Source organism: Abrus precatorius, unplaced genomic scaffold, assembly GCF_003935025.1.
Source record: "Abrus precatorius isolate BTA unplaced genomic scaffold, Abrus_2018 Scaffold10, whole genome shotgun sequence".
In the NCBI taxonomy this organism is placed as follows: domain Eukaryota; kingdom Viridiplantae; phylum Streptophyta; class Magnoliopsida; order Fabales; family Fabaceae; genus Abrus; species Abrus precatorius.
In genome coordinates, this window is record NW_020874292.1 from 26,025,716 (window position 1) to 26,086,289 (window position 60,574).

Genomic DNA, 60,574 nt, shown 5'->3' on the forward strand with positions numbered 1-60,574 from the left:
TTTTGGAAAATCGTGCACTTTGTATTTGCAGTTCCTGTGTCATTCTAGACTTCCATTGATCAAACTTTTGCTCCATTCCAGACCAGTTCAAAATTGTGTGAAACTCCACTTCGTTCTGATTTCATAGGTATAGATAGAGACAACATAATGGATTATTAAGTACAAATAGGACGTAAGAGCAACATTATCGTCACATCAGAAAAGTTAGATACTAAAAATGAGATTACCTTGGCGTTGGCGTGCCTTAGAAACACTTGCAATGGAGTCGAATTCTTTTATTAAATAAACTTCTTTATTTTAATCGGATTTAATTATATTTTTATTTTGTATATACTAATTTATGTACACAGTGTTTTCTAATTTTAAATGTATATATTTAATTTTATCTTATTAAACATGTTTTTTTAATTTTATTTAATAATTGATAAAAATACAATAGATGTATAAAATTATTTTTTTATTTTTATCCATTTTTTTATATACGTTTTCCCAATATACATATATAAAGATGATAAATCATAATTGTGTTACATATATTTTTTATATATTTAAATTTTTATATTATATCTTTTTTGATAAACAAATACAAATTAATTTATTTTTATTTTTTCTTTTTACAGGGTCTTTCGTCGTTTTCTAATGTGATGAGTTAGAAGAAAATCAGCAAAAGAGTCTCATCTCATATATCACTCTACTTACCAATTCCTCAGCTGTTTTTTTTTATTGCTCTCTAGTGTAAATTAAGACCAAATATTGTTTTCTTAACAAGTTCTGTGTAAACAAAAAAGTTTTACATGACACGTGTTATGAACTCTTAGTTCGACTCTGCGATGGAACTCTTAAAAACTTCCATTAATCTCATTAATATATGAAACTTAAACAAAAAAAATGTTTGAAAATAATATTATTTTAATATTTTAAAATATAAAGTATATATATATATACTCAAAATTCGTCGTCATTGAATGTTAAATTTAAACCCTTTTTACTATCTAATAATATTTCATAAAATATTAAATTATTCAATCCAGTCCTTAATTAAATTTTTTTACCAATTATATCAACTTTGTAAAATTTAATAAAAAATAAATAAATTAGTACTTCATAATATTATTTTATTTAATATATAATACATTTTTAAAATATAATATATGTATAAATATTTAAAGTATATGAAAATAGTATAAGAAGATACCACAATTAAATTAATCAATTTTATAGTTTATAAAAAAAAGTATTAAATAGTGTACAATTCCAAATTTGAAGATGATGTAAATTAATCTCATTTAATACACTTTATGCACATCATAGATGCTAGTGCTCTACGCGAAATGCTAGCAATCTTTCTATTGCTTTTATAAATTACTCTCTCAAGGAGTCGCATATTCAATTGGATATGGTAATTGATTTGTTTTCTTTGTCATTCTACTGTGACAACATCGCGTAAAGACAAGTGGATTGTTGTTGAAGGGTATCATTAAATAGATAAGAGAATAACTTTCCACAGAACTCAAAAAGATATCATAGCTAAGATACATTGATAATATCTTGTGTGTCATTTTTGGTTCTCTTTTTAATGAGATGCGGAATTTACATATGGGAAGCACAATATGCCCTGGTCGAAACTAGGATGTAAAAAATACTTGTAGCATGATGGGTACTCCCATATATTATTCATTATGTAAAATATATCTAAATTATTATATTTGTTTATGTGACAAGATAACTTTTTATCTTGTATTATTTTATAATTACATTTAAAATATATTAACCTGTAATGGTTTATATTATATAATATTAATGTAATAAGATATCATAACCTGCACAGGTATTTGTTAATCCTAGTGGGCACGGGTATAGGTAGTATACTACTTGCCCCAAACTCCCTCTAAGAACCTTTATTCCTCACCTACATTTTAATTAAACATTTAAATCTTAATAAATCCAAATGTTAGGAACACATGTTTTTATTCTCACTTTCAAAAAGTTATTTTTTTACGTAATATATTAACTAATTAATTCTATGTGCACACGCACACATGTCAAATGAGACGAATTTTAACGTGAAAATAAAAAAGATAAATTTTAATCATTAAATCTAACAATAAATTGTTAATATTAAAATTTCAAGAGAGAGTATATAGGGAGAGAAACTGATATTTAATTATCATAACAACAATTATTAGTTATGAGCTATACTTAATAACTTTTATAGATGTTAGATTTTATTAATTTTAATATTAGATCATGTAATATTATCTTTATAATTATGTTTATGTCAAATTTTAAATAACTTAAGTATTTGCAAACATAATTTTATATTCAATATTTTTTTATATTTTAAAAATATATTACATGTTAAAATAAAGTTATCTAATATAGACATAATTAATTATCGAAAACTCGATTGATGATTGAATAATAAAAAAAAATATTTTTATAACTAGTATTTTTAAATAAGAGACTAGTTAGCATTTATCTTTATAATATTTTATTTTTATTTGTTTGTTCAATGAAAAATATATTTATACTTATCTATTGATATAAAAAATATATAATTCAACAAAATTATTAAATTTATTCAATTTGTGTAAAATATTTTCTTCTAAATAAATAAATAAAATTTAAAATAATATTTTTTAACATATTTTTAATGTGACTCAAAATTAAGATAACATAAATTCAATCTAATAACGAAGACAAGTTTTAAAAAATTTATTAATATTCTTAATTTTTTTAATATTTTTTTTATGAAATTTTATAATTAGAGTATCTTATTTGTTGTTATTTTTTAGACCTTTTAGAAGGATAAAAATGAATTTATTTTTTAGAACTCTTTTGTCACTTCTAATAATTTAGCGCAACAAATTTTTTATAATAACTGATTTTTTTTTTAATAGTGACAAAATCAATGTTATATTTAAATTAGTTTCTAATAAGATTAGATGAGTTATTTTTCTTTTAGACCAGTTGAAATAAAATATTGATAGCATTGTCTCCAAAGCCAATATATCTGCTGCTTGTGAAGGCTTGATTCATGATAGTTGTGATATATTTATTTCAGAATTTTGCAGTGCTTTGTTATCCTATTGCAGCTAAGCTATGAAGTATTTTCTAAGGAATTCAATTGGTAATTAAACTTAAACTAAAGACTATTTAAATAGAAAATAATTTTAAAGAGGTTATTAACCTTATTTTGAATGTTGAGCAGCTCTCACCTTTTATTTTATTTAATTTGTATCATTAGAGAGACTTTAAAATCTATTAGTTTTTTTATATTTATAAAGAAGTTAATCACTATGCTGTGCTCATTGTTTAGTTAAGATAGGATTTGTTCTCTTATCTCCTGTATCTCAGTTTAATATTCTTTCCTCCCCTTATCCCCTTCTTAGGTATAGATACTAACAAGTTGTGATTTTCTAAAATTACATTACTAGCATTCTCTTCAATAATTTTAAAATATTTAAAAGTGCTTAAAGAATATTTTAAAATTAAACAAGATAATAAAATGCAAATTTCTAAATAAGTTAAAAATTATATTTACTGACCATTCTATCTGTCTATTAAAAAGTTGACAATATCTATAATACTAACATTTATTAACAAAAAATGAAACTTTTAAAAAAAATATTATCTCATAAGCATTGAAAACATTTTATTTGCGAGATCTTTGCAAAATTTATATATCTTTAACCCATTTTGTTTTTAAAGAGATAATATGGCACAAGCCTCTTCAAATAAGGTAATTTAATTGCCTTTATTAATATAATCGGTCACCATAAAAAATCAATAGCAACTTGGACGTATGTTTTAAAAGAAACAAAATAACGTGAAGGAAAAGCAAGAAGTTCAAGTTAGATGAAGAAACTAATTTCACGGTGGTGTTTGTAAATTGCATAGAATAAGGTATATTTATCTTTAACTTTAACTAACACGGTACACAATTAGATTTATAAGTTAGTTGTGATAAGGTAATTTTGTTATTTCTTAGATTATATGATAAGTAAGTTTTGTTAGCCTATAATTTCTATTACAACCAAAATACAAAGATAAACTTTTTGGTACTTTTCTATATGTATGAATAGCAGCTCTTGTATTTGCCTCATGTTTTATGATTAGTGAATTCTCTGAGCTCGGATGAAAAATCAGTTTTTCTTTTGGGAAGTCTGTATATGATATATAAAAAATGCAAGCAACACTAGAAGTGTATTAAAAATGTATATTTTTAACTTTTTTTCATTAAATACACACAGAGTGTGCATGAGTAAGAGCTTATGTATCCCGTAGAATTCTTGAATACTTTAATTTTCAATGGATTTCCTCCCATTGCTTGCAACTCAAAGAAGGAATGTCAATTATGCTACTTAAGAATATCAATCCCACATTAGGATTGTGCAATGGAACAAGACTCCTTATCATACGTTTAGGAAAGTGGATAATTGAAACAAAAATAATTACAGAAAATAACATTGGTGCTAAAATACTTATTCCGCGAATAGTTTTAACAGCAAGTGACTCCAAGTGACATTTCCTTTTAAGAAGAAAACAATTTCCAATAAAAGTATGTTAAGCAATGATAATAAACAAAAGTCAAGGACAATTATTAAATTATGTTGGATTATATTTGTCAAAACCTGTATTTAGTCATGGTCAATTATATGTTACATTATCTAGAATAACGTCAGCAAAAAGAATAAAAATCTTTATTATTGAAGAGAGTAACAAATATATAGAATATACAAAAAATGTTGTATATAAAAAAGTATTTCATAATCTTCCTCAATGTAATTATATTTAATATAATAAACTTTTTATTATATTTATATATTTTTAATATTTAAATTATATATTTTATATTTTAAAATAAATTAATTTAATAAAAATAAAATAAACTCGTGTAACGTACGGATATATTTACTAGTTAAAAATGTATATTTTGAACTTTTTTTCATTAAATACAGAGAGGGTGCATGAAATTTATATTATACCATTTTTAAAATAAATTTTTTGGAGAATATTTTGTTTTATTAATTTTCTTACTGTCTAGAATGAAAAGTAAACACCTTGCTTTCTTTTTTTGTTGAGATGCCAAAAATACTGAACAACCTTGGCCTGCTCGGCTGCTCGACCGTCTCGTAACTTTGACAAAGCAGTTTTCTTTCTGGAAGCCCATGTAAATGTCATACACATGTACATTGGGTTAGGTTACATATAATTATAGCTTTTAATTTTTTTATTATATTATTTTTAATATCATCGTTGATATATAAAAAGAAAGAAAGAAGTGTACTGTTCACATAATTTAAAGTTTAATAAAATTAAGGTGTTAAATTTTTTTTAGATATGTAAATAAATTAATCTAAATCACGTATTTTTATTGAAATGTGTATTTTATATCAGGAAGTGCATGGATTGATTCTCAAACTACTAATTGTTATAATCATGGTGTGCAGTAGGATTTCATTACCACTTGGTAGAAATATTAAACAGTGTCATTACTCTAGAATCATGGAAGAAATGAAAAGGCAAGATATGTTATCATAATCATGAACTGTACGAAGTCCTTATAGATCTGTTTCAAAAATATCACATGGGAAATTGTAACATATGAGTTAAGACGAGTTGTAAAAGCTCATACTTAGCATGTTAATTACAAAAAAATTTCTCAGAAAATTAACATTAAAAACTAAAAAGCTGAGATAGAAGTTGAATCTATTCTACGGTATGATCATTGTCATTTGTTATCCTAACGCAAGAAAATTATGGTTTATAAACTTTTAGATAAGTCATATAAGAGAAAATTTTAATATAAAAAATAAATAACAATTATTTCATAAAGTAAAACAACTTAGAAACAAATTAAATCATTTTATTATTTTATTTTTACACCTATAAATATTTATTGATAAATTTATAAAAACTGTGAATATTTTCTGATATTTAACGTATTTTTAAGAAAAATCCAATTCTTTGAAAATATAATATGACTGAGTAGTAATTTTAGAGAAGAGAAAACCAAGATATTTTTTTTATAATATCATTATTGTAATAAATAATCACGTTCCAGTGTCAAAAAAATTATATTACACAGTTAAATATTTTTAATTCGTGATTTTTATTTAAAGACCTAAATAATATTCTTGGTGCGCATTATTATAAATTGTCAACCACAAACGCTTTCTCCAACTAGCTAGGATGGATGGACGGTAGGGATTGATGAGGACGAGCTTAGAGCGCAAAGTGAGTTGTGGTACAAATGAACAAAATTTTCATGCCACGCGAGAAGAACCAGTTGCAGGAGTGGACAATTACTCACTTTTGTATCTTAGTGGATGAACCTGTGCTTCCTAGTTCGTGCTTTTCCCCATATATAATAATCAACGTGACCATATTCCAAATTGCGTGCTGTTTGACTTAGACCCTCGCCCAAGATTCAACTGACCAGTCTTCTTGGACTGCATGCATCTATTACTTCTCTCATAAATGTCAATTTAATATACACTTTTCACACTATATATGAAAGCCCCACATGCTGTCCAGCCTAGATTTATCACATCCTATAAATATAACACCCACAACCACACCCACATGCATTATTGCATTCATTTCTCAACACTCCAATACCGTAGCATTGTAATAAAGCAATTAAATTAAATCGCTCAAGGAAATGGCTCGTGGGGGTGAGCCTCTGAAGATAGTGCAAATAGAAACCCGCTACGTGCAAACCGATGCGGTGAACTTCAGAGATGTTGTTCAGAGACTAACGGGGAAGAACTCATCCACGGCTTGGATAGGACGTCGAAATGCAGCTTCTGCTTTATCTTCTTCAGAGATCATAGAAGGAGTTAATCATGCCATTGCCAAGCCACATGATTGGAACAAAGGTGCTGCCTCCAATGGAACATTAACAAATGATCTTTTACCTTCTTCCATGCTAATGAACAATTACGTGTCCTCCAAAGACTTTGATGCCTTGTTGTTAGAGTTGCCTCGCTTCGATGTCATGCCCTCCTCTTACTCATAGGATTAGATCGTGATTTTGCGCATTGTCACTGTTCTTTTGCTCCTTTTTCTTTTTAGTTTAACGTGGGAAACATTTATAAGAGAAAAAGAAATTAATGATAGGTTTTTCACACTTTATAATTTGCTTTTAGATACGATTTTATGTAGGCTTTATTCGTGCCATTTTGATTCAAATTATTTAGTAAGACACACAATTATTTAGATACAGTAAGAAATATTTTAAAAAAGTTTGGGTAGTCTTTTTCTACCAGTTGTTATTAGCAGTCTAGAGTCTCTCTCTTTCCTTCATGGTCGACGCAACAAAGAAAAAGGATTTGTAAAGTTTGTATAACAATGTCTTGCAATTATATTTTGGCTTAAAAATTTCACTAATTTGTGCTGTAATCTTGACAATTGGGTATGGTAGAATATTAGTGTTTGTGAACCTTGTAGACAGCATAAGCAAGTCTTATAAATCTAATTAGAAGACTAACTTAGAGCTACTCATTCAAATTTTTGTTAGCAATAAGCACATAATCTTTTAAAACACAGGGAATAGATTATCTTACTGTTTCAACGTCCGTAAAATTCATGTAAACATGTTATAAGTGTACACAATTCGATTTATTCTTTTAAGCCGTTTCAGTTTGATATTAATTTTGATGAAATATTAAAAATTAGACTCGATGTATTTTAACAATGAATTTGAGTTATATTTTGAGTTATTCCAGTCTGTTTTTTTTAACTTATATATTTAAAATAATTATGTATTAATAATAAAAATTTAAAATTAAATAATATTTTATGTATTATGATATTATAATTATATTAATAATATTTATTTTAAAATATATCACAAAATATATTTTAATTTTTAATTTTTCTTTATTAATTTCATAATTTAGTTATACACACTATTAATATTAATATATTTTGTCTATAGATTGAGTGAACCTAATTCTGTCCAAATATTATTAAATCTTGCTCGAGTCAAATTTAAGTTTAAAAATTTGACCTGTGACAAAAAATAGAGATAAATCTATCTATACACTTCTAAAACACACATAAATCAAGATGTAATTCGAAACTGAAAATATCCAAAGCATTTAGTCATTTTTAACATGGAAAAAAATATAAAAAATATATTTTTTTTATAAAAAAAATTGTTACTTTAGTGAAGCATAAAAGCATTTCTAATACATTTTAATAATTTATAAAAGTTCTAATTTTGAAAATTATTGAGCCATATTTTTTTATGTAACTAGTATAATTTCATTTTAAAATTACATATTTAGTATACTTATGTTATTTTAATAAATTAGTAAGTGGTACATGTAACACTTTACATATTTTAAAAATCTTTTAAAAATAAAAATTGTATTGTTATATATCACTTTTTTTATTTTTTAAAATATAAATTTTATATAACATATATGATTTATATATTTTATTTAAAATAAATATATACACAATGTCATGATTATTGCAATCATAAATTTGTTGACAGTTGAAGTTAGAAAATTGTACACGTTCAAATTATTTGTGTACTTATTGTTACCGTATTAAAAGAAAGGAAAATTTTCAAAAATAAGACAGGTAATTTGATTATTTATTGTAATTATAATAATGATGTTATTTTAATTTATAGATAGATTCACAAAATTTTTTCTGACAGATTATTATATCTTAATATTACTTCTATTATTAAAGAATAAATATTTACCAAACCCAAATAAAGTTGAAAATGTAAATAAAAATTACAGTTTTTTATTTGGTAAAATTAGTCTTTTAGTCCTGTAACTCTAAGGTAAAATTTACTTTCGTTCTGTATCTTTTTTTTTGTTCAATTTAGTCCTCTAAGTTTTATTTTTTTTCCACGTTAGTCATTTCCGTCACAATTGTTAAAGAACATAACAGAAGCATCTTATGTGGCACTAATGGTGTTTATTCAATCCTACCTGAAAATTTTTATTTGAAAATTGATTATAAAAATGTTAGGGCATATGAATTAGGTGTCTTCTTCTTCCAATCGAGGTAGGGCAGTACGAATTAGGGTTCTACGTCTCTTGGAAACAGCAAAACACAGGCTGAGGCTTTGATGGACTCAATCATCGACGACGACGTCTGCTCGCAGAGGGGTTGGCCAACCATTTTGTTATTGTGATGTGAATAGTGTTTATTGCATAGCAACTACAACAACAAATATGGGAAGGGGTTTTTGGGGATGTAGAAACTATGAGGTAAATTTGTAAGATTAAATGACTGAGTTTTATATTGTGTATAAATAAGTTTAACTAATCTATGTTCCTAATCTATTGTATCATTTTTCAATTTAGTGAGAGTTGTGGGTTTTTCATGTGGAGGGGAGACAATGAAGTTGAAGATAATGAAATTGTTGTACTGAGACAAAGGAGAAGAATTGTGCATCTTTAGAACTTACTCAAAATTAGTAAGAAAAATAATAAGATTTTAAGTTGTATTTTAAGTATTAGTGTGTTTATTAATGTATTAGTAGTAATGTTATTGTTTTCACGTTGTTTAGCAGAAAACCAACATTGTTTAGGGATGTAATTTCTGTAAATGCAATATGAAAGAGTGCTTTGATTAAGTCATGGTCCTACTGTTGTGATATTATTTTTTATGGATTCTTCTATCTTTAATGGAATAATATTCTCAACATATATATTATCTTCAAATATGAATGTGAGAATAGGAAATCTTCGCTGCGACTAAGAATAAAAATTCATCAACATGTACTGTTATAACATTAAGAAAAGAACAGGGACAAAATACAAGCCCCACATAATATGTTTTCCAACCAAACTGCACAAAATGTAAAGCAAAAATTAGAAAAACACATTATCCTTACATAATACATTTAACTATGTTGACGTCTTCAAGTACACATCTTCCTTCTTGTTTGACCATCAATTGGAACTTGAGAAGTAGCTAAACTTCGAGTATGACTTGCTGATGCCTCAGTTCCAGCAGGTTGTATTGCTTTGCAAATAGCTTTGTTATGTCCACTTACTCCACATATGCTGCATTTAATAGTCATTCATTTCTTATTTAATTTGTTTCCCTCAACAACTTTCTCAAATGCATCTTTCTTTCTTGACTTTTTTGGCCTCCCAGGTTGTTTCTTGATTGGTGGGGGTAAAATATCGGGGTAATCAGTAGATTCTCACAAATTAAGTCTATTTGCTGGATATATAATAGACTTGTAAACTGCTGCATAATGTTGTTTCCTATAATAAATAGGAATATAGTCTTCAGGATTAATATTAACATGGTTCAAGGAAGCAATTGAATGATAGCAAGGTGATAAGTTCATATTTTGATATATTTTATGGCTTATATTTATACACTTAAACTCAATTTTATATATATTTACACTAATTATGTTATTAATTGTTGCAATTTAGCTTAAAGTTGTTATTAGTGCATTATGGAGATATTCTAGATAAAAATTAGATATTTTTAGTCTTTAGCTGTGCTATGTGAAGCTGAATTTGAATTTTGAATTTAAAATTTAAACTTAGATATGAAGATTTGGAGCATTTCTAATTGTGGATAAAATCGATTTGAAAAGATAGAGCTCAACCGACTAGAAACTCAGGACATAACTTATATAAAGAGGCCTTATGCTCCACACTTGAGACACTTTTCACTTCTCTACACACCTTCTTCCTTTTCTTATACACTTCTCATCTCATTTCTCTTGTATGGGATCTTTGGTATTTTCTTGGCAGGACTTAAAATTTCAAGCAATCGTACTTGAAGATCGGGAAACTCACCTTACACTCTAGTTTGCTATTTCTTTTGATTATGGATTTATTTATGATTGTTTTAATTCTTTTCTTTAGCATGAGTTACTAAGTTCATATCTAGGACCATGAGAACTATTGTTCATAAATTTATGAAATTTTAAAGTTTGAATATATATTTGATTTTCGTTCGTGATTAGCTTTTATCCTATTAAATATTATTATAATCTTAATTAATTATATCGTTAGATGATCATACCTCGATTAGTTAATAAATCTATAAGGTAAAACGAGACAAAGGATTAGGTAGACCAAACCAATCTTTCTCTTTCAATCGTTATTAAATTAACAAGTTCATAGGTACTTTATGCTTTCTTTAATTGATGTCTTGCATAATTATTGGGGATATTAATTTAGAGAAAAGAATATTAGTATTGCATGATCATTGGGTATTAATAGTATTTGTATGAATGATTGGTAATCACAAGAAAATTAAATTTAGAGTTAAAACGGAAAAATAACATAAATGATTAAATGAGAAAAGACATACACCCTAGTTTCTTCCCCTATAAGTTCAACTAAGACGTATGTTGTGTTATTTACTTTTATAATTAATTTTATAATTAAATTCTGGTTCTTATTAAATTTTACATATTTTATGCTCAAACAATTGAATTAAGAAATTTTTTGTAATTGAAAATCAATCCTTGTGGGACGATATTTCAGAAACTTATTTTAAAACCTTTTATTACTTCACAACGGGTACACTTGCTTAACGAACACAAGGTATTCAGTAAGCATCCATATTCTGCAAGAACATTCTTTTAGTTCAAGGTTCACCACAAACTTATCTCCCTTCATATTAATATGTTGGACCTTAAACATACGTTGTCCACACCACCTTGCAAAAATGAAATTAAGTGTAAGTTGTAATATGAGACTAAAATGAATCAATTTGAAATAGTTAAAGGACTAAAATAATTCATTTTAAATAATTCGAGGACTAAAATAAGCATAATTTAAATCTTAGAGGATTGAAATGAACTTAATTTTTTTTAGAGGACTGAAATGAACCTTATTAAAAAGTTAATGTATCATGAAAGTTATACTTTGGCAACCACCATTGTGATTCAGCTTGATGTTTTTGTAGCTTTTTTAAGTATATTTGACAGTATATCTCCTATAAACAACGTTGCCTTTTTTCTATTGGCAGCCTACTTTTTCATTAAATAAATCCTTATGTCTTCCATCATAGTAACTACAAGCTTTGTTCTAGATTCCAAAGTAACATTATTAAAGGTTTCAGACATGTTATTTACCACCACATCAATCTTAGGTTGGAAAGAAAACCTTGACTTGCTCCAATATCTTGGAGGAATTTTGAGAAGATGCATGAATGCTTCTTCATTGATGTTTCTCATTTCTTTCATATGTCTTTCCCATTCTTGTGGATAAGTTGCTTTTGCTGCCTTCCATATAAGCTCTTTTAATTGTTCCTCAATGGTTGATAATAATCCCTGAAATATAAATCATTCAGTGTCATATCAATAAGTTAACTAGCATATAATGGATTAAGTAAAAAGAACCATGACATGTAATGGTAATACCTTCTTTTGGTTATAAAGGTCATGCTCTTGCATACTCCCACACCTCCTAAACTAGAAATAAGTAAATGTAAAAATCATTGCCACGAGTCCTTATTTTTACCTTCGACAACAACTGCTGCTAATGGCAACATTTGCTCATTAGGATCCCTACCTATAGCAGTCAAAATTTGTCCATCATAATATCCTTTCAGAAAACATCCATCTAATCCTATAATTAGTTTACACATTAAAAAACTCTCCTTGCAAGCCTGAAAACAAACATATAGTCTCTGAAAAGTGGAGAAAAGTTGTCTAGGGACATTTTCACCTTCCTCAATTGCATGACTATATTGTTTAATTGACAACTTTACAGTTGAACTAGGGTTTAACCTTAACATCTCATGACAATAATCATACAATCTTTTATATTGCTCTTTAAAACTCTCATCAACAAGGTCAATTACTTTCCTCCTTGTTCTTTGTGCTATAAACTTACTTACTCTAATATTCTACTTACTCTGCACTTTTTCTTTAATGTCATTAACCTTTATGTTGTGATTTTCTCTTACACCATCTTGTAATTTTTTACTCAACCAAGCTGAATCTAACATTTTCACCTTATACTCTCTGTTGTATATGTGTTCATCAATAATTTTTCTCAATTGTCAAGTATTTTCTCTTGGTAACTTGGCAGACTGCTATCCATTTGTATTCACCCTTGCACATCACTCTCACTCTTTCATTATCATTCTTTTCAATCTTTAAGTTTCTACCAGAGTGAATAGCATATGTCTTTACAGTCTCTTTAAAATCTTCTCTAGATGCAAAAAATGTACCTAATTTCCATTTGTAATTCGTCATTTTTTATGGCAACTTAAACAATTTAAAGTTATTTCTATGCTTCTCATCAAAATCCACATCAATCTCCAATACCTCAGTTCTATAATCCTCATCAATATCAAAATCTTCATTGCTAGCAGCAAATGGCATTGAATTAGCAGAAGTAGAACCAACCTCAAATTGAGATTCAACTTCAAAGTCTTCATTAAAACTTGAATCAATATGAAACTCAACATATGAAGTTGCTGCCTTCCTTTTTTTCTCACTTGCTCTTGTTGTTTTGGTTGCTTTTTCTTGACTTTTTGTTGTTATTTTACTTGTTTTCTTCTCATATGATCTTATTGTTTTGTTCTTTGTATTTTCATTTATTCTTGATGTTTTGGCAGACATTTCCTTTACTGTTTTCTTTTTCTTTTTCCTGACTCAATTTTTTTCTTTTTGTAGAGGATTTTTTCTCTATTTCACAACCATCAACTTTCTTTGATTGTTCTTGATCTCCATGTTCCATATGAACCTCTTCCTCTTCCACTTGATGTTCTTCCTCTTCCACTTGATACTCTTCCTCTTCCACATGTCTCTTTTCTTTTTCCACTTGAACCTTTTCTTGTTCCACTTCAACCATGTTATTCACTTCAAAATTTTCTTCTGCTACTCATTCTCCACCGATCATCTCCCCAACTTGAACCCCATTAACATTCACGGGATATTCAAGTAATGGAACATCTATACATATCTCAGCTTGTGAAACTGCATGTACTACATACAACTCCACTTTTCCATGACATTTTGACATTGTGGCCATCTCCATAGTTCATTTATCATCTTTTAGTTCCTTTAATCCAACATCAAGACCTTTTCCACCAATCTTGTACCACATACTATCAACTACATCATATCCCAATTCACGTAACTCATCCAAACACTCAAAATAACTCCAGAAATCTTCTTCACAATCCCAAATACTTGTCTGACCTCCAACATACTTAGTCTTTCGTGACTTTTCAAACTTCTTACTATGGTGAACTTCTACGCAGAATTTATCCATCTCTTATGACCTAAAAAAGGTAATAACAACAAAACCTAAAATTCAAAAAGATGAAATCTTTCAAATATTTAACAATGTCATAACTCTTACAACCTCACAAAAACAAACAAAATAATATACCCAATACATGCAAAGAAGAAATTTCAAAAATAAAAACATACTTGATAACCTTGATGTTTGATTTCTCTTTAAAATTTTAACCTTTTTCTAATAAGAAAGCACCAGAAACCCTTGATAGATTTTCAATATTTTGCTTTGCGAACTGATTTTTTTATTTTAATATCTCAAATTCCTTTTATAACACAGTGACTGTTTCCTTCTTCCCTGAAGTGTATTTTACTTAACGACAATCTCTACGTGGAATGACTTCTAACTCAGACTTTCTTTATAGGTCCAGGTAGATTAACATAAATGTCGTTAGTATCACATATGATACTTCTGTTATGTTCTCTAACGGTTGTCACAAAAAGGATTAACGTGGGGGAAAAACGGAACTTAGAGGGATTAAATTGAACCAAAAAAAAATTAAAGGACTAAAGTAAATTTTACCTTAATTTAGGGACGAAAAGTATAATTTTACCTTTTTATTTTTATTAATATCTTTAATCTATAAATATTTTTATTTTAAATAAAATATATAAGTAATATGTTAGGTATAGTATATATACTATTTCTAATATTTTATTTAAAAATGTATAAATCATACATAAATAATTGAAAATTTACACTGAATACATAATTTGGGAATGAAATTAGACTAGTCATATAAAATAGCGTGTAAAGAGTCGTATTCCGCTGACCAAAGGTCAAGGTACATGTCATGGGCCGAACAATCCTCCAGCCTAATCAATAAGCTCAGAGCCCAAAGTACAATAACCCCATTAATTTGTGAAAGAACCCAAAACCATGGGTCCAAATAACCCAATTTAATTTTGGATCATTGGATCTCAGATTGAACAAACAAAGAAGATTGACAGAAAAAAAAAAAAAAGGATCGCAGGACGTAAGAAAAAGATGCGGAGGAAAGAAGTAAAAGTTAAATATATTTTAAAGTTGTTTAAATTAAGAAAAGTTAGAAAGAAAAAATAAAGTTTTTTTTTATCAGTTTCGTCAGAAAATAAAATTATAATAAAAGATGTTTATATATATATATATATATTATTTATTTTACATAAAGAAAAATATAAAAAAAATTGGTTATTATTTAGATAAAATTTGGTTGTTCTAGTAATCGAACTTTTGCTCCATCTAATCACAGTTCGAAGTCACACAAAGCTTAAACAATTGTCACCATGTGGCTTCACAAAGATGGTCGATAGTGTTGCTCTTGCTGTGGTTCTGTTCACACTTGATAATTCACTGCATTGTATCTTTGCCATGAAAGCGGAACCAAGAGTGTGAATCTCAGATTCATCTATTGAAAGAGGAGCAAAATTGCTTCCCATTTCCTCATGTGTCATGATGATTTCTAAATTTCGCCTCTCAAGTCTATGAAACTCATTTAAATTTTTTTACACTTACATATACGAAATTAATGGTGACAGAGAAAAAGCACTCTAAAAAAGAAATTTGTTTTAAAATAATATTATTTTAATAATTAGTTTTTTAAATATATTAAGAGTATAAAAAGCCTATATATATATATTTACATTTTTTTTGTTTAACTATGGAATTTAAGAATCTCTAGCACATTTCTTGTTATCTCATTCATCTTTCTTCTAAATCATACCAAACAACTAGTCTAGACCTTTAGAATAATTTACGTTCTCGATTTTAGTGTCTGAGGCAAAAAATCCTTGATCCTTAATTTCTTAGCTACTAATTAAAGTTTTGTTTACAAGTCTTAAAGGAAGCTTTAGGTTAAAGAGAGAATAAAATGAAATGAATGTCTCTTTCAACCTATCTATCGGTCCAAATATTTTAACAAATTAGGTGAGAAAACGTACAAATGAAAGCGTAAACATGTGATATGCACTAAACATAGGTCGTGCCTTAATATGTCTTTGGGCAAACATAAACATGTGATGTGCCTTAAAATTCTCTTTAGTATGCATATAACACATCTCCCACATAACCTCCACCAATGCTTCCTTTTGCAACAAATGGTCTTTTCAACAAAAGAAAAAATGCATATTCATATTCCATTAGATGCATGAAAGGGGGGGGGGGGGGGGGGGGGGTGGTGGGGAGGAAGGGTAGCACACTAGCACCCATGAGGCCATGACCAGCAAACAACGTATTTATACACGTCTCCCTTGGATATTCATGGAAATGAGCTTGAAGATATATCTTTTGATCTACATATATATAATCTATATGCAGATTCTTTTATCTTTTTCCTTGGGGAAGGACAATGAAGGAGAGATGGGGTAATTATTATTGGTAATTTATTTTTTTAACAATAGAAATTTATATGAAAATTATAACTGTTTTATATATAGATAGATGGATTAATTAAGTAGTAAAGAATAATTCAAGTAGTATGTATTTGAGTTTAGTGATTATTACAAAAAAAATTATTTATTTACGATTTAATATTTGATTAGTATATTGATATTATAAGTTTACATTAATAATACGATATATTATATTAATATAGTTGTCATATTGTCGAATACTAATATATGCTATAAATATAGTAAATATGAATGTCATATTTTATTTATTATTATATATTTTTATTTTTTATTAAACAGAAACTATATTTGAAAAAGTATCCTAACACTTAATAAGTTTTATTGATAAATAATAATATTTCTATAATAGATTAAATAAAGGTCTATATATCATATCAGGAGTTCGAATCCAGAGTGACAACATCAATATTCTAAACAAGGACTAATTTCAAACTTAAAGAGTATGAGTAATTTTATATATTTTAAAAAAGATTAACCTCATTTTTAGTGTTGATTTTAAATAACTAATTTGACGAATTTTATAAAGAAAAAGAAGATATTTATTATATAAAAATACAAAAATAAAATAAATATATATTTTAATAAGAAAAACTAATTATTGCTTTTAAAAACTTAAAATCAACCTTAAAAATTAAAATTCACAAAATCGTTTTGAAAATACCATGAACATCAAGTATCCATTAAAACGAATAATATTTCTTCAAAATATAATTAATTTGCCTACGGATAATGACAAATTAGGCGCTTTGATGAAAGGAACTTTAGTAACGTAAGCTTTTCATTTTATCTCTTTTAGCAGTGAGATCACATGCAAGGGCTGGGGTGATGCCATTCGTAAAGTAAACTTATGAAAATTTTCATATGCAACTTTTCAACTCTTGCGGATCAAAAGTGAACTCCAAATTAAAGTGTGGTGAAAGATACTATTAGCACACCATCTCTATCGATTCACACACAGCACTTGGTAAGTGATAACTAATGCTTATCTACATATAAGTCTAGATGGCATTCAATTAACAAGACAAAAATAGCTTTCGAGGCATACTTAACTTTGGATTAGTCAACACTCAAAATGATTTTCGATGTTGAAATCTCAAACAAAACTAAAAGCTATGTTATTTACAATAAAAATAATAAATGTAAAAAAAATTATTAATGAGAGATATAGGCTAAAACATATTACAATGGATTCGTATGGTATGATACTAATTTATTAATCGCACGATGCAAGTTCATAAAAAGACAATTTCTCTTGATCGCTTGACTTAAATATGTATATGGACAATAGTTATAAATAAAAACGCTGCAAATCAGTTATGATTAAGGATCCATTTTAGTTTGTAATTACCAAGGTAGTAAAAAGAGGAGATTAGACATAACATTGAAATTGAAGACATTTTAATTAAAGATACTACTTCTCTAACATTATTATAAGCTCAGTTTAAATTATTTTTATTAAATGTTTATAGGCATAAATAATTAAATGTATTGAACTCTTTTAATAAATTAAAATCAACATGTATATTTTTTATTAGTTTTTTTATTTAACTTCTCTACATATTTTAAAAATAAATTATTTTTAGCTTATAAAAAATTGTTTATTTTTTATATTTTTCTTCTTTTTTTACAAAAATTTATTCACAAAGCGTAGAAACTTATCTGCACTGAGCCATAATCTTAAAATCAATTACATGTTTCGCTGAATTAATTATAAGTTTTTAATTCATGGCATGATATCATGGTCTTTACATAAGTAGCCCAAAGTTTTCAACCTCTATTACGTTCATTTTTCTAATGAAAATTTGGATTTCTGACTTTTACTCTTAAAAAACTTTCACATAATAAGACTGTTAAATATATTATTAATATATATATATATATATATATATATATATATTTACCTAATGATTTAAACTTGTAGGCTTATTTTGTTCAATTTATAACTTAATTGTAAATTTTAACTCAATGTGTATGATTTGGGGTCCAAAGGTATGCACAATCATACTCAACGTGTACGTACGGCTATACTTCACACTAAAAATGTTTTTTAAGCTGATTTTAACTCCTATTTTAAATACCTCCTATTTATAATTAAAGAGGTTCAATTTCAATCTCTATTTTGTGCTTTTGAAAAGGGGATTTGTTTCATTTTTTTTTCCTTTTATTGATTGTGCGTAAAATTAACTTGCACGGGATTTGGCTTTTGTTTTTAATATTATCATAACCAAATTCCTTGACTTGTTTAACTAAATGGTTGGACCAAAGCTAACGAGATCTTGCTTATTGATTATGATTTTAATAACAAGTGTAAAAACATAAAAAAATATCACCAATCCATTTATCAATACGGCATTTCAAGTATATATGTTATTATCCAAGACCTATATTTTAATGAGCTTATTTGAGTTTATCAGCTTAGACAAACTATTTTACCGGCTTTATTTTTGTGATAAAATATACCGTCTTTAAGTGCATTTTGACACAGGTTATGAAACAATTTTAGATATGTATGGTAAAAGCTTAAATTTTTTTTAACTCAATCTAGTTAACGTGTCAAAAAGTTTTTAAGTGTCCTCTTAAGTAAGAAATTTGCAATTATGTTCATAAAAACACTCCAAATAACGTGTTTTAATTTGAAGAAATGTTTGCTAAGTATATATCCAACTTTCTTTTCTAAGCATTCTTAGATATATCGACCGATCACTTCATCAAGAATTTGCTGATTTTTTTTAATATTGTCGTTTTCACTTCTCTACGATTGCAATCGGAAATTTATTTATTTGAATGTAATTGACCAACTTCAATTCATATATATGTGTTTACGGTAAAAATTGTAGATTGTAAACAAATAAATTCAAATGCAATTTAGAGACTAAATTTTAGGTTATCTTAAATTCTTTTAAGCGTGTTTTTATATAACAATGAGGTCAACATTGTTAAAAAGAAATGATAAGTAGAAATAGCATGAAAAATGGAATAGCATAATAGAAACAATATAAAACTGAATGTAAATGTTTACAGAAATGTTCTAAACAAGAATATAATTGCAAGAACAAAAAATGTGAAATGCAATAGAAATAAACAAATTGAAATGTAAATTTGCAGGGTAAAATAACGAACGACTTCAAACAACAACAAACACCAATGATCATGTGTCTTTTGATAGTTAGTGTCTTGCTTGATGTAGAATTTGTGTTGAGAGTTTAGGTGCAAGTGTATAGTGTAAAAAGTCATCTCCTGAGAATGTGAAGTTTTGTAATACTTATAGACTAATGAATTACAACCACTCTTATCTTTTCGCAAGCACTTATTGGTAACTGTCTTATGTGCATGCTTCTTCTTAACTGTTGTCGTCCATTATCCATAACCGTTAGTGATCGTGCCTTCTCCATGATTGCATGTTGTCCACGATCGTTTCTTCGTGCCCACGATCTCTAACATTCAACTGGTGTTAACTATTACTAGCCGTTTCTTTGATAGTAACTTTAGACCTTATAGTTTTTTATTATGTTTCCTCCCTTCTTGAACTCCATCTTGCATCTAGAACTTCGAATAAATTTCTTGTCATTTTCTGTTTTAACAAATTTTGAAGAAACCTGTAGAAGACTTTCGTGAACTTAGAATAATTTTCCTTTGTAAAAATCTTTTTTGACAAGTTTTAGGGAAATTAATGAGCTCCATCTTCATCTTATAGTTCCTTTGGCAATTCCTTTTCAATAAGCTTTTTAGGGAAATCTATCAAAGACTGTTATGGACTTAAAATAATTTTCTTTGTCGATTCTTGTTTCGACAAGTTGTAACGAAAATCTATGAGTTTGTCTAGTATTGCGGACTTAGAATAGTTTTTCTTATCAATTCCTTTTTTTGACATGTTTTAAGGCAAATTTGTGAGTTTCACCTTGTCTTTTGAACTTAGAATATTTTCCTTCATCAATGTTTATTTTGACAAGTTTTAACTAAATTTGTTGAAGACCCTCTTTTTCGACTAGTTTTGTGTGTTTTCAATTTTAGGACTCAAAATTTCCAAAACTTCTCAAAAGACAATCCTCTTTTTGGCAAGGAATGAGACTCTTCTCAATATCTTCTAAATCTCCTCAAAATGTAGTCTTTTCGACATAAAATAAAATTCTTTTCTAGACCCTCTAAAACTATTTGAAAAATAGTTTCTCTGACAGGATTATAAGACTTAGATATTTTTACAAGTTCATAGTTGATCAAAGTGTAAAAGCTTAGAATTCTTTGATTTTAGTCAAAGACATAGTTATTTTATACTACAAAGGTCTGGTAGGACTTTTGTAATTTAGAAAATTTTTCTTTTTCCAAACAATATGGTACATAATAACTTAATAAGTCTAATTTATCTCACAATATACCTTTTTTTTTTGTTTTATGTAATGATGGTAATGAGAATGCTTAGAACAATTACAAGTTTATAATGACATCTGAAGCTTAATTTGTACCATAAAAAGTATTAAGAAAATACCATAATTAATTTTTAATACACATGTATATGTGCATGATTTTTAAATATCATATTTTTACGTCTAAATTTAACCCAAAAAAATTATTTCTCACAAGCAAGAATTCATTTACCTGCCTCGTACTTCGTTTTTTTTTCTTATTAAAAACACTGATAGAAAATCGTGCACGTACATTTATAATTGTGCAACATTTTACTACAATTGTGCAAAGAATATTATAATTTATCGTACTGTGATGAGTCTCATTATACGTCTCTATTAGTTTACTGTATCCTTTCATTTGCATGGAATAGGAAACGGATAAACCACATCCACAACCTTGTTGCTATCTCTAGAAGGAGGAGGCAAAAAGCTTTTTGTTAGGGTGATTGTCTGATTCGAACACGATTCTTGTGGGAGAGAACATGAACACTTGTTTTCATTCCATTAATTTGACCACCTCTTTTGGCCAAACTGAACCAATTCAATGAAAATTACCAGAAGGAGGCTTTGTGACCATGCATATATATATATATATTACTGAAACCTATGGATGAACCCAGAAAAGTTCCAAACAACTTGCCGACCAGACAAGATTTCTGAGCAATGACACGCACATATCCCACTACTTTCTGTTGATTTAGATCTAACATATTAAGACATTTCAACCAGAAAAAATTGTACCTTCCAACTCATATACAGGTAGACTTCTCATTCTGCCCCCTGCTTTCAGCTCAAAGTTTTTTGGAAGGTATATATCATTCATAAATAATACCAATTCAGGGAAAGTAATGTTTTATAATTATCATTGTCGACATATATAGTCCAAATTTTCTGTATGTGACTTAGAAATTAAGGATCTAATTCCTTTTTGAATAAAATATATGTATATTTAATGATCCAGTGTATTAGAGATATCTGAGGTTGTTTGTCTGACTTGAATCTTTTTAGTCAATTACGAAGGCTTCGGTGATATTATTAATTATATATGATTTTTCATTAGTAAAGAGTAGTTGATACTATTAATTATTAGGTTCTAAATTAAATCTTCTTTAGCAGTAGCCATTCAAAACTTCTCAACTTTATACTTTTCATGTAGGGTTATGTGTCAAACTAAAACGTTGATGGTGTTTTAAGCATCTCTTTTCAAAACGGTTCAGGTTTTATTTTCTATTTCTTTTTGGCCTAAGATTCCTCCAGTTTTATTTTCGATTCAATGACATTGACACATACAGGATAGGATGTCAGGGGGGTTTTAAGATTGCTAACATATGATAGATACACTTCAGAACGAGGGGTAAGAAAAATCATAGCTAGTAGCCAATGTGTTTCTAAATTTGTGAAAGGATTTTATTATTTATTTATTCATTTATTAGTATTATTATTATCATCTTTATTATTATTATTATTATTATTATTATGAAATGTAGAAATCCATTTATAAGTTACTTTTTTCTTCTGTTTACTAATTGTTTAATTAAATTCCGTGTACATTCCTTCGATCTTGCGCAATTAGGCTTGGTTTAAGCTGTTAATTAGTCTATCTTAATTTATTGTAACTTGATCAAATTAAGAAAAAACATATATTTTTTAATTGTAACAGTATGGTCTAAGAGTCTAAATATTGATTTCTATGTTGGGACTTTCCTCTTTTTATACTAAAAAGAACATTAATAAAGTTATTAATTTAGATAAATATTTTGTTCGCATGCAAGTTTAAAGGATGACGTAATGATTAAATGCTGTCTTAAATTTTCAGATTTGAATATTGGAAATATTACGAATCAAAAGAAAAATATGTCCTAAATGCAGGAAATTGATGCAGGGATAACGCGAAACGCTTATCAATGAAAATAGATCTTTTACTTAAATTTTAAATTCTGGGTAATATCTAATGCTACTGTTCCACAGTGATTGTTCTGAAACTCTATCTCTGCTCACAATCTTCTTTTTTATTCTTTTTTATACTTCTCTTAGCCTCTCTACCAACATCGTCCCATATGTTATCCAATTGGGAAATCATTTTAGGATGGTGTTGATGTTGATGGATACTTCGGAAATAACCTTAAATGCTATTTTTTAATATATTTGTCAGTGAGAGGGACAAAAGAGAGGAAATTAGAGAGAGATATTCAAATGACTCGTAGGTAATAAAAAACGTGCATAGTCTGACTTCAATTATTTTTCGATTATTTATAATTGATTATATGCATTTTTTCAGTTATTCAAACAACACTCCTAAGTAATCCAATTAATCAAACATCTTAACAATTAGAAGGGTATTTCAATTCCTTAAAGTTTGGTTTAGAAATTAGTTTTAAAGAAAAAATAAAGAAAAAGAAGACCTATTTAGTAACAAATCTTGTATTGAAATTCTTCTTCTCTCTTGAAACTTTTTTCTTTTCTTTTTCTTCAAACTCTCAAATAAAATCTAAAAGCTTTGTCACACTAATAATTCAAAAATCATGACATATGTGTGCCGTATTTGTATCTCACACAGGTGAGATACACTTGCATTTCTATTCATTACATATTGTGTTTATTTATTGATTTTGACCTTTGTGATACTTATGTTATTTAATTATTAATATAATGTTTTTATATTTTATAGATTTTTAAGATATTTTTTATTTATAGAAAATTTATTTTTATTTTTAGACAGTTATTATTTAACTAAAATTTGTTCAATTATTATAATATATTTAATATTACATGCATAAATATAAATATATTTTACTTAATATAGATTGTTGTACCTGTATCTTAATATTTTAAAATTTTATGGTATTTACATGTAGTCAAAAGTATTTAGGGGGATAACATATGTATCATATCATATTCAATGTTTGTATTTGAATTCGTGCAAAATAGTTTATGAGTTGAAAAGAGATCAAATGAAAAAGTTTAAAAGATAAAGAAATAAAAAGAAGAGAAGGAAGAATAATGAGAGTTAATATAAAAATTTTAAATTAAAAAACTTTAAAATATAGATTTAGGGCAATTTTAAAGGGTTTATAAAATTTTATTCTTATTTTAAAATTCTCAAACAGTAATTATCATTTGAAGAATACTTTGATGTTCAAATTGAAGAATATTTCCATAGAGTAATGATATAGGAAGACTGACTTATCTTTTGGAGAGTCTAGTCTTTTATATTTATAGGTATAAACGTGTCATAATTTTAAAACAAGAAAATATGATAACGTAATTTAAGTTTCTTCTTACGTTAAGATATTGTAATTTGTATTATTTTTAATGATAATTATAATTGTTTCTAAGTTTAATTTGTAATTTAAACTTTGATTTTTAGTTTAGATAATATATATCATGCTTAAAAAATTAAGAAGATATTTTATTTAATTTATACATGAATTTTATGTCTTTTATACATGAAATAATTATAATAATTAATATTATATTAAATATGTATAATAAATAATGGGAGTTAATAATTTATCTTAAAAGAATATAAATATTTTTTAATTTTTAAGATATTATAATAATTATAATCATGCATTTGAGTAGAGTATAAAATGTCTTTTCAAATTTATAAGTATGATAATAAGCACTCACGTAAAATTCAAATAAATAAGTAATAATTTTTTAAATATTTAATATAATTGTATATTTAAAATTCAAACTCAAAGCTGTTAATTAAGTTAAAATAATTTTATATTAATGGATTTACATACTTATGTAAATTAAAAAAATTATTTAAAAATGAAATATTTATAATTTGAAAAACAAACCTCCCTTAAAAGCCACTTTATGATTGATTAAAGACAATCCTTTAAGTTAATTATATATATTTAAAGTAGCCATTTAATTAGTACTACGACATTAATATCATGGTTGATGTTATTTTTTTAAAAGCTGTATTTAGTAACTTGTTCTTTTAAATATTTTTAATAATTTATTTATTTATTCATTTTAATATAACGTTAATAGAGTTATCATATGATCTTATTCTATTTTTATCTTTTGAATATTTGAAAAAAAAAACTTAAAATATTCAAATATAAAAATCACATATTCAAAATGTTATTTACCATAATAATAATAACTATAATATTACATTTTATATTACATAAAATAAATTTACTGATATAATATCATATTATATGAATATTTAAATTAAAAATTTTAATTCTATAACTTTCATAAATTAGTTTTGCTTTATTATTCATCATTTTGGATCTTATTTTTTATTTGATTTCAATTTTTAAAGAGATATTATCCCATTTGTGTACATATTTTTATGTGTGTTATTGGTAATCTATAATCATGAAATTTTTTAAGAGAATTTAATAAAAGTTAAATTGTAAATTTTGTTCATATAATTAACTCTCTTTTTTGTTTTAGTTGCTATAAGAAAAATATATTTTTAGTTTTTGTATATATAAAATTTCATATATTAGTCTCCACCATGTATTGATGTTGCATCTCGGTGTTAGGATATTTTCGTATAGAGATTAAAATATATATATATCTTATATCTAGAAAGTTCTATAAGTAAAAATTAAAATAAAGTACAAGTATAATAATTTTTAAAAAGTGACAATATATAAGGTCTAAAATTAAACTATTTTAATTTTGATAAATAACAAATTTGAACTATAAACAAACATTTTATATGAGGAAAAAAGTAAAATAAATTTATATATAAAAAATAAAATAATATTAAGTTCAAAGATTATAATGATCATATTTGTTTGTGATTATATTCAAAACAATATTCAATTTTTCTCATCTTACTTATATTTTTTAAATTTTATTTAAGAAAAATAAAAGTCATACGTACTACAAGTTTTTACATAAAAAAATTATAAAATATTAATAAAGTAGTTAATGATTATCAAATTTTTTGTTGTTAACTGTGAATTGTAACTAATAATACTCCTATACTTCATATCCAATGTTTTTCTCATAATTAGAAATATGCTTTCAATTTTACATTTCGTTAAATTTGTTTTGTAGCATCACCTTTTTACAATTTTTAAAGATATTATAATTTAATATTTATATTTTTAATTTAAATTTATATAATAATTTTAGAACAATAATGATTTGATTAATTTAATTTTTATAAAAAAAGAGATAAATTCAAAATTTAAACATGCCCAAGTTAAAACTTGACATCGAAAGAATCAATTTCCAAATTTCTACCTCTCTTAATTAGGGATAACAATAGGTAGAGTATGGGTAGGGTACTATACTACTCATCCTTATACCCACGTTTTAAAAAAATACTCGTACCCGATCCCATACCCGCGTGGATATGAACATTAATTATGGTACCCGTACCCTCTGGGTACCCGCATATCCATCTTATACCCATTACCCGCATTTTTTTTAGAAAAATATGTTTATATAATTTCACATAAGTAGTATAATAATACAAAAATTTAATATGTAGTTACCGAACAAGGTACAAACATAGATAAAAATCAAATATTTAAAGGTTATAAATGCTAAATGTATCTTAATATAATAATTTTTTAAACTAAAATTCTTAGAAATAATAAACGAAACTAAACACCAAAGTTATTTGTCAGTGATAACCTTATTTTATGTGAGATTTGATCTATTGGCAATGTCAGAGTAACAACGAAATAGATCTGTACAATGGTTATCTTTCGTGTGGGATCACTTGGTGACCTCTTGTGACGGCATTGACAACAAACTCTAATGAATAATATTTCATAATTGTTAAGTTTTAATGAAACAGACATTGAGAATGAGAATAGAGTTAGAGTAAAGAAGTTCAATACTAACAATAAAAAGTAGATACATAATTTTTTTTTTTAACTTTTGAATTTGAAATTATAAGAAAAATAATAGATTTAATTAAAATAATATAATATAATTAATATATATATATATATATATATATATATTAATATTAGTATTTTTAACTCATATACTATACGAAAGTATTTTATCAAAAATATAAATTTTTAAAAAATTATTTTAATGAATTAAATATTTATAATATATATAAATTTTAAAAGAAAGAATTTGAATAAAAGATAAATGGTCACAATAAAATTTTATAATAAAGAAATATACATGTATATTAAAAAATTATACTTTTTTATCTAAAAAAATTAACAATAATTTTTTATATTTATATCTTTTCAAAAACTTCTTTGAACGTAAATAAATAGTAAGAATAATATTATTTAGATTCAATAGATTATAGTTGTGCTTATAATACATATGTTGCATAGAAAAATATTATTTTAAATTAAAATATAAAAAATAAAATTGAAATATTATTAATAAATAATAAATTTACAGTCATAGTAGGTGATTGTAAAATTTATAAAATATTTACAATATATTTATTATTTATCATTCGCTTTATGATTTAAACATCAATATGATTTTATTAACAAAAATATTTGTGTGAAAAATATTTTATAAGTGTCATATATAAATAATATTTAAAAAAAATCAATTTCATATTAACTATGTAATAATTAAATTGTATTAGCCTAATTAAATGATATAAAATAGTAAATAAATTTTTCTATTAAAACTATAAATCAAAATAATTTTTTTAGTTTACTTTATTATTAAATATATTTTTATATTAATCTTATATAACTTCACATAAGTAATATAATAATACAAAAATTCAATGTATAATTGTAGAATAAAGTTCAAGCATATATATATATATATATATATATATATATATATATATATATATATATATATATATATATATATATATATATATGCAGGTATGGGGCGAGGTGAGTACTTAGACACCCATACCCGCACCCATCCTTATTAAAATTTACGAGTTTTTACCCACACCCATACTCGTACACATATAGCGAGTAAATACCCTATCCATTGTGGATAAATTTTGCGGGTATCTATCGAGTACTTTACCTATTGTCATCTCTACTCTTAATTTGACAAAATGGATCTTAAAAAATTTAGTATATTTATCTGAATATTTAATTTTTAAATACTAGAAAATCGGTCATTTTCTTAAAATAAACTAGAATTTGATTCAATATGTTTGTTTCACTAACAAAGTTAATAAATTAAATTTATCAGTAAAAAATAAGAAATAAATTCGACTACAAAATAGGAGATATAATAAAAAGATAAATAGAAAAATAGTATGAATGACTCAATTTCCATTGCTATAAAGTTTATATTTATTATAGTTGTAAAACAAGATTGCTAGTGTTGAACTTTCCAAACTGGCATCTAAGTTAAAAGCAGATGTATCCCAAAAGTTTGTATTCCTTTAGCATCTCGTTGATTGATGAATGATTAGATATAAAGCATAAACAAGAGAATAAACGATGTGCATGAATATTCTCTTCTCCAAGACTTAATTTCTGCTATTGCATTTGCTTTCGTCGGTGATTCTTACATATATTCATTTCTTTTTCTTTATTAGATTTCATCTGAAGTTATATTGGATCTGCAAGATGTTAGCTTTTGTCACTTCCTTTGATATGCAATAAGAAATAGATAAGCTACAGTATGATTCTCAATCGATAATTAATAAATAAAATGCTAGTTCCATAACCATTAAGAAATTGTACAGAATCTATATAATGATAATTAACGTGACATGTCTTTAAATGCGTGTAATGGTATCTGTAAATAATAATATACTTTTTAATTTTAAAATTTATAAAAAGTACAATAAAAATAGATTTATTTATATTTTAAAAAAATTAAAAAATCTGTTTTACGTAAAAGTCATTAGTTACTTAATTTCTAGAAATGCATGAAAAAATATATTTGTATATTGCATTACCTCAAAATATGCTCTTTCCACTGACACCTGAAAGAGTAAAGCATTCCCACCTCCCTTAAACATTACCTTTTAAAGAGTCAATTTAAAAAATTATGACTTAAATTGCACTTGTTTGGCAATGCAATAAAAGATTAAATTAATAAACAATATAAATGTATAGTTGAATTAAAACCAGACCCGAAGATATCTCTGTAAATAAAAAACTTAAACTTTCTCTTAGAGCAACAGGTGATACATGATTTTTTATTTTTAATTAATTGGCTTAATGACCCTTTAATTATGAATAATGATTACCATGAACTAGAGTCCTATAAATTTTAATTGAAGAGCGTTATTAGCGCTTAACAACAACCCTACCCAATATTTAAAATTTTTGGATTGGTTCGAGTTATCAAATCAGTTCGAATAAACCTCATGAAATTTTATTCTTCCTTGTTGTTTTGTTAAATGTGCATGTGGATATATTTTTTTAAAAATCTCCATCACATGATTTTAAGATTTGTAAAAGTTATTTAAAAAAATGAGAAGATTACTAATTTTTTTCTTGTTTTTCATTCTAACTCACTTAATTATCATAAAGTTTGAATTATAATAACTTTCATAGCAAGAATCTTCGAAAGCAGTGGCGTGTTGATTATAAGGAGACCGACAAAAAAAAAAAAGTTTAAGTTAAAAGGAAAGGATGAATATGGATTCAAACTAAAGTAGTGAGTTTGATAATTAATTGGTGATTATAACTTAAATTGAGATTGAATTAGATAGCATAATAAAGACCACTGAGCGAATTCTAATCTAAACCATTATTGATCTATTAATCACTCATTTATTGTTATTGAGTCAAAAGTTACTATATTACTAAGTTTCTGCATACAGTGTATGTAATTTTTCTACAATGAGAACACTACATCATTAATCCAAAGGTTAGTTTAACCAGAGATTAATTTACTAATTAACAGTTGGGCTCAGTTATTAAGAAAGACGCTCTTATTCACTTTGTTACTTAACAGTGACTAATGAGCGTGTCAATTTTGGATATTATTACATGTATAATTAGTTTAATTTCAGCTTGATTTTGTTTACTCAAAACTGAATCAATATAACATAACACCAAGGATTGATTTTTCATTTCAATTTTCATCCAACCTGATCAAGTAACTCATTGGCAACTCTCCCTTTATGTTTTTATGGCAAATGCCACATTAGTTAAAAAAAAAAATACAAATAAAAAGCATTTTTATTAAATATTTAATAATGTATGTTTTTCATAATTTTAAAAAATAGTTATTAATTTTTCACTAATATTTTAACACCAGGCCACAAATTCTTGTATTTATTTATTTGTTACTACATTCATTTCTATTTCGAACTATTTGCATAATCACCCTTCTGTTTTAGTTTAAGGCCGAAAGTGTAGTGATTATTATATATATATTTGTGTGTGTATGTGTGTTAGTTATAGGAGAAATTACGATTTCGACACGTATATGTTTGTTAATTAATGATCTATATGTGGATGGTTGTGCTTTTCTTTAAGGGAATTTCCACGTTTTTTTTTAAATACGAAACTAATCATATTATCATCTATTTATATATATGTCAATATATTATTAAAATATTTTAAATTTTGTGATAATTGGTATATATAGTTTTTAAATCATTTTAATGAAAATAATTTTTTACAATAAAATAGAGAAACCAAAAAAAATTGAAGTATAAGACAGAATAATTAATGTGATTAGAAAATATAGATACAAAAATATATTATAGAAAGAGTTAGATGAATGATATATTGTTTCAATAACGTTATAATATAAAATACAATTAAATTTTAATAAAATATAATATTGTTGATATTATCATCTAATTATAAATTATCAGGTAATTTAACATTAAGTTTTATATTCGAACCTGATTATGTGAAAATTTCTTTTAGACTAATAGTAAAAAAATTTGAATAGAAATTAGTCTTGTGCTTTTTATATCTAAAAACATACTATAGTCTTTTACCTAAGACAAAGAAAAACATATCATATGATTAAACATATAAATTTTTGTAATAATTACTTCAAAAGTTGTACCGACAATTATTTTTAATTGATTGTTAGTATAAAATATTTTATAGTAAGAATACATGAAAATTAAATCAAATAAAAATATTAATATAATTTTCAAACATAAATCAAAACGAAAGTTAAAATATTGAGATAGTTTGGCGCTAAAAGTCACAACTAAAACCCCTCACGTCTTAAGCGATACATCGACGACAACTATAAGCTAACTCTCGAATCATGAGAAAAACTTTCAACGTTGTATTAACGTACGAAAATTCAGCATTATGTGGATGTCATCAAAATTCCTAATGGATATCTGAAGTCAGACACATGATCTATGCTTTTGCAAGAAAATGATACATTTTACATGGAGAAGTGATTGTATACTGCGCAGAAAAGGGTCCATTTGCATAAAATTGCTGAAAATTTTGATCATGGAGAGCATCTCCAAGTCAAAAAGGATCAGATCCAGCATACCTATTTGCCTTTTCACACAAAAGCACTATATCTACAAGGCTCCTTAGTCCCACCCTATAAGAGTGGTGTAATAAACAAGTACATATTATATGCTGATATATATAATATAATTTGGTTTAAAATATGGAATCTCTCATCATTAAGGTGGACTAATTTTGGGATTTCACCTTACCTCAAATTTTGGGATCTTGCAATGACTTGCCTAAGAGGCTCTAATATTTAACCATCGAGTAGGATTTCTCTTTGCTTTTGATTGAAGAAAGTGGCTAAAAGGGTATTGAGGTCAAAAGGGAAATTGGAAGTTGGCGTGGGTTGGAAAGAGACAACCCAGTCCAAAAGAATGCAGTGTTAAGAATATATAAATAAGGAAACCAAGCCAATTGAAAAGAGGCCCCAAGGGGGTAATATAGCAAATGCAATACTGCTAAGGCAAGCTAAGACCCTCTAACGAACCAAACACAAATCCTCTCATTTACCTTGTCTCTCTCTATCTCCAAAATATTCAAACAAGAAAAGAAAGGAATTCCATTTCCACACCATATAATAGCTCTATATCTATTCCATCCTCCCTCCTTGCCATTTTGGAACTCTACAATCCTTTAGTCTCTTCCTTGGTCACAATGGCAACATGCATCCAAACAATGGTTATTGGCTATATTTATCTTGCATTATTTCTCTCTTCAGGTACCTTGTTTGTTCTGTTCCGTTTTTTTTTTCCTATGTTTGAGCACTATTATTTAGTTGTACTAACATTTCATTGATTGTTGAATAATAGATATTGGATTTTTCCGAGGTGTTGAATCATTTGGCATCAACTATGGCCAGGTGGCTAACAATTTGCCTTCACCAGACAAAGTCCTTGAATTGTTGAGCACCCTTAACCTGACAAAAACAAGAATTTATGACACCAATCCACAGATTCTGAGTGCTTTTGCTAGTTCAAACATTGAAATAATTGTGACAGTGGAGAATGAAATACTAAGCCAGTTAGATGATCCACAACAAGCACTTCAGTGGGTAAACAACCGCGTCAGACCATATCTACCTAACACAAAAATCACTGGGATTCAAGTTGGGAATGAGGTCTTCACTGATGATGACACCACTCTTATTCAACATCTTGTGCCAGCAGTAGTTAACATTCATAATGCTCTTGCTCAGTTAGGCTACTCTAACATCCAAGTTTCAACACCGAGTTCCTTAGCAGTGCTTGATCAATCTTACCCTCCTTCAGCTGGCAGTTTCAAAAGTGAGATATCTGGGATCATGTACCAGTTTTTGAGCTTCTTGTCAACCTCTAAGGCTCCTTTTTGGATCAATGCATACCCTTACTTTGCTTACAAGGATGATCCTAATGGGATTCCTTTGGACTATGTGTTGTTCAATCCTAATGCAGGAATGGTTGACCCCTATTCCAATCTACACTATGATAACATGCTTTATGCTATGGTAGATGCTGTTTCATTTGCCATTGCTAAAATGGGTTTCAAAGGGATTGAGGTAAGGGTCTCTGAGACTGGTTGGCCATCAAAAGGAGACCTTGATGAGGCTGGTGCCACACCACAGAATGCTGCAACTTACAATAGGAATTTGTTGAGAAGGCAAATGGCAAATCAAGGGACACCCCTCAATCCTAGAATGAGGTTGGAAGTGTACTTGTTTGCGTTGTTCAATGAAGATTTGAAGCCTGGACCAACCTCAGAAAGAAACTATGGTCTCTTTAGACCTGATGAATCTATGACTTACAATGTTGGCTTGTCTGCTCTTTCAACCTCATCACCATCAACTTCCTCGGCTTCATTTTCTCTTGCCTCCTCTGGCTCTAGGATTAAGGTAAAACCGTTGATTTTATATATAAAGCTCTTTTACATCACTATAATAGTTATTTAGCTTATAATGCCGAACATATATGAGAGAGAGAGAGAGAGAGAGAGAGAGAGAGCTACAATAATACACAATTTCTCTCTGTGTATAACTGTATATTTATGTAAAGATGGATATATGTGTAATTTACAGATTGACTCATTTGTAAAACTTACATTTTACGGAAATATTTTCAAGTATTTTATCTTGTTGTTTTTATATAGGTAGGTAGTATATAATGACCAATTTCAATAAATTATCTTCCATGATACATTTTGCTCCTTCAGTTTAAACCAAAATTTACAATGAAACAGGTAGCACCTAGGGAATACAAAAGCCTGGTACATTGGATGCTTGTATTTATGTTGATTTCAACCCTTTATGGGTGAAGAATATCCCTACACAGTGGAATTCATGTCAATACAGTTAAGTACAGTTGGGATTTACTTCCTTCAAGTGGCTAAAAAGAGATGCAGCTATTAATCAATGACATTCTGGAATCCCAAGTTTGAACATAAAAGGTATCCTATTTTGCAAAAATAGATACCAACACACTTTCCAAACAATTGGGCTTCAAGATCAGCAATAGAGCACAGAAAGAAAGGAATTCAACTGGAGGAATGGAAGATTACCAAACGTCTTAATCAAGCGGCTATAGTTACATCCACTTACCCCACCATTAGTCACACTCTAGCAACATGCATGTGGCGGTGACGTGAAACTGAGCTGATTTTAGGTAGACAAGGGACAAAAGCCACCTCATTCTTTCAATGCAAGATGTTGCAGAAGATTAAATTCTAGTTTCAGTTTAATTGCTTTGATTATCAAATACGAAATATATGCTGTATGTTGATCATTATGTAAAGTTAATTTCTCTTTTGTTTGCACCCTGGACATTACTATATTCCTTAAAATGACAAGTAAAGTTATCATATTTCTTTTTTATAATTTTTGAAAATTGATAATTAAATGGTAATAGGTTTCCAACTTTATCAAGTTTAGCATGACATAACCAAAAGTAAAAACTTGCTAATTTTTTATTTCATCAATCTAAATAAGAATAAAGAGGGTAGCCGTATCCGCTTTATGCATCAAAAGTACTAAAGGCTAGCCAAGTAACCATCTCTGGGGCTCCGCCTCATGCAATATGCATCACCTTATTGGGTGTTAAGAAATGCTGTCCATTTGGGAAGGTGGAATCCATGACCGATTCTATTTCTATGTAAAATTATAATATGACCCAAAATTATTTTTTGGATAAATTTTTAAAGAGGCACAATTTTTAAGATTACCTTTTGGGATCTTAAGTATGCTAGCCTACAGTATAAAGTTCGACAAAAAAAGGTTATAATGTAACTCTAATTATTGTAATACACAAAGATAAGGCTTTGTTTGGTTCTTTCTATTATCCTGAAGCAGACAATGGGGCGGTCATGCTTTATTCCTTTGCCAAATAACGAGGGTCATTGCCGCCCTTTTCCCAAAGGTGCCTTTATCAATGGTTTATTTGCTTAATTAATTTCCTTCTCTCTTGAGACCTTCTATTTTATAGCCTTAAAGAGGGATTTCCAAACCAAAGCCTTATATGAGAAAGTGATGGGATTGGTCTAGCTCTTTGACATCAGCTAACGTGGCGCACATGAACCCCTCAAATTCTGAAGCAGACCCCCAACCCCAAATTTAGTATTTCCTCTTTTCTTTTTGGGGCATAAAATACAAGGGCAATTTTCAAAGAATCCAACAAGAATATTTGTGTTCTCTTATCATAGAGGTTTTTCATTAAAATTTTTAGGAAGACAAAGATAGTGTTTCATTTTAAAGTAGAAAAAGTCGTTAAATTTTTTCTAAAAATTGTCGAATTTTTTTCCCGATCATATGCATCAATTGACATGTTTATTCCAATTTGATACAAGATCTTGTGTTAAAGTTTTAATGAAAATAATTGTGTTAAATACTTAAAAGAGATAATTTTATCATATATAATAATTCTACTCACTTTAAATATAATTGTCTCAGAACTTGAAATCATTTAAAATTTTCTCATTCTAAAGAGAAGAATAAAATTTCAAATTTATAATCTACAAGATCATGGACTAATAATAAAGTGTGAACCTTCTGATTTGAAACTATTTCCTGGGACAAGTGATGTGGCAACGTTTGGGTCTTCTAGTGATCTAATTGAAGTATAATAAGACGTATCCGAAGCAATGGGTCCCATAGCATACAACTTCAGCATGTGAAGTGCTCACCTAGTATAATAGACCTTGAAAAAATGTGATCCTTGTATTCTAAAGGCTATGCCATTTCTTCAGAGTCTCTTTCTTTTGCCAAGTTGCTAACACATCGATTCACAGCTCAATTATACTGAACAATAACTCATAAGTGAATTTGTTTGTCTATTTTCTATGTTCGTGATATGTTTTCTATTATTTGTGATCTCTTGAACTGTAGTCTTATACAGCGCTAGATCAATCTATTACCTTTTAGAACTTCAACATGGCCATGCTCAAATTTTGGGGGGCATTGGTGATAAATTTGTCATAATCATTTAAAAACTTGAAACGTGCAGTAGCTTTCAAACATTGACTTAAAAGATGGACAAGCTGAAACCTTTTCCATTCTTTTCCTTATCGAAAATGTGCAATTAATGATACAAAAAAGTGCAGTGTATCATGTTTTCAGCGTCTGCAGCACTCTAATATAGTAGAAGTGTCTCAATTACCTTTACTGTGAATGTTTTGAAAAACAGAAACTAAAGTCATGATTTATAGTCATGCTAACCAGTGCTTTAAGAATATTGGTTAATGAATTAATAAATAACGATTTTTATTAAAAATTGCATTAAGATGTATTAAAAAATTTTAAAATGAGTACACTGTTAGAGTTGTAATTTCTCAACAAGTACCTTAAGGACCCTTGTTAATTTTTTTTATGATTTAACACTAGTTCTTGGGAATAATTAGTAACATCAATTATCGTACAAGTAACTACAAAGCGAAGTTGCAAACTGCGTGTGGTGTGGATAATCTACCCATTTTCTAAAATTGTATTGCATAGCGTTACAACTTTATATTTTTTCTACTATTTGTCAAGTTCATACCTCGCTGGTTCTTTGATCCTTGTCCTTCCACGTTCTTTTAATCAGTAACCATCCACTTAGCAAACATCATATGAGAAAAATATTGTTGCAGAATCATATTTTTCTTCAGAGTGAGAAGCATCTATGAGCAGTAGTAAAATAGTGAAATACCATTACTAGAATAATGAACTGTTCAATTTCTATGTAGGAAACTAATCTAAACTTGAAGCTTTCTATTTCTAAAACAATTCATAGTACAGATAAGCATAACTACAAAATCTCTCGATTCTCTTTCTGCTTCCACGCCCCTCCTCTGTTGGGCTTCTCCCAAAAGGCCCATTCCTTGTCAAAACCCGTAACGAATTTTCACATTCTCCTCCCCCAACAACCATAAAATAAAATAAAATAAATGTTTAATAAATTTTATTAATCTGACAAAAAATGTTTTATTAAGAATTTCTAATTATTTTTAAAAATTAAAGATAAATGTACTGAATATATAAAATTAATATTTTTATCTTATAATTTTATTTCATCATCTAATTTTATCTTTTAGTTAAATTTAATTCTTTATTTTATTTTAATCTTTAAATTTTTTGACATTAACCAAATAATTATTTTTTCGCTAACAATGTTTGACTATATCAATAAAATAATTAATTAATAATAACAATAACAAAAATAATTAAAAAAATAAATATAAATAATACAAAAAAGACTTAAAGTATATTTAAATAATAATTTAATTAAAATTAAATTCTCATTTTAATCTCTAAGATAGTAATAATAAGTATTTAATCTTTAAAATTTTAAAAATATCACATTAATCATTTTATTTGTTTCTATTTATCATTTTATTTCTTTGAGTCAATGTATAGTAATATATTGCTACCATATCATTTTGGTAAAAATGATATTGTATATGATGTGATATATATTTTTAAGGTATTTTAGTCATTGATATTATCATTTGTCAATCATTTTAGTTTCTAATTCTTAAAATATTTTATATTCCACTATTTCTGCTTTAGCATTATTATCTTCAACTATCTTCTTATTTTATTTGCCAACAACTTTATTGCTACCATTTATTACTTCTCAAATGTTTAAAATTTTGATAATTTTTCTTGTTATCTTTACTAGTTTTCTTCTAAAATACATACATTTCAAACTTAAATTGATTTTTCTAACAAACTAAAAAGAAAAGTGTCCACTTTCATTACCATTAACTTCAAAATTTTAAATTTCTCATTGTTTATGTTTTAGTTCTCCAAGTTGTAGAATGTGGAACTTGCATAGGATTGACGCCAATAATTAATTGCATTTTCTAGAAAAAAGAGTAAAACTTTTGAAATTTGTTTAATGTTATTTTGACAATTTTGTGATAGGCAAAAAAGAGTTCTTCATCTTCTGTGAAATGTTGCTATTAGATTAGGAAAATGTTAAATTTTGTGAAAAAAAGACTAAATGTTAAATGGAAGTGTTGATAATGAGTGGAAACATAGAAAAATGAAAAAAAGTGATGGAAAGAAAAAGGTAAGTAGATAACACAAATAATAGAAGAGAAAGAAAGTGTTGAATGATAGTGACAAAGTTACTAGTAGAGATCACAAATGATGGTCTATAATGATAATTTCTTACAATAATAATGTTAAAAAAGAACAAAAAATAATAAATAAATGAAAGATTTTAATATTTAAATACTAGAATGTGTGATATATCAATTCCAATGATTAAAATGCTAAAAAAAATATTATATAAAGTCATTTTTATTATACAATTAATCATATGTGTTACTTAATATAACATGTTAACGTTATGTTACCTATGTTAATGATGTATGACTAAAATAATATATGAAAATAAAAATCAAGAATTAATGTAATATTTTTAAAATTTTAAAAAATAAAATATCTAGCATTTATTATCTCAAAAACTAAAGTAAAAAATTTAGTCATTTAATTAATTATTTATTTAATAATTTTTATCATAAAAAAATTTACATGGTATAATTTATTTACATAAGTTGAAAAAATTAATTATGAGCTATGTAAAAAAATTTATTTAATAAGTTAAAAAATTACGTAATATTTGTGAACGTATTATTAGTTGACACATTTTTAAATATTTAAAAAATTATAAGAAAAGAAAATAAAATAAATAAAAGATTAAATTGAAATAAAAATTAAAGGTAAAAATAAAAATAAAAATAAAATAAATAGAAGACAAAATTAAAATTAAAATTGAAACATTGACTCATGTTTAAAAGTTCTAATTTTGTTTCTGTTAAATCATTTCCGTATTTTTGTTGGGTAGCGTGTTTATACTTATCATTAACCGCTGGTGGATGTTTACCTTTTCCCGGTGAAATTTGTTGTGTTTCCGGCGAAGGAGTGTGTCGTGTCTGGGCCGTTATCGCCGGCGAAGAGAGTTTCTTATTAATGACTTTCGGTAACAAGTCATTATGGCTAAGGCACGCACATTACACTGCAAAAACCTTCTCTTTGGATCACAACCTCACTCTTGCATTGAAATCGTGCAAAACCACCTTCGAAATCCGTCAAATTCATGGATACATGATTAAGACCTCTCTCAACAACGTTGATTTCACTCTCAGCAAACTCCTCGCAGCTTCAATCATAGATATCCACTATGCAGTCTCCATTTTTACTCATATTCAAAACCCAAATCTTTTCATGTTCAACACAATGCTCAGAGGCTATTCTATCAGCAATTTCCCCGACAAAGCTTTTCCCCTTTTCAATCAATTGAGGAACCGTGGAATTATATTGGATCAATTTTCTTTCATCACGGTGCTCAAAGCTTGTGCTCGAGTTTCAGAGGTTGGGTTTGGGCTAGGGATTCATGGGATTTTAGTGAGATCTGGGAATAGGGTTTTTGTTGATGTGAAGAATGTCCTTTTGCATTTTTATTGTGTTTGCAAGAGAATTGAAGATGCCCGTAAGCTTTTTGATGAATTTCCTCAAGGAAATGACTTGGTTTCTTGGAACACTTTGATGGGTGGGTGTCTTCTTGTTTCACAGCCTTGTTTGGTTTTTGGATTGTTCTGTAAGATGTGTTGGATTGGGCTTGGAGCTAGTTTTACCACTGTTTTGAATCTTTTGTCAGCAGCTAGCGACATAGGGAACTTTGTTGTGGGGAAGTCTCTCCATGGATACTGTATTCGAATTGGATTTAGTTCTAGGTTGAATGTTCTTACTGCGTTGATTGATCTCTATGCAAAAACGGGTCATATATGTTTGGCACGTAAAGTTTTTTATGGCATTGCTGAAAAGGATGTTGTCGTGTGGAACTGTTTGATAGGGAATTATGCAAGAAATGGCCTGGTTGGAGAAGCAATAGCTTTAATAAAGGAAATGAGTCTTCAAGGAATGAGACCTAATTCTTCTACCTTGTCAGGGCTGCTTTCAGCATGCCCTGCATCTGGATCTATACGAGCAATTCGTCACATTACTAGTTTTATTGAAGAGCAGAAACTGGAGCTGGATGCAGTTCTAGGAACAGCTCTTGTTGATATGTATGCTAAATGTGGCTTTCTAAGTGAGGCCATGAATATATTTGAGAGGATGGACGTTAAAGATGTGATAGCTTGGACAGCCATGATTTCAGGTCATGGGGTTCATGGGCAGCCAACTAATGCTCTTACGCTTTTCAATAAGATGGAAAAGGAGGGGCCTCGACCAAATGAAGTCACTTTTTTGGCGATTCTGACTGCTTGTAGTCATGGAGGACTTGTAATTGAGGGGATGGAAATTTTTAAGTGCATGGTTCAAGAATATGGCTTTTCACCACGAGTTGAGCATTATGGATGTCTTATTGATCTCTTAGGGCGAGCAGGAATGCTACTTGAAGCACATCAACTAATCAAGAGCTTGCCAATTAAGGGTGATGCTACTGCATGGCGTACACTGCTTTCTGCTTGCAGAGTCTATGGAGATGTTAAATTAGGGGAAAGTGTGAAAGACGTGCTAAATAGCATTTATACAGAGCATCCTACGGATTCGCTCCTCATTTCTAGCACTTATGCAGTTGCTGGTAGAACCCCTGATCTTAGAAGAATGCAAGAAATGAAGCTAACAAATGTTATACTAAGAAATTATGGGGTACATGAAACAGAGAGAGAAAATACGGTAAAGGAGGCTGGATTCAGTAAAGTTGAAATTGATACTTAGGAATGAGAAAACCAAAGGTTCACGAATAAGTGTAGTCTCTATTACAGAAAGTGGTGACCTCTATGGTGCAGGTGCACCAAAAACACCACGGGACATCTCTGAACACAGACTGTTTCCTCATGAAACATAGGAAGAACACATGGTAATACAATTTTGATTTTTAATGACAAATTGGTTCCGTCTGTGCATGTATGGAAAAGGTTTGTGACTTCCCAGTGAATCACACTTATGAGTTATCCTCCTAGGGAAACAAAAACTTAACCTAGCCTTCAATGAAACCCAACGAGGGAAAAACATAGCCATCAAATGTAAAGCAAGCTGAGCGGAGACACCTACACTATTTGCACGTGGGGGCTCTTACTAATTTGACCTGAGATTGTATAATTAGTTAGACCAGAGACCTTGATTACTTCCAAGGCAATCAAGTCGTGGTACGTAATTTTCCCAGCTGGGGTTTTGTCATCTTGAGAAGCTTGTTGTTTAGAGTGTGAATCCAAATGAATATGCATTTTCATCTTCAGCTGCACTCCATATATATATGTTTTAAAATTGAAATATCGTTGTTTCTACCCTTCTTTTTCTTTAACTGTTCCGTGTTCTTATGTTCTGTACATATATGCTTACAATTCAAATTAAGATAGGGTGCATAATGTTAGATAACATTAATTTAGAATGAGATGACTAATCGCATCTAATATACCACTAGTTACTAAATATATCTGAACTCAAACCAAGGTTCTTTCTGTCGTTATCTGCATGCTGATGATGCTCTAATATTTGAATATCACTTTGGCTGCAACTTCTCACCCAAGAGAATATTAATTATTTTGAAAATGCTTTGAGTGTCTGTACATGAAGGAGGAAGGGAAAGGGCCAAATACTCGGATGGAATGAAAAGGAGCCATATCATTCATCCATATTGAGGGATCCTGAAGAAAGGTATCCAGATTTGACTATGTGTCTCTTCTTGCACGGGGACAGATTATACAATCAGAACTTCCAACTGATTCAGAGATTTGATTGGTTTAGAGCAAATTTCTCATCTTTACCACTCTGATCAAGTAGTTCTCTACCTGCTTGACCTCTTGTTGTAGCAGAGTTGACTCAACATTACAAAGCCACATATTCCAAATTCTTTATTATTGATCGTTGTTAATTATTCATTTTCAGCGTAGTTTTAATTGAGAAGAGACTTTTCAGCAGCTTAGATTTTTGGTTGAGCTAACTTCTGTCACTTTGAACTAGACGAGAACATTGAGAGTATATGGGAAAGAACTTGTTCCAAGGGTTTTCTGCCTTTCTTATTTGAACATCTAATGATGAAATGGCTCCTCGTTTGTAGAAAATAAAATTATGATTTGAAATGACAATTTATTTTCAAAAATATGGTCACGAATTACTAGTTACCAAGGCTTGTAAACAAAATTTAATGAGACTCAAACTTAATAAAAATTTTAATTGAAATAATATCATTGCACAAACTACGAGGAATTGAAGGCCGAGGAATAATAACGGTTCAAAATAGTTGTCAAGTGAAATCAAGTTGTTGTCTGGTGGCTCACATAAAAAAGGGTGTGAGAAGTAGAAAAAATCTCCTGTGCAAATAGCATTACTCATTAGTTCAACCTAAATAATGTTTTGTTTTCTAACTTCTCTCCAATCAAACAAACCTAAAAGTTCCCTAATTGTATACAATTGCAATTTTATGACAATCAAATTGTGGATGACCAATATGAGTAACAGTTACAATAGATAAGAAAATGGCCTTGTGGTTTTTAAAGCTGTTTCTGTATCTTCTGGTTTGATTGGCCCAACTTTGACAACTCTGCATGCCAAAAAGAATTGTTTTGATCATGAGTAAAAAAACTCCTTAGTACTGAATCTTTAGGAGAATGGCAAACACATCCTCTGCTGAGAATTTATTTTTGAACACTTTTAAATAAGGAAGACTCCTAAAAGTTTTCTCTTTCTCCTTTTTTCTTAAATTGAACTTAGAGACAAAGTCTAAGGAGATTTCTTTGTTCTAACAGGATAGTCTCACATATTGTTAAAAACGAAAAACATGGCTACCACAGACGAATATTAAGTAATTGACAGCATGATTTTTTTGCTGATTGTTGCTATCCTTCCCTGTGAATTAAAGCCAAGGTTAGTGACCCAAGAGCCTTGGGCCAAGACCTTTTTTTCTAGTTTTGGGCTATAATTTGAATTTTTTTGTCTTACACTTTTATTTAAAGTCAATTAGCCTTACATTTGGCCCAAAAAATATCAGACTTAAATTAGAAATGTGGGGGAAAAATGACAAATAAAAAATGATATGAAGGATCAGGCCGGCAGAGCAGCAACTTTCAGGTTAAATTACACATGTCCTCAAACTAGTATTAATTATAAATGAAATAATAAAATGATAATAATAGTTTGAATATTTCAAAGAAGAATGATATTTTTAATACAACCCATTGCCTAAGGAAAGAAAATTAGGTCATGGATCATCTAGGAATGGGTCTCCATGTTTTAGATAATTTACCTTAAGGGTATGGTCACCTTTTGTTTTGGGACCTTATAGGAGTCTCTTTCGCTTGACTTTTATTTGTGTAATATATTTTCTTTTTCTTTTTCTTTTTCTTTTTCTTTTTTTAAGGGGGTTCATGACTCCATGTTTCGTTTAATTATTTTTGTCAAAACATTAAGAAATTAATTATACATCTATGTTAGAACTAAAATTCCTTTCTAAATCTCTCTCTTTCTTGTGACATTTAGAGCTCATGGAACTCTAATTTGAGTTTCTCTTGACTTTTTTCTTCTTCTGTTTTCATTTATCATACTATGTTTAACTAAAATTTTGTATTTATAAGATGAGAAATCCCACCTTGTGTAATCTAAATTTTGTTCCTAATTCAAAATCACTTTTTATTGATTGCTTGTTTCGAATTTTAATGCTTATACGAATTGGGCATTAATGTGTGATGTTAGATATCTAATGGCAATTCGAAGACTGAATTACGGATTGAAAACAAAACGATATAGTCAATGATACTTTAAGAATATAGATTAGTAATTATGTGAGTTTTTAACTATGAAACTTAATGCTTAGTCCATTTGGGCACATCTAAGAAATTATAATTTTTAATTGGGGGAAAATGATTGACTTGACAAGGAATTGAATTTTAACAATATTTGTGAATTCAATCTTCAATTTACTTCTTTGAACTTGAATTGGAATGAACATTAGCTTGCTTGAATAAAAGTCGGGAGAAATAATATCCTAACACCTTAATTTACGCATTAATCTCTAATTGCCTTGCCCATATATTGTTTAGTTTGCTGTTCAAAATTGCATCAAATTCCTCTTCATAAGATTTAGCTCAAATAGAGATAAATTTGTTAATTAGTAATTCACAATTTCATAGGATGGTATTCTACTAACTTTATACTACTTGATAGTGGCTAACACACTTACCATTAGTTAACTATCACCCTTCATCTTGTGGGAACGGAGCCAACTAAAAAGCAATGATGTGAAATTTCAAAAAGATGTAACATTAAATCGAAATAAAGCAATGTACAATATTTTAATGGATTATTATAATTTTGACCTCTTTAGTTTATACAAATCTTTGAAGTTTTAATTTTTCATATTTCATCCTCTTAAATTTTTAAATGCTAAAATTGGGATTTGGCCTCATTTTTTATCCAATGATTGATTAAAAAAAATGTGATGAATGATTGGATGTGTTTAACATGATTATGTTTGGGTCGGCATTGAAAAAATTAATTAAATAAATCAATAAAATTTAATAAAATTTGTGCAGTCCATAAAATGCATGTCACATTATCACTTGAAATTTCAAATCAGCTCTTTGTTTTGCTTTGTCACTGAAGCCGAACCCACGTGCCTCTGCCATGATCAATCAATGCAGCGACTGCCTTGTTAGGGTTTGAGGTAGCAAAGGTTTGTTATGGCGAAGGAAACACGGAAATATATTAGTCTTATTAGAGATTAAAAGTTTAACAATTTTTCAAATTTCTCTTTTACCACAAAAGAAAAAAAAAAGTCATGCCACATTCATTGATAATTATATTTTTATTTATATACTTTAATTTATGAGTAACTTTTTTAAATTTTAATTATTAATATAAAGTTCTAAGATTTATCTAATAATTAATGCAAATATTTAGAATATATAATATATCATCGAATCATACAAATTTATGAATAAAAAATACAAAAGTAAATAGATAAAAAAATTGTATTATATTTTATTTAATATTTTTTTATTAATTTATACAATTCAATAATATCTCACGTACTTATTATATTTTTATTAGTAATTAGATAAAAATAGAAGTAAGAGGCTTAACTTAAAAGCGATTACAATTAGAACTAAAATCACATGTAAATTAAAATATGAAAAGTAAAAGTGCAGTAAGCTTAAATATTTTTATTATTGAATGAACTCCATTTTAACAATAGAAAAAAAAGAGAGACCATATGTAAGTAAATAAAATTTTAAGAATGAAAATCAATGAATAAATGTGTAATTAAACTTATTTTAGTTTTTCATCATTTAATGCACGAGTCATTTTATTTTAGGACAAATTGTTACATTAAAATTTTTGAATTTGAATTATACTAACCTTCCTTTTCATTTTAAAAAATTATATAATTATCTTTTAAAGGTTTAATATACTTAACACTTTATTTTATCTTATATTAGTTGGCCTTTTAGACGTTACCTTTTATCTTTGCAACTCTTAATATTATTAGGAGTTAATTATAAATGCATACAATAAATTTTGGGAATTCATCTATAACATGTTCCTAATATCGATAACGAAAATATTCAAAATATTATTGAAGAAAAAAAGTCCATTCAATGTTTGTTCATTGCTATCAATTTTAAATTTCAAAAAATATATTAATTTTTCCCAAAATAATAGGTAATTTAAAAAATGAAAAAGTATAATTTAATTAATAATCTCTTAAAAATATAGCGTGATTTATATATGAATATTTCATACGTACACTTGTTTATCTTTGACATCATAAATGACCCTTACATAATAATAAAAGATTATAAATATAATATTTCATCATATAAAGCAGATCATTTTCCCTTTAATGAGTTAAATTTTTTTCTGCACTCTCATTCTTTATATTGACTTTATATCCCTTTCCATTTCTTACTTCCTTTTTCATCAAACAATCAATGTTACATTCAACATTTTAATTTTCTTCTTTACCAATGTGAATACGCCAGATGGGTGTAAAAAAATTAAGATTTTTTTGATATAATGAATTGCAAAATTGCTAAAAGCTTTTGTGTGTCCGTGACTTCAGTAGAACTAGAAACTAGCTAGAAGAATTCAATGAACTTGGTATGATGAAATAATATAAAGTGACAGGACATTTTCAAAGTCTAATGTATAGCTTTCAGACAGCTTGGTTTTTGGATCACATTAATTTATGAGTAACTGTTATAGATAAAATTGCAGACAAGGAATCGATGAAATTCCTCACTTTGTTGCAAGTACTTTCTGGTGGCATGACTTGGTCGGTTTGAGTTGAATGGACTGTGGAAAGTAAAGTTCTTAGCCATTGAGTGAAGAGAAACCAGCGCAGTAAAGTTTTTGTCCTTGAAATTAATCGCCGACCATTTGTTGAAGATTAAGATTCAAACCTCATTGCTCAGTTCGCCGAAAGCCTTTTCCAGCGCTGGCTTCACTCAATAGGGATCCAAATCGTTCACAACTCTTTCATTTCCATTTGTTCTCATCTTTATCTGTAGAGTTTCTTTTTTATTTTCAAGGAAAACAAATTGAGTTGTGTACAATGTTCTTTAGTTTGCACTGACCAATACGAGATAATGTCAACGCGTTTGATAATTTTAAAAACTAAATGTATAATATTTTTTTCATTACAAAAATCATATTGAGCAATACTCATAATTACAATTTTTCATTGACTGTATTATTGCACAACTACTATTGATTTAAATTTTGTATGAACAAGTTTCTGATAAAATCTTAATTGCATGAATCATCTTTGCAATTTATTTAAGTAATCTCATGTATTTTGATTTATCATTTGTAATATAAAACAAACTAATTCTGTACTATTTGTTTCTTATATTCCTTAGATGAGTGCAAAATCCTATTATTTTATTCACATACATTCGCATGTAAAAGATTGAAAATATTCTTATGGAAACCAACACTAAATTGATATTGTAAGTTGACATTCAATTGTGATTAAAATATTAAAACGTCTAGTTTCATTTTCCTTTTGTCGTAGGTTATACACATTAGTTATAATCAAGTTAGTCTTGCATAATTGATTTAAACATGAAGGCTAGGCCAACAAATTCAGATAACTTGAATCGATCATGTTTTTTTAAACAAAACATTTGTTTTAGAGCCTCTTAGCAAGATTTTTAAAAAAAGGGAAATCATCTTTACTTGTCAACCATGAGCTGAAACGAAATCAAACAAAATTAAACCAAACTATATATCTCAAATTAAAATTATAATATTTTGTCAAATGATGAATGATTATTAAAGAGTGGGCATATAAAAAACAAGCTTAAGTATTTGTGACACAAAACCAACGTTTTAAAACATTTGATGAACAAATTTGAATTAGAGTGGGGGACCAAGTCGAGTGCATGTGTGACCAGTGGGAGAAGATAAATAGAAAAACAGAGTTAGTAGTATTTATTTGGTGTTTCTTCATATTCGAAACAGATAAGACACAGGGAGAGACCACTTATAATTGATTGGTGATGGACATAATGTCCTCATAGCATGTCCAGGAATACACACTTTTTCTTTTGTTTTGCCATTCATATTAACCATAGAATATGTGCTTGCAGGTACAGATGCCAAATTAAGCCAAACAAGATACCAAACACAAGGAGAAGAGTTATTATTGCTCAATAATAATAATATGTCAGTTAGCAGTTATTGAAGCTTGGCAAGTTGGCCTTCATTAACACGAGAGAAGATAAAAACCCCACAAAAAGTACAGAAAAGGAAACATCTAAGGTGTAATATCTTAATCAGATCCAAGCGTACAGGATGATGATTTTTCGGATCAAGCAAGATATATCCATACGCTCGAAAGAAAACATGCATTCACTAATGCAGATTGGAGCCCCCAAAATTGATGAATCAAGTTAATGCTTATAACATTAAGGTTTTATTAAGCTCAACCCTAAGAATTAGAGCTGAGTTTAAGTATTTATAAATAATTTTTTTTTATAAAAAAACATAATTATTGTATTAAAATTATAAAAATATAATAAATATTTTTTTAATAAAATTTTATTATTATTAGCTGCTTATCCTCAACTCTAAAAGTTAAGATTAATAAAATTTATAAAATTAATATTAGTTTAAATTATGTATTTGTAATGTTTTATCTATCAATTTTTTTTAATATATGTGTAAGTACACAAAATAAAAACTTATGTACAATAATTCTTTATTAAAAATCATAAAATATCATAAAATCCAATATGTTAATAACATTAAATATAACATTTTTTAATAAAAATATGTTTTTTTTTGTGTTTTGAGACATGAAAAAATTAATAAATAATATTTTTTATTAAAAAAATAATATTTAATATTATTGATGAATTAAGTTATGTTAGTATATAATTTTTAATAAAAAAAATCATGTCTTTGGACATACCTTTATTATTAATTTATTTATTTCTTATATACATAACTTTGCATAACTACATAAAGTAATGTATATATAATTTGTAAATGGTGAAATAAATTATTCAGCTTATTAATTTTATGATGGATAAATATAAACGAATCATGATGAATTTAGAGCTGACCTGCAAATATTTTAGTTTTGGAATCGAACTTATTCTTATCTCTGGTGTAGCTTCTAATCATAAACAAATCTACTACGATGGAAAAAAAAATTGAAAACACTTAAAGTTAAAGTATGTTTGTTTCTCTTTTTTTTAAAAAATTTTGTTTTTAAAAATAAAAAACTTTTTTTGAACATGACTAACAAAACGAATAACGTTGTCAATTTAATTCCGAATGGCGACCCATTGTGCTGCTTTAAGTGATGCCTTTACAACATTCTACGGCTAAAATATTAAATATTTTGGTTAAATTAAATAAATATCCTTCTCCTTTCGGGGCAAGAATATTCTATGAAACTCAAGTTTCTTTTATCACGAGTTTAGCAGAAATATTCGCCAGGGATAAAGCCTTTGTTCGTGGCTTTGTAGAACTTAAGATAGTTTATATATTAGGTTTAAAATAATTATATAGTTGACCTTTCACAAATATAGAAAAATAAAGAATGGAAATCAATACATTCATGATCCACCATTACATCTTTTATAAAAATCGCATAATAATTACATTATTTTATAAAATTTAATATTACTAGCTAATCAACATGTTAGTCTAAGTAATAATTAATTCAATTTTTCTTATTTAAGGCTTCAAATTTATTTTTAGTTAATAGAAAAATACATGCTGGAAAAGTTTTTCCTTTTCAAATAGGTTCACTTAACTAATTTCAAATTGCTCGAACTAATATTGATGATCTTAAGGGGTAAAAATAAGTATTCTAAGAGAAAGCACTTATCACGGTAAGAAAATATATATGCCAATGAAAAAGCTATAATTAAGAGTATAATATTATTACCATATTACTTCCAATAGTCACGTTAGGAAAAGTGAATGTTCACTACATTCATTTTAGATGGCACATTTTCAAGGTCAAATGAAGTCAACAATTATCCTTGTGTGCTTATTTTAACCTTACAGTCAATGGCTCGCTCGTCCTTGTTGCAAAGTGCCACGAGAAAAGCTTAATCGTTGGGACTGATTTTGGAAGACAAATTAGATTATCGCTTACAATTTGTTGTTTTAGTCTCTATAATTTTTTAAAAATATTGCTTTTTATCTTTCTCACATGTATAGTTTAAAAAAAAAACAAAAATTAATACATAAAAATATTTGAATAAGTCACATCATCATTTTAAAACATGTAGAAACTAAAACTAAAAAAAATTATACAGACTAAACTTAAAATGTGATGTATTTTGAAGAATAAAAAATATATTTAACTATTTTTTTATGAAATTTGGATAAATTTCATCTTATAAGCTAATTTTTGTGAGTGAGTTGAGCATAAATTTTAAATATAATTTTATAATATTTTTATTCTTAAACTCTTAACACTCAATCACCTGTAGATGTCTGGTTTAAGTGTAAGCAATGTGTTAAAGATGTCAAAATAATTCTTACAAAATTTGAATGAATATTATCTCATTAAATAATTTTTAGAAGTAAATTAAGCTCAATTATGTAATTGATGAAAACCGTGAAGCCAATCCTACAGAAGAAAAGTGGTATGTCTAAACTATGACATTGATGTGAATTCTGTTTTTGCATAAATGCATCTCTTGCAAAGAAAGAAAAAATATCTGTTGTCTTCTTAGACACTTTTAATGCTGCCTGCAATGGTAACACAAATGCATCTTTCTGTAGAAATGGTATGATATGTACACTCGGTAAAGGGGATGGAATTAGATTCTGGCATGACTCTTGAAACAAAGTGGTGGAACTAAGATACTCATTTACTAAGATTATCTCACCAACAACTGATAAAATTTTTTGTTCTTGCAAAAAAAATGGGCAGGATGGTGAATGGTGCTTGGGAGTGCAATATCTATCTTCCTAGAAGCCATTTTAATTGGGAAAAAAGAATAGTTGGCAGGCGATATGTTAGAAGTTATTAATAAAGTGGTGCTTGTTAGAGGGAAAAAATGATGTTATATATATTATGATGTTACAACAATGTGGGAAGATACTCAGTCATATCTTACTGTGATGCTTTTAAAGAAAACATCTTTGGCAACTTGGGGTTGGTGCATGAAACCAGTTATTAGAAAGATTGTTCTTCCTTAAGCATCCCTCGTTGTTTGGATGGCAAGTCAAAAGAAAATTAGCATCCAAACAGAATCTAATACTCGGGTATATAATATGGTCTTGTTTTATTTAATAAAAAGGTTTTTGTTGGGTCGTACCAAACTCATTACAGGAACTCATGGATGAATACGAATCTTTGGTGAGATAATCTGATAAGTTGGTTTGGAAAGTCATTCCTTATTCTGTCATATGGTCTGTCTGCAAGAAACAATCTAATCTAAATATTAAAAATTTTAATAATAAAAATATATGTTTAAAAAGGTATTTTAGAGAATGTATTATTGATAATTTTATTTTGGCATAAATGACATTGGTGACTTGATAAACTCATCAAATAAAATTAAAATAAAATATCATGACTGAATTAATCACACATTATTTTTTTTATAATTCAAACTAATTAAAAGCAATTTGAGTTAAACAGCTTCTTAAAAAATTAGTGTGCAATTATCTCAAGTGTTTAATACAATGAAGCATCAATATATATATATATATATATATATATATATATATATATATATATTATAATAGATTAAAAAAATTTTAAAAAAAACTATCATGTTCGTAAAAAAAAAAAAATCAATAACATATTTATGCATAAATTGAAATAATAAATATATCAATTTCAATAACATCTAATTAATAAAAGTTAAATATATAACTTAATCACCAAACAAAATTGAGCGATATTCGTTTACATTATTCTTTTTCTATGTAGTTTTGACTTTTTGCTGGAATATTGATTACTTTGGTTGAAACATGGAATATCCTTTCTCTCCAGCAAAGAATATTATAGATTTGCAAATTAAACCTCGATTTCTTTCTTTGATTAAAGTAGGGGGTACATGCATGAATCCTTAGTTTCTTTTATTACGAGGCTAGGCAACAAAAATATTCTTATTCATAAGGAAATTAGTAGTAACTAAGAAGCTTGCTTTGTTGTGAACAGCACGGATATTTTAAAATTTAAGTAAAATTTATAAATAAAAATTAATAAGTTCTTTGTATGTTGTATGAATATTTTTAAATTTAAATTAATTTTATACATGAAAAATTGAAAAAAATACTGCACGACAATGAATATTTTATTATACTAAATATCAATGAATGAAAGAGCTATACTCTTAAAATGAGAAAATATTGGGAAATTAGATTATTAAAACAAGACGCATTAGCGCAATGATATGATATATCAATTTAAATATTATATTCAATGCAGCATCAAGTTAGGAAATTAAAATTATAATTAAAAAATAGTTTTTGAAAGAAATAAATTAAACGGATAAGACTTTTAAAATTGATAAATATATATATATATATATATATATATATATATAAATCATGATACATCATTTCTATTGATACAATCCGTCAAAATTTAAAATTTAAAAAAAATCAAATTCAAATTTATTAAAATTATGAAAATTTTAAGCTAAAGTTATCTAAAAGAGTATATCTTTAATTTGACATGGTGTACAAGATTTTAAAATTAAATTAAAATTAATTAAGTTAAGTTTTTGTATTTAAAAGAAATAAAAATTTAAATTAAATACTTAAAAAAAGAATTTATGTAATTTAATTTAAAAAAATAAATTTTAAAATTATTTTTGTTATCAACGAAGACTCAAATTTATAATATACAATATGAATAATTAGGAAAGTAATTAGATTACACTAATATAAATTTAATATATTTTTATACCGTTTAATATTTGTTAAATTAAATAATTATATAAATTATGTTTACAAAAATTTATTTCAATTCAAATATTAAAGATAAAGGGACACTGATTTTTGTTTGTAATATCACGTTAGTTTATTAATCATTGAAAATAATCTTTTTTTATTTATAAATGTACATATGGATATAAAATTAAGAAATTGGTTGGTATATATTAAGAAATTAATGGATGGCAACTTATACGATTAAACGCCTAGTAATATTAATTATAATTAAGAGCTCAATTTATATTAAGTAATCATATTTGACACTAAAGATAAAAATGTAAGAATCTAAAACTTATGTAGAGATTTGAAATAGGATATTCTTTAGATAATAATAATATTGTAAATGCATAACACTGTGATTGATTAGAATATGATTTACAGTATTGATTCGAAATAATCAAAGTTTAATTTATGGATTAAGAATGGTTTACATTATTCTTTTTTCTTTGGTAACACGCTTTTGAGGTGTGTGTTTGTTAGAAGCTTCTCTTGAGTTGGCTGCGAAAGCACGAGTTTATTTTCATATTGTGTACAGAAGAAAAAGAAATCAACAATCGCTGCTCCACTCGAAGGAAACCGTAGAAATTAAAAAGCAAAAAGTAAAACGACGAAACTTTAATAAGATACCATCTAAAGATAGATATCTTCTGTCATCTGCGCACTCAAACTCACGCTCAACCAGTTTTCCCATTTCAAATTTAAGCATGCATGTTACATGTTTATTTTATAAATGCTTTTTCATAATTTATCATAAATATCAACACTGTTTTTCTAATTATTTGATAATTAAAACACTTATATTTAAAAAATATATTTAATTTTGATATACTTTTATCGCTAATCAATTAAAATATATTTTAAGTATTATTGTTAAATTAATAAATTAATTATCATGAAAATAAAATGTTCTTGCTGATATATATATATAATATTCATGATTAAATGATGGTAAAAAGTTTTACATATTTTTTTTTACGATGCACTTAATGAAGTTGTTAGTTATTAGCCAATTATTTTCTTTTTATTTAAAGAATAAACAAAAAAAAATCTTACTAAATTTTTTCATATTTTATAAAAAATTTAATTAAAATACATTAAAGTGTAAAAATTTGTTAAAGCGTCAACTGTCCATAAATTGCTATATAAAAAAGAATTATTAATTTTTGTAATAATTAATATAAATATTATATTTGAAATGTATTTTAATTAGTTCATAATATAAAAAAAAGTTTACTCTAATGATGCACTAAAATTAATTTTTTTATAAATAAAATTTAAATCTACATCAATTTCAAATCATCTAAATGATTAAATATTTTTAAAAAATAAAACAGCTTAAGAGCAATCAATTTATAACTTTATATCTTCAAAATTTTAAAAAACAATTACTAAAAATTCGTTGACAACTTATTATATGACCAAAATGCTTCATCAGATGCATACATACATTAAAGTCCATGTTTAGTTGTTTCAATTTTATTTTGAGCTTTTAGTTGGTTAATACAACAAGCATTGTGCTGAAGTAGGAATTGATCTGGTATTACAGGAAAATAATAAAGATAGATCGAAGCTAATTCCCTAAGATCAATTTTTAAAGAATTAAATGATAAAAGTAATAAATTTAAATTTCTTAAAACATGAATGTCAATACAAATGCTTAAATCATTATATAATAAAATTAAAAACTATTAACTTCTTTGACGTCATACAAAAATATATTTAATATTAAATAAATATTTAAGATAATTGGAATAATTTCGATAATTGAACAGGAAAAATAATTAATTGAACAAGATAGTTTGTGTATGTAATAAAATTATGCATTAAGAACAATTATTAAAAAACAGAAAAGAAACCCACCCCATGAAAATGGTGAAGTCGAGGGTGAATATATATAAACAGATATGATAAAAAGGATAACAAGAAACAAAAAACAACAAAAATAGAAGTGAACACAACAAAGGCTGCAAAAATTGACAAGAGAATCTTGAAAGAAGAAACCGCAGCAACATGTGAAACTCCACCAGAACACTGTCAGAAGTGAGAATATTATGAATGCCCCATTACCGTGAAACGATTCATGCTGTTATTACAGTTTTATCGTAGCCACCACCATAGTCATGTTTGTTCATCGAGATATCCCAAATGCAATTATGTGTGCCTTGTTTTCATGCATCCCTGTCATCACCGTAATATATATCACCATCAGCTCAGGCCACATTATGGGAGAGATCGTCGATATGTAGATGCTCATCAATCAATGCACTCATGCTGATAGGATCTAATTCACTTTTCATAAATCCATTCTAAACTAATCAGGTTCAAATTTCCCAATTTAATTCACTTTTCACTTTGTTTTAGTAGCAACTTTTTAATTATATGGGTAATGATTTAGATGAATTTTGGATAGATTATGAAATATTATAAATTTAATAACATATTGGCATATATTACTTGGGATGTTTATATCTCAGGAAATAAGTGATTATTAGTATTTGTTTTAAATGAGAAATATGAAACTATGTTAGTTAGTCAATAGGTTGGTCGTAATGTAGGTTGGGTGGTGACATGATGTATTCCAATCGAAACTGGGGCTAAAGGGCAAAGAACACTAGCAACGGAAGACTACTATACAGAGGTAGGTTGCACCCGTTGTCATGGCCAAATGGAAGATGTTGAAAGCTTTGTGAGCTTACTTGTTGGTAGAGTTGATCATGCCAAACACGCCCTTTGTTTCTTTCTCAGAAAGAGGAAAGGAAAGATCAAGTCAAACAAAAATAAAATAAAACATATCTTTTATCATCATTAAAAGGGAAGGATTGGACATGAAGAATATATATAATATTTTCTTGAAAATAAATTATTGTACTTTGAATTAAAAATATCAATTATAATATGTTGCTGATATTTCTCTCTTAGAATATATACTTTTTTTATTAATTATTTGAATTCTAACATTTAGAAATATAAATTTAATTTAAATAAATTAATAGTATAAATTACACATTTATATTTCCTCATACATTACTATATAAAATAATCGTTGATTTTATAAATAATTAATATAAATTACATTTATAATGTATTCTAATTAATTAATAACATAAAAAAAATTATATTGACAATAAATTAAATTTAAATTTTAAAAATGTAAACATCGAATGTCTTAAATATTTAATGATGATTTTATTACGATGTTTTTTTTATAATAAGATAAAAATATAAAAATCTCTTTATATAAATTAAATTTCATTCAAAAATATTTGTATTACTTTAAGATATTTATAAATATATTATTCTTTAACCATTATAATCGACCCAAAAAATACATCTTTCTTTTCTTTTACTTTTCCTCCAATCGAACAAACTAAAAGAAAATTCTCATTTTTTTTTCTTTTTTTCTTTATATTCTCCCTTTATCTTTTTAAACAAAACATAAGTTTACACGGCAATAAGTGAAGTTTAGATATCACTGCATTATCTATTTCGTTAAATATGTATATAATTACTATACCAATCCTAAAATGCTAAAAGCTGGAAAATAAAAAAGCGAACAGAACAAAGAAGAAGAATATAAAGGACAAGAGTTTGTGTGAGACGTGAGTGTAAGTAGCGTGGTAGTAAAAAGGAAGAGGGGAATTTTAATATGTAAGTAAGATAATTTTCATTTTGAGCATGAGGCTTTTATAAAAATTATCATCTTTTGTGGTAAGAATTTGATCTGAACCCTCTACAATTTAATTAATATATCAAATGGCTTTAACTATATATATGTTACACCAGTATACCAAAACTTAAAATGTGCAAACTAAAAACCACTTATTAAAGGGTAACTTATTTTTCATTAAGTTAAAACGTTTTTATAGTTAAGAGTGAGAATTAAGCAGTTGGTACCTATTTAACCTTCATATTATCATAATTTTGATGATATAAATATTTTATCATGGAAAATTTTAAACATTGAAATAATTTTAAAATATTAACTTCAATATTTGAAGTTAAATTTAAGCAATTAAATATAATAATTTGCATAAAAATAAACATTAATTATATCGAACATATAAAAATGTATTATATATTATTTTTAAATACAAGTTTATTATTTTTACATACTTAAAATTAATCCTAAAAGTGACAAATAAAAAAATTGAATAATTAAAATGAAAGCTACTAAGCATTTGACAATAATGGTTATGACTTATAAGAGACTACGTTTAATTTATATTTTATGTCCTTTATATTAATTTATATAATTTTAAAATTTTCAAACATGTGAGTTTTTTATATTTTAATTAATAAAATAACGTTCTTAAATAGTCTTTATATTTTGTTTGTATTTACAATTATGCGTAATACTTGCTAATGTATTCTAAATTGGTATCTATATTTGTAAATAATGCTTGACATTTTAATTAGATAATATATATGTATGTGTATATATATATATATATATATATATATATATATATATATATATATATATATATATATATATATATATATATACGAGTTTATAGCGCAAATTGCCCTTTGCACTATAGATAACTAAGTGAATGTGAGTCAGCACTACTAATACTAAGATAAAGAGAGATTTACATTCAACCAAAAGCAGTGGCATTTACTCAAACACTGCAATTCTATCATGAAAGAAAAATCTAATAATCATTTGTCACGAAAAGTTCAAATAATCAATTCGGGTAAACAATTTTAGCAGCACGGGATTAATAGTTAATAATTCGTGAGATGCTGATTTTTATATGTATTATAATATGCAAACATTAATTTTTCTTTTCTATTTACTTAACAGGATAACTACTTGTTTAGTTATCTCTTAAAGTTAATTTATCTTACTGTAAAACACATATGAATGAAAAATTCAATAGTAAAATAAATTTAATTAAAAATTATTTTACTTAATTTTAAACAAACGGTTTAAATAAATAAAACATTAATCGTAACTAATAAATACAGGGTTGTAATATTTGGTCGGCTTTATCAGTATTCAGCTTACCTGGTATTCCACTGTCACCAATGGTTTTAAATTGAAGCTAGGACCCAAAAAATAAAGCCTTTAATTTGAAAATTCAGCTAATATCGGAGAGAAGAACGAGTGATTTCCCATGTTCATCGTCCTAAATCCTCCATATAAAACACGACAAAAGAAATCAGAAAAAGAAAAGAAAATTAAAACGCGTGAGGCAATAAGATTTGACTAAAGTTGCATTGCATTGACCATAGAAGGGGTGGAAGCAGTGACTGTTACATTTCAATCAAACTAGAAAAAGAAGAAAGATAAAAGAAAGAAGAACATGATAAACAACCTATTCATTTTCTATATATGTCGAGTCAACTGTTTGAAACCTAGAGAGTACACACACACACACACACAAAAAGGGCCCTAATAACATTTGCCAAAATGCAGTAGAATTTTGACACGCTCTTCTTGGGCACATTAGCCAGCATATTTCTCAAAAGGGCCAAGCCTATTATCAGCCAGCCTTGAATTGTACGCAGCCTTCTTGTACTCCCACCATGTGAACTCTTTGTACAAACTCTCCTCTTCTTTTAACATTAGTGAAGGTAAAGGTGCTATCTTTTCACTTAAGGGTGGTCCTCCAAAGTATATCATTGACAACCTTGACTTGCTTGTGTCAGCCAAAACCCTGTGCTTTACACTTTTAAACCTCCCATTAGTCATTACCTGCATCCGTTTCAGCCCACACCCAGATTAGAAGATTTTCAAACAATACAAAATAGACCCACCCCTAATTAAATATATAAATATATATATACAAAATACCACTTGTGACTCCCAAAATAAAAAGACCCATATGAAAATGTTTGTCGGAATGTCTTTTCTTTACCATGGATAAGTGAATCTCTTAGTGACACGTCACTTTGAGAGATTAAAACAGTTGAGGTGAAAAAAAATTCATGAAATTACAGAAAGAAAAAGTGGAAGGGGATTGATTCTTATTCATCAAAAATGATTTATTTTTTCTTTCATCTGAATTGTTATCAAGGGGTGTTTAAAAAATTGTTTGTGAAATTCATTTTGAGCAATTAAAATGACTTGTAATATCTGTAAATCCCTTTATTTATTTTAAGATAAATATTAATCAGTGTTTTAATGACACTAATAAAAATATTATTAATATACTTTTGTTATAACTTTTAATATATTTTAACAATAATTTTTTAACCAGTACTTTAACTTGCGGAATAAGTAGGAGACCCTTTTGTGTATGTGTGCGAGAAACAAATTAAAATGATATTTTAAAAGAACTACAGGGTGAAGTTGATGAGATGAAGGGACTTAATTGTTAAGGTGTTTGCCCAAAGGCATTAATGGTACCTGTAGTGTGTCACCAACATTGATGAAAAAGGAAGTGTGATCAGGTGGGACTGAAACCCAAGTGCCATCTGTGAGGCAGATTTGCAGGCCTGATGTGCTGTTAGATCTTAGGACAGAAATTATCTGTGGGTCTGTGTGCTCCCCAAACCCAACCAAATTTTGTCCATTGAACGTTTGAGTCTCTGGGCATGGAGGGTAATGGTTAAGTCTAAAGCATGAATCACTTCTCTCATCTTTCACCAACCTACTCAGCACATTCCTCTGCGCTATTCCCAATCCCTCGGCCATTAATTCCAACACCACGTAGCACATGTTCTTCACTGCCTTAATATACTCTTCCACAGCAACCCTGAAAACATCAAACACAAAACAAAGAATAAATAATGTTAGCACTCGTGAGTTGTTAAAACAGAGAAAAACAGGGGACTCTGTTTCACCTGAAGTTTTCGGGGTTTTCTCGGAAAATGAAAAGAGACTTGGGGGATATGACATCAGGGTTGGTGTTAAGAAGGAGATACTCGACCCAACCCACATCGCCGTTTGGGCCAATCCTTTTGCTACCATAGCCAAAAGGGTCAGGGGGACCTGCTCTGTCTTTTTCGGGTTGAGGTTTTTCGAAGAAGGAAAGGGCTTGCTTTTCCAAATTGGTCATGAACTCGAATGGAACACCGTGGTTTATAAGCTTGAAGAAACCGAACTCCTTGCAAGCCTTGACTATGAGGGTCTTGGCATCTGGGTCGGAGAGGTCAACCACTGGAACCCCTGTGAACAAGGTCGTGGATGGCTTGCATGGTTTGGGGAGGAAGAAACGGTTTAATGCTGGCTGAGACAGAACAACCATAGTTGTTGTTTATGTTGTTGTTATGAGAGAGAGAGAGGTGGTGATGGGGTGTACGGCAATGGTTTTAAATGGGGGAAATGGGTGAGAACGAGAAATGCTAATGCATGAGAGCTTTGAGAGAGGCGTTACGAACTATATAGATGACCCATTTGGCTCTCATTGTCCCCTTGGGGTTTGCATTTATAGTATCGAGTATCCAGGGAAACAGATGTGTGCGTGTGTCCACAATCTGTAATTTTCAACTTTTCATTTCTTTTTATCAATTCATTTTTTTATTTATTTTATCATTCTACACCTATTTAATGGACGTGCAAGAATTATTTTCATTTTCTTTTCTATCAGTGGATTTGGTTTCTATCTTTTTATAATTCATGTGTATATATTTTTTGCTTTTTAAAAAGGCAACTTCCAATAATATTTGCTCCCACTTCGCTTTTCACTACTAATGGATACCCAGCTTCCGTGTAATATTTATGCCAGCCACAGAAGCTTCTTAGAACATGTTTATATTTATTCACTTTTACACTAAATATTTTCCGTAAGAAATAATCAAATATAACGAGAGATGTATTTATTATCAATAATCATAATTTTATTTGAAAAAATAAACTAAAGGAATAATATTTTTAATAAATATGTAAAAATGATGCATTTGAATCATGACACATCATCTCCATTTTTTTCTTTTTTTTTAAAACATCATCTCTAAATTTATTAACATAATATGATATGTTAACATTTTAAATTTAAATTTAAATTATGAATCATTAAATTTAAGTAATCACGTTTAAGAGAAATGAAAAATATAAAAAATAAAATGAGATATATAATCAGAAAGAAATCACGATACTTGATAAGAAAATTAATTCTTAAAATTACTCTTTATCTTGTTAACACCAAAAATTGTTTGTAATTGACTATATTAAGGGAAATTATTCCATGTTTTGAGAATTTCAAGCAGAATCATGTTCATTTCGCTCATATTTTGACATTCCAACTTAAGATTTAAATTATGATGTATTATAATAATTATTTGCTTTTATATATATATATATATATATATATATATATATATAGTTCTAGAAAAAGATGAAATGATAAATATA

The 60,574-nt window shown here is 27.4% G+C and overlaps 4 protein-coding genes across 4 annotated transcripts; 3 read left to right on the forward strand and 1 right to left on the reverse strand.

Annotated features, from left to right (window-relative positions):
- The first annotated feature begins 6,667 nt into the window (after positions 1 to 6,667).
- LOC113852134 (VQ motif-containing protein 10-like) lies at positions 6,668 to 7,024 on the forward strand. The gene has a single exon (XM_027482382.1). It carries the CDS (start codon positions 6,668 to 6,670, stop codon positions 7,022 to 7,024), a length of 357 nt encoding a protein of 118 aa, XP_027338183.1.
- A 25,033-nt stretch (positions 7,025 to 32,057) lies between these two features.
- LOC113852135 (glucan endo-1,3-beta-glucosidase 14) lies at positions 32,058 to 33,872 on the forward strand. Its single transcript, XM_027482383.1, has 3 exons — positions 32,058 to 32,121; positions 32,213 to 33,270; positions 33,615 to 33,872. Exons 1-3 carry the CDS (start codon positions 32,058 to 32,060, stop codon positions 33,687 to 33,689), a joined length of 1,197 nt encoding a protein of 398 aa, XP_027338184.1. The 3' UTR covers positions 33,690 to 33,872.
- A 4,845-nt stretch (positions 33,873 to 38,717) lies between these two features.
- LOC113852926 (pentatricopeptide repeat-containing protein At1g26900, mitochondrial) lies at positions 38,718 to 41,846 on the forward strand. Its single transcript, XM_027483327.1, has one exon. The coding sequence runs from the start codon at positions 38,821 to 38,823 to the stop codon at positions 40,570 to 40,572; it is 1,752 nt and encodes a 583-aa protein (XP_027339128.1). The 5' UTR covers positions 38,718 to 38,820; the 3' UTR covers positions 40,573 to 41,846.
- Positions 41,847 to 57,520: 15,674 nt separating this feature from the next.
- LOC113849491 (gibberellin 2-beta-dioxygenase-like) lies at positions 57,521 to 59,575 on the reverse strand. Its single transcript, XM_027479438.1, has 3 exons — positions 59,065 to 59,575; positions 58,628 to 58,976; positions 57,521 to 57,973 (listed from the first exon to the last, which is right to left on the reverse strand). Exons 1-3 carry the CDS (start codon positions 59,466 to 59,468, stop codon positions 57,725 to 57,727), a joined length of 1,002 nt encoding a protein of 333 aa, XP_027335239.1. The 5' UTR covers positions 59,469 to 59,575; the 3' UTR covers positions 57,521 to 57,724.
- Positions 59,576 to 60,574: the final 999 nt, after the last annotated feature.

What these genes read in the sequence shown, in the direction of transcription:
- LOC113849491 (XM_027479438.1), bottom strand. Translation starts at nt 59,468, where the DNA reads ATGGTTGTTCTGTCTCAGCCAGCATTAAACCGTTTCTTCCTCCCCAAA. An exon ending in GAAAACCCCGAAAACTTCAG is followed by an intron (nt 58,977 to 59,064) that starts GTGAAACAGAGT and finishes TGATGTTTTCAG; the next exon opens with GGTTGCTGTGGAAGAGTATA. An exon ending in ATGTTGGTGACACACTACAG is followed by an intron (nt 57,974 to 58,627) that starts GTACCATTAATG and finishes AAACGGATGCAG; the next exon opens with GTAATGACTAATGGGAGGTT.
- LOC113852135 (XM_027482383.1), top strand. Translation starts at nt 32,058, where the DNA reads ATGGCAACATGCATCCAAACAATGGTTATTGGCTATATTTATCTTGCA. An exon ending in TGCATTATTTCTCTCTTCAG is followed by an intron (nt 32,122 to 32,212) that starts GTACCTTGTTTG and finishes GTTGAATAATAG; the next exon opens with ATATTGGATTTTTCCGAGGT. An exon ending in CCTCTGGCTCTAGGATTAAG is followed by an intron (nt 33,271 to 33,614) that starts GTAAAACCGTTG and finishes ACAATGAAACAG; the next exon opens with GTAGCACCTAGGGAATACAA.
- LOC113852926 (XM_027483327.1), top strand. Translation starts at nt 38,821, where the DNA reads ATGACTTTCGGTAACAAGTCATTATGGCTAAGGCACGCACATTACACT.
- LOC113852134 (XM_027482382.1), top strand. Translation starts at nt 6,668, where the DNA reads ATGGCTCGTGGGGGTGAGCCTCTGAAGATAGTGCAAATAGAAACCCGC.